This window comes from Balearica regulorum, chromosome 1 (assembly GCF_011004875.1).
Source record: "Balearica regulorum gibbericeps isolate bBalReg1 chromosome 1, bBalReg1.pri, whole genome shotgun sequence".
Classification (NCBI taxonomy): domain Eukaryota; kingdom Metazoa; phylum Chordata; class Aves; order Gruiformes; family Gruidae; genus Balearica; species Balearica regulorum.
Genome location: NC_046184.1, coordinates 125,891,696 through 125,963,784, shown reverse-complemented (window position 1 = coordinate 125,963,784; position 72,089 = coordinate 125,891,696). Strand labels below are relative to the sequence as shown.

At 41.4% G+C, this 72,089-nt stretch overlaps 1 protein-coding gene across 1 annotated transcript; it reads right to left on the bottom strand.

Annotated features, from left to right (window-relative positions):
* Positions 1 to 37,363: 37,363 nt before the first annotated feature.
* TMEM47 (transmembrane protein 47) lies at positions 37,364 to 63,320 on the bottom strand. The gene is made up of 3 exons (XM_075774483.1): positions 62,609 to 63,320; positions 48,847 to 48,987; positions 37,364 to 41,144 (listed from the first exon to the last, which is right to left on the bottom strand). The coding sequence occupies exons 1-3, from the start codon at positions 62,832 to 62,834 to the stop codon at positions 40,966 to 40,968; spliced, it is 546 nt and encodes a 181-aa protein (XP_075630598.1). The 5' UTR covers positions 62,835 to 63,320; the 3' UTR covers positions 37,364 to 40,965.
* Positions 63,321 to 72,089: the final 8,769 nt, after the last annotated feature.

Sequence of the window (72,089 nt, the reverse complement as noted above, 5' to 3'; positions counted from 1 at the left end):
CTCTCCCCTCCCTCAGGCGTGGGGGTTATGTGCCACCACACCTCACGTCCCCGCACGGTTTCCAGCCCCGCTCAGCTGGGAGGTGCAGGAATGGGCCGCAACGGCTGGTTTCACACCCCACCGCCTGTCCCCGCTGCATGCCCACCCTGGCTACCACCGTGTCCCCTGGCCTCTCCTGTGACCGTGGCTGCGGCCACGTCCCATCGGCACTGCCCTCCTTCCCGCTGCCCGCCCATGAGCAACCGGCGTCAGGCCCATTGCCAGTACCGCGACCTCCAGCAGCCCTGAGCCAGCCTGCAGCAGCATTACTGAACGCGTGAACACAGCCCAGCGCTGCGGTGCAGGCACGCAGGCCCCTGACAAAAGAGAAATACTGGGGCTAACTGTGGGTGCAAGGCACTGTGGGCATGATGCAGGCACTGTTGCCCACAGCTGCTCTTTCTCCAGCACTGAAGGGGTTTCCTTACCAAGCCACCTCGGGTGCCACCCAGAGCTCCCTCGTGCCTGCCAGCCCGCTTTAAGCCACAAGTGACACCACGTGCACACCGCTTTCACAGGTAATTTACAAATTCACAAAAAGGGTGAGTTCTACTACACTATATAAAAATAGGAAGGATATAGGACCTGGACCTCATGGTCCACATGTGTCTTTAAGTTGTTGCTTAGCTCGATTTTGGACGCTTCCTTTAGCTTCCTCAAATCTCAAGTTTAGCTTAGTTCAGTTTATTTCTTACCCCATTGATTCTTTAGTCAACATAACTCCACTTTGCACATATTTCCTAGCACACTGAGGCATAAGAAGTGGTTCACTGCAATCAAATATGATTACCTACAGCAGTCAGGACAGTAGGTCCTGAAAATATATATTTGCTTGTTTTTAAGGGATTGAATTAAAGACTCGTAGAATAGCCCAGATTAGAAGTGACCTCAAAAGATATCTGGTCCAATTTTTTTGTGGAAAAGGGAGCCTAGATGAGATTATCTAGCACCCTGTCCAGTCACATCTTGACAACCTCCAGTGATGGGGACTCCACCACATCCCTTGGGGAGGTTGTCCCAGTGAATGATTGCTCCTACTGTAAAAAAAAGTTTTATACCAAGATGAAACCTCTTCTAGTGTGACTTGTACCCATTGCCCCTTTTCTTCTCCATGTGGCTCCTTGTGAAGAGAGAGCCTCCATTCCCTTTGAAGATGCCCTTTAAGTACTGGAAAACTGTGATAAGATCCCCCCTGAGCCTTCTCTTCTCCAAGGCAGAAAGATCTAACTCCTTCAGTCTTTCCTCATAGGGCAGGTTCTCCAGCACTCTGATCACCATTGTGGCTCTCCTTTGGACCCTCTCCAGTCCACCTGCATCTTTCCTGAATTGTGGGAACCAGAACTGGACACAGTACTCCAGGTGTGACTTGATAAATGCTGAGAAGAGCAGGATGATCACATCTGTGTCTCTGCTTGTAGTGCCCCTGTAGATGCAGCCCAGGGTCTGATTTGCCTCTGTTGGTGCAGCAGTGACCCATGTTCAGCTTGCTGTCCACCAGGACCCCGAGGTCCCTTTCAGCTGGGCTGCTCCCCAGACACATCAGATCCTAGCTTGTACTGGGCTCTGTTGTTATGTCATCCCACGTGCAGGACCTTGCACTTGTCTTTGCTGAACATCATGCAGCTCTTGCTGGCCTGCTTTTCCAGCCTGTTCAGATCTTTTAGTAACAGGAGGCTCATCACAGAGAAAAGGTAGGCTGCTCCAGATTCCAGTACTAAAAGCAGGGAGTTGAGCTGGGATCCAACCAGTAGGGTGGTAGGGCTTTTTGGGGTAGCTCTATTTACGTTGTGGTTAAGTAGCAAGATGAACTGTTTGTGCCCTCCCTCGATGAAACCTGCTGGTATGTGGTATGTTTGCAGCCTCAGTCCACATACTGGAAAAGAGATTAATTTATCAAGCAAATGGCCACAGTGTAAATCAATACTTGTATTACTTCAATCCCTTTCACGGTCTGGGAGCTAAAAAGAGGGGGTCTTAAGCTACTGCACTTCATGGATCGCACTCTGGCAGTAGATGTTTTGCAGGGGAGTTAAGGGTTAAGCCACCTTGCCTCTGCATTATCTGAAGCATAAACAATATCATCTAAAAGAATGGAGATCTGACATACCTACTGCAAATAAAATAATTCAGTCACAACATTGCCCATCTTAAAACTTCTCTTCCCCTTCCAAATCATAGCAGGATCCAAACAGAAACAGGTTTCAGACTCTGTAAAATGAAATTCATGGCCTGTTTAATGGCATATAAAACTTATCAGATTTATGCTTTAAGTCAGAGTGTAGAAGAAATAAGGAACCTACGGTGAGACACACTATCCTCAGAAATAGTAAGATTCTCACTTGTCCTAAAAACTGGCAGGGTGTTATGTCCTTTTTCCATTCTGGTAGAAGAAGACAGGGGATTAAAACAAGGAGAAAACCAATTTTAAGCAAAACAGGTATGACTCAGGGCTCAAACCAGAGACAGATCAGTTATCTTGTGACACCATGCTGGAAAGGCTGGTAAATAGAAGCATGTTAAACCACTGTTCAGTGCATGAACCTTGGGCTTGCAAAAACTGTCAGTCTCCAAAAATATCTATCTCAGCCTAGTATCTTCCTCAGAATATCATTTATGCCATGCTTATCTTTATTAGGCTTATGAAACGCAATAAATAGCTTAAAAGAAAATTTATAGGGCATCAAGGTAATCAGTATCCTTCATCACCAGTTTATGTACATGTACCCCTTTCATCCCAGCTGGGAAGGCTAAACTCTTCTCAGTTAGTCAAATGGTTTGCAAGCACTGACATCCTGTTTACTGTTCAAGTCAGTTCAGATGCAATGCTGAATTTTAGGATTAAATGTGTCCATTACAGAGGTTGCTGTGGCAACAGCTATGCTTTAAAACTGAAATGTTAGTTTCATTATAGCCTCCCTTTTCGTTTTCTGGTTGTAGCCAGTAACCGTTTCATCAGGCTGACTGGAATATGCCCAGAAGACTGATTTAATTTTGGTAGTTTACATAGCATCCATCCAAGCATCCCTGAATTCTGTGCTTTGTTTTGAATACAAAGCAATATACCCCTGGCCTGTGCACACCAATCTCATTTGTACTATATATTTTGATACAATGTTTCATGTAGAGTCCAAAATTTAAGCTCAGCTTGTTTTATAGATCTCTGTTCAAGCAGAAAGCTTGAAACACTTTGAAAAAGAAACAAAACCACACAGTTCTGAACAAATTTTTCTTCTGACTGTAATGTCGTTGCTGTTCCAGAGGTCTCTGAGAAAATCAGATAGGAAGCTACTGCTTGCATTTCAAACCTTGCTGATTACCTCTGCATCCCATTTCAGCACTTTTACTGCTTGAAAATCTCTTTGTATTGTTGGCACTCATACCATTAATGGTTCTCCTTTCCCTCCCAAATCAGTTAAGTGCAAACAACTTTCTTTGGTTTCCAGCTGCTAAGTCAAGCAGTTTGTCTAGGGTGGCTAACCAGAAAATGAGACATTTAGTAGAGCTTAGTGGCATTTAAAACTAGTGAAATCTTGATGAGGAAAATTGCAGCAGCTCCCCCAGACCTTCCAAGTCAAGGCTGGCACAGGCAATCCCTGGTACGCCAGTGGGATTTGGTTATAGCTAGTCCTGCGTACATTTAGCTGTTTCCATTCTCTCTTTCCTCTCCCCTTCTTCTTCCCTCCCGCTCCTACAGAGATCTGCCAAACACCGCAGCTCGCTGGCTGCCAGGCAGGCACGGTGTGTCCAGCCCGGTAAGCCCTGGCAATCCTGGCCGGTCCTGCCACAGACTGCTGCAGCTACCGGCAGCGTTCGCAGGGCCGACAAGCTGGTGCAAAGATTTGTCACCTAACAGCAAAAAGGCAGTGCCTCTGAGATCCCAGGAGCCGAGCCAGTGCCACATGGGAGCTCCCCAGACCTCTCTGCCGGTACGTCAGCTTAGCATCAGTACTTGGGGTGTTCATACCTGGGGAGAAGGAGTGCCAATGACGTTCCTTACCGTGTCCCCCTGAGCAACGTTAATGTCATTAATTCTTTGTCAATGACAGGAACATTAAGAAAACTAATCCCACCCAGCCTAATTAATTTGCCAATCTCGGTATTAAATTATTAATCATACACATTCCAAGTGCCTTTTAGTTCAGATTGAATGTTATTTTTAAAATGCTCACATTCTGCTGGTAAAAATATTACATTGTGTTTCTTCAAGATGATTGGTTACAGCAAATCTATTAATAACTTCTTAATGAAGTGAGAGTTTTTCAATACGTCTTAATCTAAGCCGTGCTAATGTTTCAGTGTGAGAGGAATTAATTCAGGAACTTCAGATACGGTTTTCGTTTAAACAAGATTAAGTGAGTGATCCAAGATTCATGCATCAACACAGTTTTCTACCTAAAAAGGAATTTTACAATATGAGATTTCATAACAGTAGGTTTCTATTTTATTTTTTATTTACCTTGAAGAAACAGAAGCTATCCATTAAAAGGATATATTCACATTTTTTATCAGGAGCTTGTTCACAATGTTCTCACTCTTCCGTTTCCTTCCCCTGAACAATGCTTTAGACATTGCTGATACACAGCTATGGCATTCACAGGCATATTAAAGTTATTTACAAAATTGTTGGAGGCAGAGAAAGTCTGGAGTATATGTCCTAGAATATATTGCCTTTAGAAACTCCAGTTATAAAGTCATTTCCTCTAGCTTAATCAGAGCCCCGAAATGTTTTGAATGGCATTGTATAAACAAAGCAAAATATTAAACAACATCCTCCCTGTTTCCCTCAGCAAGTGAATAACTCTGTATTTCCCAAGGGAGAGAAGCTCTGTAAGACCTGAAAGAAAATGAAGTTAAAGGATTACAGTATGACCTTGAAAGAATAACTACAATCAGGGTATTGCCACATTTCATTTCAGCTTCAATTAAAAACACCTTGAAAACTGAAAAAATAAGCTTTGTGGCTCACAGCTGAATGCTTGCAACTTAAAAATACTGCTGCATCCCATTTTGACCTGTTCAATGGAAATATTATCACCACAGTCTATTAATTCAGATATCTGATCTGTATTGTGAGAGGAGAAAGAGTTTCCTTTTTCCTTGTAACATGGTTTCATCAGATGATAGAGAAATGTCAAGGGAAGCAAGAAAACTCTACAGATAAATAGAAAGAGCCTTCCAAGAAAGCTCATGTGTAAAAATAGTTTCGGGAAACAGCAAACCCCACATGTTTCAGCTCTGTTCAATGGATCCAGCCTGGCACACACTCTCACATCAATGCAAATGAAAGAAAAAAAGCGGCAGCAAAACTCTTTAGCTCAGGTGTGATCCATCAGTTCAATTTTTATGCAACCAGTATGGTTCCAAAGCCATTTTTCTCATTAAGGAAATCCTGAGTATGTTGCTTTCGTATTCTTGAGCATAATTCTCCTGTGTCTCAAAAACAGAAAGGAAGTGGCCACATGGTGCAGCATAGCTGATGTTAATGCAGCCTCTTAATGTTTACTTTTTTTTTTTAAGGGAAAATCTGCCAAAAGATTACAAGGAAAATTTTAAAGGAAAATTATCCTGTGCCAAAATGTATCTCTTCTTGTAGTGTCTGTGAATAAATTTACAATGGTAAAGTGGGAAAATAAAGGAGAAATATAAAAATATGATTGCTTGCTATTGTTGGGATTCCCTGCATTTCTTGTGCATAGCAGAGGTAACCTAATTTTTGTGTATTAAAAGAAGATTAAGTATACTGTTAAAGAAGGGTAAATAAATCAGTGTCAATAAAGAAAGCCCCAGCTTCAAGACACTGATCTCAGTCAGTAAGCTTGATCTCAGTCAGTAGGCTTTTGTTCTCACCAAAAGTCGATCAGGAACTTGCAGTACACATAAAAGATAAACAGGCTAGGATGCAAGACCAGAGCTTTCTGATGACACACAATTTTCACCCACAATTACTACTGCAATTGCTGACAACTATTATTATTATTGCTGATGTCCTCAAAGGGGAGCTGTATATTTACTCCCACCTAAGGATGTATATATACATCCCACCTAAGGATGTGTAAACACAATGCAAGAATGCATACACTACCTTATTAAATTGTGTTTTCTGTTTGGGGGAATAGCAAGCAGTTGCCTTTTACAGTTCTTATTAAAAAAAAAACATTTAAAATAGGACAATTATGCTTTTTCCTTTAAGAAAAACTGCCAAGTCCCTAATCCTAGATGATCTGGATATGAAGAAATACAGTAGTTTGTACCATTTCATATACAGGCCTCAACAGTATGAACCTACTTTCTGCCTTCCTTACAGTCAGCTGAAAGGACTCCATGGTAAGGATGTCCTGTAATGCTTCTTGTGTGGTTTTATGACTGCCTTAAAGAGAAAGAGCAGGCATGCAAACTAAATACAGGTGCTTTTTCAAAGGGAACAGCTCTGAATGGCTTCTTCTGAACATGAGTGGGCACTCAAGAAACAGAAAGAGTAATCTGTGTTGCAGACTCCTGACTCAGACAGCCCTGGAGAGTTAAGTAAATGTTCAGTCATTTATATGATTTAAAGAAAAATTATCTGGGATTCTACAAAGAAAAGCTCACCTCCCCCACTCCATCTATCCACTCACATCTGTAGAGGCACCAGTGAGTCACATAGCAATTCCCTACATCATGCAGAGCACCTCACAAAACTGTTTAGCCCAGTTACAGGCGAAATATTTTCTTCCTGCTGTCTAGAGAGAGGATAACTTATTCCAACATATTTGCACACATACAAGGCCTTTTCTGTGCTGTCATCTTCCCAAAAGCTTCTGCCCAGTGACAGCTACATGCTAAGCCTTGTAGAGTGACTGCATGCACATTCACAACCAGGTAACAGAAAGCATCACTAAGCAGTATTTACCAAGATAAACCTTTGTTCATGAGTTTCAAGGAAACTTATTTTGTGCGCGTGGAAGTTGTCTACATCCTCACAGCTGTTTACTGGGCTTGGAGCAGCAACATGTTGGACAGATGTGAGGAGGGGTAGCCCTCTTCTTAGTTTTAATGAGCTGCCTCAGAAGTTATGCAGTGATGGGTGACTCACTCAGCACTTAGGTGTCACAGGTGGGATGCATCAGATTAAATGTAGAGCTTTACAGCTGAGCTTTTAGGGCATGGGTCCTCAAGCAAATGCCTAAAGTAAGCGACAGCAGTTGTCCTCCCACAGTGTCACTTCTAGAAAGAGAATCTAAATTATAAACCTCTAAAATAAGTAAGACAAAATCAGACCAATTGCAGCAAGGATGTTTCTTTTTAGAAGTTCCTATCTTTTTATCATCTCACGCTTGTCTTTACATTTGCAGATGACCCGAGTGTAATGCTTAGCTGCCTTTGGATGCCTTTGAGTACAGGAGACAGAGTATCTTCATTAGCCTTGTACACTACCAGAAGCAGTTAGCCCAGGTGTTTCAAAAACACAAACTACAAATATAGCCTTTGTAATGCTAAGAATTTCATAAATGTGGTCTTGAAGCCATTTTAAATCCTTCTAGTTGCTGCCAGAGTCAAATATTAACTTTTAATACAGTTACCTGAAAAGGGTGAGGGGAAGAAGTACCTGCTTTTAGTAAAATACTAAACAAGGAACCAATTTTTATTAATGTTTTGTGTGTGAAAATTATGATAGCGTTGAAATGATCTTCTGCCTGCCTTTGAAGATAATAAAAAGCACTACAGCAACTGCAGAGTACTTGAGGTATTATCTCTCTGCTCTGTGATTTTTCATTTCACAGATGCTTATGAATTACCACAGTTATTTCACAGCTTCAGTGCCTGTCCTCAACAACATTACGGAAGGAATATAATTTCTAACCCCTCTAGTATCATGGTGGGTGTGCACTTAGAGGGAAGGGGTTCTAGATAGTCCTTAATATAGTGGTATAGGGTTAACTTGAAGTACAAAAGAGTTTGAGAAACTATTGGTATACGATAATGCAGCACCCCAGTAGCGGCTGTCTTTCTCATCAGAAATGGGCAAGAGTCATACTCTAGCCCAGAAATCCCACAATGAAAAGATTTCTTCTCAAGTTAACCCAGACAACTAGGTCACTACAGCAGTCTTTTGATGAAATTCTAAGCTGGAATAAATGGACAGGATCTACCACAATCCACTTCCCCCGGTTTTTGCCCTCAGCAGTGGGTCTGGCCCTTGTTTCTAGATTAATGTTATGTTGTGTAATCAAATCTTTTGTATGAGGTAATCCTTTACCCAAAGGAAAAGTATAAATCTCATAGCATAGCAAAGCCACAAGGACAAAACAAATTTGTCCCATAACATCTCAAGCAGAACTAAGAGCAGGAGAGAGTTCACAGCAGGGTAAGATACATGAAAAGGAGGAGTATTGCTAGGATTAGATTTCTGCCCAGGATTCACTTCTGCTAAATGAATGTATTGTAGCAAAACAGAAAGAAAGACTCACTCATGTATTTGCAGGAATTTCTTTTTAATCTGTGGCCAGAAAGTCAATGGTCAAGTACCCTTCCACCAGCCTACATGAGGGTTTTTGGTAGCTCTGAATTTAGAGAATGTCTGAGGTGAGGGAGGGGAAAGAGATCTATTCACCACTGCTGGTTAAATGAAGACCCAAGAGCATGCTCTGGCTCACACGATGGATTTTTTTTGTGGAGCTGCTCTTTTATTAGCTTGGATATCAATAAAACAAAACACATTCTGACTCAGAGGCCTGCCTAATGCTTGGAAGCTGGTTTCTCAGATGAATCCAATATTCAAGAAAACATAACCAACACCATGGCATATGAAGTTTGTATTTTCAAAATGCTTAAATGTCTTTTCTTTCTTTCTTCCAGTGGACTGGATTTACAGACTTTTCCCTTTGGCTTCACTGCATTGTTCCTGTTATCAGTAATGGAACAGATCTCTAGTTACATCTTTTTAACAAGGTCTTTTCTTTGTCAGTCTTCTGTTAAATTTAGCATAGCTGCTTTAAGGTAGCCATTTCCTTTGAAGGTAAACAAAACTGTTCCTAAATATTTTCCACAGAGCTCACAGTAATTATATTGAAGTTCTTATTTGGTGAGAAATAGTTGTGGGAGTTTAATAGCTTAGGACATACTCTTAGGTCTTCATTTAATCAGCACTGGTTAATATACCTCCTGCTCCCACCACCTCAAACAACCTCTGATTTCAGAGCTGCAAAAGACCTTATGTAGGTTGGTGGAAATATACTTGATCATGATTCACTGGCCACAAAGATAAAAAGGAAATTTCTGCAGAAACTGTTTGTAGATGACTGGTATGGTGATACTTTTGTAACAGACACCTGGAACTTCACAGCTGTGAAAAAAGAAAAGAAGAAAAATATCCATAGAAGTCAGGGAAACTTTCAGCAATATACAGATGCACTAGATGAGCCTAGTTGTACAGAGCCAAAATAAGTATTTTCCAGCTGCATTGTTTTGAAAGAGATTTTACTTAAAAGTCATCAGGACAGAGATTCCTAAATCATTAAAAGAATGAGAAGTTAAAAAATTACAAAACCTAAGAGAAAGGAAAGAAATACCTAAAGCAAACAGTAAAATTGATGGAGCAATTAAAGCTTTTTGCCTATGCCAAATTATAGGCCAAGTTGGAGAATAAGATCTTGTTTGTAATATGGAAAAATGGGCACCCTGGAGCAAAGACGATGGATTTTAGTCAGTTAATTGCAGCAAATATTCCCGTATAGCATTTTTTGTTTCCTGAGATTTCTTTATGAAAATATTCTGGACCTAAAAATCTTCATGCGGCATATGAAATTCAACTTTAGTAGGTATTGCCTGAGAATGGACCACTTGAGAAACATTTGCCTCACATTTGAATGAATCTGGGGAGAACTTCTGTTCATTAAAAGCTCAATTAATTTAGTAAAATATGACTTTTGCTTCAAAAGCACAACTACTTGTACTGGAATGAACAAGTTGGCAATTAAGTCCTTACACCTTTGTCAATACAATGGTAGGTTATGTTTTAGTTTTCTAACAAAGGGATATTTTCAATAAACATGGAAAAAAATCATACTAAGTACTATGAGAACAAAATTCAGGAGAAAATTAGTTAGTTAGTAAGTAATTATCAAAGATATATTATTTTTTTCCTGAACATGAACTCCATATATATTTCTAGTTGCAAGAAGCCAGCTGATTTGTATCAAAGCCTGAAAATTTTGAAAGCAAGTGTCTTTTGATGATGCAACTTCCTTCCATGTCTAAGGTCTGATGATTTCCTACTGGAAAAGACTGGACCATGCTGATTCTCCAAAACACTTTTCTAGAAATGGAGGTATAGCAAATGAGAAAGAATTTTCATATTAAAACAAAGACCATGGAAAGGGGGTGGGGGAAGGGGCACTCATATCCCTCCACACCAACATCACTTTCTGAGCTTCTCAAAGAAAGAACAACACACAAAAAATATCATCAGGGAAGCCACCATAAAGAGCTGGCAAATTAAAGAGCAACCATCATATGAATTATGGACTCTGGCTAAATCTCTACCAGCAACCATTACTAGCCAAAGAACCAACCGAGTAACAGATACAGAGGGGAAAAATCAAAGTGCAGTCTGTTTTTCTGCTTGTTTTTCCTACCAATGAGCATATGGGGACTACCTTTTTAGCAGTCTCCTAAAAGAAAACACCAAACTGTGAGCGCTAAGATAGAATCCATGCCATATTTAGTGCATTTAAATTACAGAAGCAAAGACGTCTGGGTCGTCACTAGCTGATATTTTGTTCAACAGAAAGCTGAGCACAAGAACATCTGCTGTCTAGAAACTGGCATCAGTCAATGAACCTTGCAGTCATACAAGGACATCCAAATGACAGATAAGGCAAAGGGGGGAAAATTACAGTGGGAACTGACACCACTTCATGGCACTGGCATTGCACATTTTAGGGTAAGAAGCAGCAGTCTGCTGCAGCAGCCAAACAGATCCATTTTTCTCCATTTGGATGAAGTCACCCCAAAATGGCCACACTCCCATGGGAAGCAGGTGATGTGCCAGAACAGAGGGAGATAAAGGGCAACAAGTTCGATATTCTTGCCTGTAGATATCCTCAGGAAGGCAAGCAGCACAGCAAATTGGAGAGGGACATCCTGGGAGGCAGGAGCAGCAGGTCCCAGGTGGCAGCACTTCACAGTAATGGTTGTTGGTGTCCTGCAGAAGTTGGCAGTCTCAGGCCAGTCGCATGGTGTCACCTACTGTTTCTTTCATTTTTCTTCACAATATCTGGTCATACCAGCTCCAGCCAACATTACCACTACTGTAACATAGGCATGGCTGGAAAAAGGAGGTGTGCTTAGCAGGTGAGAACAATTCTTGTGCTGAGTTCAAGTCAGATACCAAACTCACAAAACAGACTCCTTGCTTCGGAATAATTTCTGTGCAATGTGTGGCTCACTTCAAGTCCAGGTCAACATCTAAATCATGATAGCCCAACTTCCAAAATTAACTAGGGTTTTTTCAAGTTTTATAATATTCCCATGCTATTTACCAACAACAGCCAGCAGCAATTGTTTGAAAAAAGAGATGCAGTGGTTTGGGGAGAGTAAAACTGAAATGTCTCTTGATACTAGGTAATGTAATTTGACATGCTATAATTTGAACAATTCAGTGCTATGACAGAAATCTCATGCAAAGAGGGGAAATGTTTTCTCTTTTCCTCCACCCCCACTAGACTGGATTGCCAATCTTGCTTTTGTTTTGCGCCCCTAATGACCTAAGCAGGGCAGGTGAACAACAGTGAAGTATCTACAGCAGATAAAGGTTGGCTTGTAGGATGCTTTCAGTCATAAGTGAATTATTTATCAGTGACTCAGCACATCTTTTCTATGAGAAGGAATAGTGAAGCAATTACAACGGGTATTGGCTTATTTTTGCATCCAGGAAAAAAATATGATTAAGATAAACAAGTAAGAAACAAAGTTACTGCTTACCTCCAAAGCTATAAATAATGTCTGCAATTTAACATCTACTGGCAAGGTTACTTGAAGATATTTTTAGATGCCTTATACTATCCAATTTAATCTGAAACGTGTTATACTGCAGCCAAGAATACAAAAGGGTTAATAGCATTAGTTTCCCTTAAGTTTCCTGGTGTCCTATTTGTATTTCTGGGTAAGGGTATGACAGGGTAGGAATATCCCATATAATGTTTAGTATGTTGTAGAAATAGCATGGATAATCCCAAAATAAAAGTTACTTTGAATTTTGCTTTACTTTGCCCTGCAATACCAAGGCTGTTTGAACACAGAGCAGCATAGAAGGATACAGATACTCCAACACAAGTCATTCCTGTCATTCCTTTTCTATGTTAAACTGGAAAGGCTTACTGTTAAGAATTATGGAGGCTTTTAACCATAGATCATACATGCTGTTATCTTCTATGACCAAATAAAATTATTCCCTAGGTATTCAGATACAGTACTTGGCCTTCCAGACATGGAATTTGTATAAGGTTTCCTTTAAAACGGGCAAAGCTTATTCTGCTATATCATTTGCTTCAGGAACAAAGCAAAACATCTCAAGGCATTGGCTTTGCATTTTTCAGTCATATGACACAGGTAGAGGACAGTTAAATGAGAGCTCCAAGAGCCTTTCATGCCACAGAATGGCAGGTAAGGAAGCTGCCTACACTCAGACCACTTTGCACTATGGTAGTCTTTTTCCATGGGTCAGGTAGTCAAGCAGTAATTAGGTGTGGCTAAGTGTGTGAGCCTGTTTCTGCTGTCTTACCCTAGAAGTTGTTCAGATGAATTCACAGGGTGGTACTAAAAGAACTGGGCCATATTTAGGAATGTTTGCTGAAGGGATCCCAAAGTTGTTTGAAATACCGATTATCAAATAGGCTACTCTGTGCTTAAAGGCTGAAGGGCCAACTTCACTCGATGTACCTGGTACTGCCATCACAGCCATGCTGTAGCTAACACGCAGTGCTGCTGGTCTTCCATGAGCCCCAGTAATGTGGAGCTCAGCACTGGCTGCTAACTCTGCTTGGAAAAAAGTGTTAAATCAGGCAGCAATAAACCTCATGTTTTCAGGGCCAGGACTATTACTATATCCAGCCAATTAATTTAAATTTAACTTGGGCATATCTTTTGTTGTGATTGTAATATACGCATGCTTTTGTTTTTTCACCATGCTCAGCAATCCAAGATCGGAAATAATGCAGTCAGGAGCAAGAAACTTCCAGCAGTGCTTCTGAACACACACCATGATCCCGAACTGACCATTTGACCAGCACAGACAGATGAAAAATTCACCTGAAAGAGCCAGATGATGGTTGATGCTCTGAGCAAGCCTCAGATATTTCCACCTAGCCTCTGACACCAGCTGCAGACATGCAAAACGTGCTCCTGTTCATAGGGAACAAAATGACAATGTAGCATAGGGAGGTGCCCACATCCTCCGTTAACATTCAAGAACAGCACTTCCTTGAGACAGGTTATACAAACACATAGGAAAAGAACACATCTTTTTTCCTGAAAAGATCATGACCGAAAAAACCAAGACAAAGACAAGCAGAATAAAAAGATGCAGGGAGAAGTGAAGTGATTTACACAAGGAAGTACTAACAGTATTATTCCCAACATTTTTTAAGCTTGCTGGTTTTGGTTTAGACCTGAGGATACACTTGTATGTCCATAGTTTGACCCTTTTCTTGTCTAATAAAATCTATTTGTGTACATATATGCAGATTTTTATGTATAAACCTTGCCCTAACCAATTAGCTAAAACAATCCAGTAAGGTCTGTCAGGGATCAAAAACTTTTTTGACTTACACTCTAACCCCGTATCCATAGCTTCCCACATTAATCATGTGTCTTTTAAGACCCTGGACAAATACTACCTGGGGATGAATTTATACTGGGACTTGGACCTCTTTGTCCAACAAAATTAACTGTTCAGGGAAATCTGGGTGTAGAGGCGAGGGCTGTTTAGAAGCATTAGTATCTGAATTGTAGTGAATTCTATGCCTAAAGTTACCCAAAATAGAATGATTCAACCATGGGCATAAGAGAAAGCAGAGCTAAGCTCTCACGTGAGAAACAAATACGTTAGTACGACACGCTCAAAGCGGCCCGCGATTACATCTGTTCTCAGCCCGGGCTTTCTCGCCCTGCTGTAGCGCGTGGTGGCCCCGCAGCTACTGTAGTGACAGGGGTTGTGTAGGCACACTTTAAACTCCGGTTGGCGTTGTAACCACAGCAGTACAGAGCTCAGCATGAGCTAATCTCCTTCGCATTTACCCGGCTTCTCAGGTGGGTTTTACAGCTAACTGTGCTCCTTGATCTAGCAGCACAGAGCTAGCAGTGGCAGGGAAACCAGTTTAAAGCTAGCTTAGCTAGATCTCCGTGTACGGTCGTCGTTGCTTCAGAGAGGTAACTTGAGACAAGATTGACTGCAAAAGGCGTTCAGCAAAGCACCATGAAAATCGGAGACTTTTCAGGAGCTCCAAATCACCTCTCAAAAACCTGGAGTGTTGCAAAACAACAAGTTAGAACCCCAGTAAACAAGAGAAGCATACAGGGAAATTGCTAGTGGGACTTTGTGGAATTTGTTTAAAGCCCAACAGTACCAAACCCCAAAATTGTCATGTGTGACAACAATAAACTAACGGCAACAGAAGAGTTGAACCATCTAGACAGAAACTATTATATGCTACAGTAAATGCAAGGATTAAACCAATGAATCAATAACTTTGTGGCTTACTTTGCACAGCCTAAAGAAAAATGAGAACAAGAGGGAGAAATCACTACTTTTACTTTTAAGCAATACTTGGGCATAGAGCTGGTGAGACAGGTATCCATAATTAAGCCAGCTCTCTAAAAGCCCATTAAACCTTGCTAGCAGAAATACAAGCCTGATAATCTAATACAGTGAATTTTGCAAGAATTCCCGGATAAAAATCAAATTAAGGCGATCAATGGTGAAAAGGGGATTCCTAGGAAAAATAGGTTTTTGGGGTGTTTTTTTCATTGTTGCCTAGCTAGTGGTAGTTGTCATGATCACTTAATAGACAACGATGAAAAAAATAGTGTTGATATGCTGTATATTACCTTTTGTTTTATGAGCCTGTATATTACCTTTTGTTTTATGAGCAAAGAGAAGCTTTGCACAAAATGTTTTAGGATCTACACTGAATTAGGATTGATTTGTTTAATGGCCACAGCAGAGGAGAAAAAAAGAATGAGTCTGACAAATGGAGAACCACACAACTAAAATTATATTCTACAATACTGTTTTGTACCTGTAGAGTACTCCAACTTACAGGCAATGCCAGTATTAGGTTTCAATTGATTTTTACATGCCGACATGCCACTTGGCTACTGAGGGAACCAGACTGCGCTGTACCAGACATATTCCCCTATGTGAGATTTGTAACACTACCAGTTAAGTGAACTGTACTGCATAGAAAACTTCTGAGAAGTCATCACAAATCACCTATAAGCCAGAAGAATTGAACAGTAAAGATGGTCTTTTAAAGATCATTCACTATGAGACAAATCATAATTCTAGCATCATTGAGGAACAAACATTCAGTATGGAAAAATAATTCACTTCATCTGACAAGCCGCAAAAAACCACCACCACAATTCTGGAATACATTTCCACATTCTTTTCTAAATCCCATTAAGTAGCTAGGTTTTACAGGATGACTGGAAGATCAAAATATTCAAAGACATGCAAGAAAATAATTATTTTTTTAAAAGAGAGAGGCAGAAGAGTGCTTCTCTTTTAAAAGAAGAATTAGACAAAAAGGAAGCTGGACAAAGCTGAGTTTACTTTGTTGCCTTTCACAGCCACTGGCTGCAGTCCTTCAACATTATGTCCTCTCTTTTGGGATTAAAAAGAAAAAAAGTAAGCAAGTGCATTTCTTTCAGGCAAGTGATGTTTGTTCAGCATTTAGAAAGACTGCATCAGATAGGATCTGGCTTCTATAGATTCAAAAAAAAGTCTTAAGAACGAAATTTTATCCCTGCAACCTCACAGCAAAAGCAAAAAAGCTGGCAAAAGGAAATTGCGCCCTTAAAAAAAAAAAAAAAAGCTCTGCCTGGGGATCTTCTTTGAGACAAGGAAAGCTTTATCACTGTCTTTAGGGAAAGAGGAGCAAGTCTGTCCTGTGGCATGCAAGCAGGACTCCCTGCTGCTCTGAGAACACACTGGAAGACCACTGTCAACACATGTCCTCTGACTGAGATGGCACAGAGTATGCTGGAGGGATTGTAAGGACTACAGTGGAGGAAGGCACAGGGAAGATATGTGATAGGGTATAAGTAAAAGCATGTGTTGGTTTGGCCCTGGCTGGAGGCCAGGTGCCCACCAAAGCTGCTCTACCACTCCCCTCCTCAGCTGGACAGCAGAGAGAAAATATGACGAAAGCCTCCTGGGTTGAGATAAGGACAGGGAGAGATCACTCACCAATTACTGTCATGGGCAAAACAGACTCAACTTGGGAAAATTAATTAAATTTATTACAAATCAAATCAGAGTATGATAATGAGAAATAAACCCAAATCTTAAAAAATACCTTCCCCTACCCCTCCCTTCTTCCCGGGCTCAACTCCACTCCCGATTTCTCTCCCTCCTCCCTTCAACAGCACAGGGGGATGGGGAATGGGGGTTGTGGTCAGTTCATCACACGTTGTCTCTGCCGCTCCTTCCTCCTCAGGGGGAGGACTCCTCATACTCTTCCCCTGCTCCAGGGTGAGGTCTCTCCCATTGGAGACAGTCCTCCGTGAATTTCTCCAACGTGACTCCTTCCCACGGGCTACAGTTCATGAACTGCTCCAGCGTCGGTCGTTTCCATGGGGTGCAGACCTTCAGGAGCAGACTGCTCCAGCGTGGGTCCCCCATGGGGTCACAAGTCCTGCCAGCAAACCTGCTCGGGCCTGGGCTTCCCCTGGGGTCAGAGCCTCCTTTGGGTGCCTCCATCTGCTCCAGTGTGGGGTCCTCCATGGGCTGCAGGTGGAATCTCTGTTCCACCATCATCCTCCATGGGCTGCAGGGGGACAGCCTGCTTCACCATGGTCTTCTCCACTGGCTGCAGGGGGATCTCTGCTCTGGTGCCTGGAGCACCTCCTGCCCCTCCTTCTGCACTGACTTGGGTGTCCGCAGAGTTGTTCCTCTCACATATTCTCACTCCTCTCTCTGGCTGCAAATGCCCTTGGGGTTTTTTGGTTTGGGTTTTTTTTTCTTCTTCTTAACTGTGTTAGCCCAGAGATGTTACCACCATGGCTGATGGGCTCGGCCTTGGCCAGCAGCAAGTCCATTTTGGAGCTGGCTCTGTCAGACCTAGGGGAAGCTTCTAGCAGCTGCTCACAGAAGCCACCCCTGTAGCCTCCCTGCTACAAAAACGCTGCCACAAAAACCCAATACAAGGTGACATATAAAGATGTTCACAATGGAAATTTATACTAGCTAGCCAATGTGCCTTTACATCTATCTACTACACTCCTCTTAAAACAAAAAAAGAGCTGGAGACTACACATTTAAATAAATTTACATAGAGTACTTCATCAATTTGTCTCATAAGCAGCTACCCAGTTTTGTTTGTGGTTTTAATCTGATTGTCCACACAACTCACATCCTTGTAGCAATACATATGCTTTACATAGTTCTGATCTTTCAAAATATCCCAGAATTCACAGAGTTAAAACACTGCAGAATGACCAGAAGACCTCTGCCAGCAGTCATAAATATAAGAAGGAAACCTTGTAGTTACTGAGGCAGCTGTGTAAAACTTGACCTGATGCATAAAGAAGCTCTTAATGAATAATAGCCAGGTGGTTTCATTTTCAGCTCATTAGAGGAACTTTCTCTTTCCAGACTAGAGCTTTGCTAATGGTTTGTCAAGCTGGAGTGTTATTCTTGGATATTACATCAACAGTAGCCCTTCTATATATCACTGTTTCTATAAAATACTTTACATCAAAACAAAAAGTTTTCACAATGACTAGTCCTAATACGCCTATGCTATTTTTGATACTTGGCTTGAGATCAGCCGGCGAGTTTCAGAGAAAACCATCTATCGCTTTCTAAAGAATGGGTTTTCTTCAGATCTCTTCAGTTGGGCTTCTAAGCTTTTGTACCTGGAGCCACTTAGGAAAAATTGTCATCCCAGATTTTCAAGAATGGGTACCTACAGAAAGGATCTACCCATATTAACAGACCTAGATGAGCAAATCTAGGAACTTTGTTGTTAATTCCTTAGACACAAAGAAAATTCGCTCTCCTCCAGGAGCAGACCATCACACCAGCCAACGTCGCTTAACAGTGACCAAGAAACACCAGCTGCACTTCTGAGAGGAGGGTGCACTGTCCTGGATTACTCTCTTTGCTGAAATGTCTCTCATTGCAGCTAAAGAAGGGGAGGGGAAAACAAGGAGACAGGATTTGCAGTTGTGGCAATGATTTAATAATTTAACACCTGTTCACTAGAAACTAGACAGTAGATGCATTTTGCTGGGGCCCCTGCACAGCCTTCTAAATGTAAAGATTTTTTTACCACTTCTGACTTGGGTTTGTAATAAACAGGTGACCCAGAACTGAATGGCTCTGCTTTACATTAACAAACCTTTGAAACATACAGACGCCTCATGCCTGCATTTCCTTTCACTAAACAGTAAATCCTTACAGTAGGCATTTGCATTCACAGTGGCATTTATTTATGATAACAAAGGTGTCACAGAAGGTTAAAGATTTTCTACCTGAAGATGCTTAGAGAGATAGTAGCAGATTTATTTTTTTCCCTAAGAGAAATTCTAAAAATACATTCGGAAAAAAAAAGAAACAACAATCTAAAAAAAATCATTTTCCAATAATGAAAGGAAACAATTGCTCCCTAACTACACATGCCTTTCTTATGAAAGAGCAGTGAGACTGTTCACTGCTATTTCCTAGGCAACAATTGTATAAACAGAAATAAATCCTACTGGATACTTGTGAATTAACCTTAAAAATAGATTAAACATTAATATAATCCATAGCATAAGTCATGTAGGAGTAAAATGCAGTCTAAAATCTGAAGGAATTAATAAGGTGTTCTTAGTGCTTGATAAGGTGCAGCTGGCAGCAGCCTGTACCACCTCAGCAACTTAAAGGGAAAAGGAAGGGGTTTTCCTTCCACTCAGTCTCCTTCAAATATACTTGCTGCAGAAAGTGGGACCTGTTAACCTTATAACACTGACATTTAAAAAGTAGAGATAATTATAAACAAGGTGAACAAACCCTACCAAGCAAATGGGTTTAAGTGGAACACTTATAAGATCTTTTTCTTTTCTTTTCTTTTCTTTAAAAAGAACTAAATACGTGCTAGACAACTTTAATGAGGCAGTGCAAACATGAATTATCTCAAAAGACATTCACCCAGAGATAACACTATCCAATTTCTGTTTGGTTCAGAATTTCACTCACAGTAGCAAACACTTATCCTGTTTAATTAAAAGAAACATTCATATAAGGAACATGAGGTTCTTGAATATGAATTTAAATATAACAGCCTAAGAATGTAGTTAAGATTAAGAATGGATTGTAATTCTAAATGAAATTATCTGCAATCCCTGCACTTCAGAAAGTTCAATAGCTGTGAAGACATAATAAGCTTTGAATTCAAGGGATCAGATCTTCAGCTAATGTAATCTGTTCAGATCAATTGATAGGATGGCATTAACTGTGTGTGTAAGGAGCCTAAACCTATTCATACTGGAGTTGTTGCCAAAGCCTTCAGCTACATCTGTGGTTGTATGACTCCTTCCATCACAAGACAGCATGCAGTGTTGTTTTGGGTTTTCTTTTCCACTAGCTGGATAAGCCTCAGAAATGCTAAAAGCAAAATATGGGTTCTCTGAAATAGCTTAGTAGATTTGCTCTGTCAATATTCAGCCAGATTTTGTCACTTTGATACCGGTTTCTCATATTTCACTAAAATTAAGTGAATTAATTTCTTGTTTTCTTCCAAGCACATCGAGATCAAGAAGGTGGCTGGGAACAGCCAGATGGAGTTATCAAGAACAAATTGTGCTTGACCAACCTGATTGCCTTCTACCAGTCATCTACCAGTTGTGGTGACTCGTAGCATGGATAATGGGATAGTTGTGGGTGTTGTTTATCTTGGCTTTAGTAAGGTCTTTGATGTGTTTTCCTACGGTAGCTTTATAGCCAAATTAGGGAAATATAGACTAGAAAAACAGACAGAAAATAGGGTTGAAAATTGGCTGGACAGCCTGGCTCAAAAGTTCAACACTAGGGTCAGTAGTATAAAGTCCATTTGGTGACCAGTGACTAGTGGCATCCCTCAGGGAGCAGCACTGGAAACAATAATGTCTAGTGTTTTTATTAATTACTTTGATAGAAAGCACTCTTGGCAAGTTTGAAAATAACACCGAACTGGGAAGAGCAGTAAAATACACTGGAGGTCAGGGCTTCAATTCAGAAGGACCACAATAGGCTAGAGGATCTCACCAATTTAAAAAAAAAACAAACAACAAAAGCAAAGCCCTGCACCTGGGATATGATAGCCTGCTGCGCAGGCTTACCAGTTGGGGAATGACTGGTTGGGCAGTAGCTTTGCTGAAAAAGACCTTTGGGTCCTGGTGCATAAATTCAACATGAGCCAGTGATGGGCCCTTGAAGGCCAACAGCATCCTGGGCTAGTGGAAGTGCAACCAGCAGGTCCAGGAGGGTAATTCTTCACCTCTGCTTGGCACTTGTGAGACCACATCTGGAGCACTGTGCTCCAGTATAAGAAAGACATTTTTGGCTCCCGAGCACAAGAAAGACATTGACACACTAGAGCAAGACCAGCACAGGACAACCAAGGTGGTCCAGGAGCTGCAGCACTTAGCATATGGGGACAAGCTGAGAGATCTGGTTTTGTTAAGCCTAGAGAGAAGATTGGACAAGGAATATACTGCAGTCTACAGCTATTTAATGGCAGGATGTTGAGAACACAGACTCTTCTCAAAGATGCACAGTGGAAAGACGAGAGGCACCAGGGACAAGTTGTAACACAGGAAATTAGACACAAGGAAAATGGGTGGCGAGACACAGAACAGAGGTCCAGAGAGGCTGTTGGAACTCCAGCTCTGGAGTTATTCAAATCTCAACTGGGCAACCTTGTCTAGCTGACCCTTTTTTGAGTAAGGACTGGACCAGCTGACCTCCAGAGGACCCTCCAAACTACATGATGATTATGATTATGTAATTCTAGCTCTGTTCAGCAAACATAAAAGAGGTAAATGAAGTACCTCTCTGCAATCTCCCATGTGCCTTCACATTTCCACCTAAATGATCTATAGAACTGTTTTCTAAAATTTTGGTTGGTTTTACCCTTAGAAATGGACTCCATCTACTGAAATGATCATTGGATCCCCTTTAGTATGCTTATCTGATCATGTGGTGGATATCTTCTTTCTGCTGGCTCCTAACCCTATTAAGTAGAAAGGTACCAAACCGTCACCCCATCATAAGAATGAGGAAGACTAATATGAAAAGATTCAGAGATGCTCCCAGAATCACACAAGAAGTTTTGGGGAGACCTAGGAATTCCATATATGCTCCCAGAATCTTAGGGTAACCCTAATCTTTAAGGTTTTCTTTCTTCTTTGTACTGAAGGAAGCAGACATAATTTTACAAACGTAAAGCAACTTCTGAAAAACCCACCACTCTCTCAAATTACCCAAGAAGAGGTAATTTGGTGCCAGATTATTGCAGATGGCAGCGTGTGACTGCCATGGCCAGGGTGCAGGGCTAGAAAATGGAAGGTAGGGATAAAAGTAATGCATAAGCAAAGTGAAAGAAATGCCATATGACACTGCATATGTGGAAAGTCCCCACACTATACTTCTATAGAATTTCCAGAGTCTAGCCTCATTTTAAGCATTATATGTTGAATTAGCCAACCAGTCAAGGGTGCCATGGACTGAATGTAACTGTTTTAAAACAGAAATCGTGGGGTTTGATTCTATTTTTCAAAGGGATGAGCCGGCCTAGCCAAATGCGCATATAGCCCCATGCACAAGGCCAAATCCCTTTCACTGCACAAGATAATGTGAAAAGCTCTTTAACATATAACACAATAAGCTTCTAGCTGTTAACTAGCAATGATAAATGTTTTGAGTGCATTACCTGGAATATATTATCCTCACCCTCTGATTCCCACAATAAATTAAAAACTGGATCTGTTTGAATTGTATGTGTGTGGGGAGAAAGCTCAAAATCAGTAAAGTGTGACTGTATTGTAAAGTTAAATGTGTAGGTAGTTCTCATCTTAAAGTTTTATGGGCTTGCAAAGATTAGATAATATGTCAGAACAGTTAGGAGGGGATTGGGAATCCTATTTGCAGTTCTTCTCCAGCAGGCTCACTTCTCAGGCTGACCTGCTAATAAAGGCAACCCCTGGACCATGGAGAGAGAGAACTACTGAAGCAGAGCAAGGTGTAATGGCCAGATGCGGTATTAATACCAATTGTGAATTACATATTATCTAGGCCAAGCAGTAATACAGAAAAGGATATTTCCAGTGCTGTCTAAATGAGGAGAGAGAGGAGGAAATTGCTGACTTTAATCATGACTTGGTATGTTGAAGGAATGTTTCTCTTCCTATGAACAACAGGAAAAAATACACATTTCTCACTTAAACTTATTGATATGAAAAAGACAGACCAAGATCGCAATAAATATCAGTGTCATACATCAAAGACTGGTGAATTATTTCAAGTAAGATGATGTTTTACTGGGAATTCAAATAAAGCAAGACAGAGACAAGGAATGGTGGGAAATGGAACCAGGACAATGAGGACAAAGCTTAGAGCTGTCCTTTAAATACCTGTAGCATCTGTAAACCATATGTACAAAGTATGTGTGATGTTAAGGTTAGTCATCAGTGTGGGGGCCTGTAATGAGTCCCTTGGCATTTATAGAGGGACATGGCCTGTCCAGCTCGTGGTTGGAGGCAAATGAAACATCATAAAACTAGGCAATTCACCTTAGTATGCTTTAGTGCTTCACTTCACCCAGGAAACATAAGGCTCCTCTGAAGAGTATGGTCTTTGTACTACGCAGTATTAGTAAACTTACAAGACTCTGCCCATGTACAAAAGGGAATTTGCACCAGACTTTTATGAAAAAATATTTTCAGCTCTAAGCAAGCAAGATAGCAGAAAAGCTATGGGATAAAGATTTGAAACAGTGCACAAAGCAGCAAAAGCTATAAAATCCTAGTTAATATACATGAGAAAATAATTAGTATGCATTGAAGCCTTGGGAAGAAAGCAGATGCACAAGCATTTTTACTGTAGATAAACGCAGTGTGGCTGCTGCTGAATGTAAAATACAGAACACAACTTTTTTTCTTCTTATTCTTCGTCATGCTTGATGATCTTGCAGCAGTTTGGGACGGTAATTAAGTAGCGAACTCATGGAAATTAATGTTTTACCTAGTCCATTTAATCTCATTTCCAGGATATGACTGTATGGGATGGAATCAAGTATCCCTGTGGTATGCCTGTTGTCTGTAAGATACTATTGCTGTATACTGAGAAAAGATGCAGACATAATGATTCTCCACATTTAGGATATGAGAAAATTGTGGAAGGATGTGGAGATGTTCTGTAGTAAAGACCAGTAACTAGTTCAGGCAGTCATTATCATCATCGTAAAAGGTAATAATAATAATTTCCTTTGCTTTCCCTGCTTTCCTCGCTTTTACTGCTCCATTGTACACATTGTTCATTAGCACTCTTTTCAGGGCGGTTCAAGATCTCACAGTCTTCTATCCTTTTGAAAGGAAAGTGGATAAATCACTCTAGCACCATAGAAACCTATGGAGAAGACGATTTCCTTTCCCATTCCCAGAAAATTAATGTGCAGACTACACCAGGAATAGATATTCTGAGCAGCTGCTGACATCTTGGTATTTGAGCTTACTATAGATATTCACAATATCTGGAGTCAAATATAATCTTTCCCACTTCTCTTGACTGTAACTCTTGGCTCTATAACTAAAAAGCAGTTAAGCTATAGTAGTTTTCTTGTGATCTGGCACTTATAGAACATGCTAGCAGAAGCAGGATTTGGCTTGTTTCGAGATTTGAAGTGCAAGAAATCCATTGTGTCCTGTAGTAGTGGAAAATTTTAAAAGTAGATACAGATCCAAAGATGCAGCCTATGACATGATGAAATACTCAAGAACTATTTAAGGCTGACTTTTCTGATACATAGCACAAAAGGGAATTAAAGGTTTGGTCTATTCTTTGTCATTGTTGAAGAGACACTAAAGAGAAAGCAAATTTAGGGCCAGACTGTAGCCTACACTGACAATTAAAGTGATTGATTTTATATCATTTGCAAGTGCTTATGTTTCAACCTCAAATTAAGTCTTGAGGTGAGGGGCTTTCATCGACTCACTTCTTGTCTGATGAGGCTGTCCAGCATCTAGCTCAGCTCTCCCACTGCATGACTGATGGCAGTGCACTGGAAGAAAGGTACAAGCCAGCAGAGACAAAGAGCTTCTGTGTGGAGGAGAGGAAGTGATAAAATGCAGTTCTGTGACAGGTTGTATAAATCTGACCATATTTCTAATTTCTTAGCAGCCCTGGCAAGGGGAGCAGCATCAGAATCTGAATAGAGGATATTGCCCACTCCTCCTGTGAAAAGCTTTGCCAGTGCCACCCACAGTCCCACTGAAAACCAGCTCTGAAACACAATCACTTGTCTTGCCAAAAGCATCCTTTTCTCCGCAGTAGTCCAAACCTTCCTTCTTCCTCTCCTTGTCATTAAGTGAACATTACAAGCCCATTCAGCACTTTCTATTGTTCCCAGAAGCACATTTCTACTACTGAGTTATACAGCAGAAGTACAAGTAGCCACATGTTCATCAACCATCTTAATTTACACTCCCTCCAAAAATAGCACGTACCTGAAACCTCATCGGTTTCTAAAACAAATTACACATCACTTCTGACTTATATCAAAATTGAAGCAAAGCTCAGCAGGACTCATCAATTCTCAGCAAAGACTAAATAACATAGTGAGAGAGTGCTAATGCCTGTTTAAAGGTGGTTTGTTTTTGTTTTTTTTAAATATGCATATGGACACCTTTAACTAGCATATTTCACCATGAGTAACTAAAGGCAAACTGCAGCTGTCAAAATCAGAGAACAAAGAACATCTCTGTGATATATTAATGTTTTGTGATAAATTTGTCACTAGCACAGAGCATACTTATCTTTCTGATATTTGAGGCCAAATTGTATCATATAGGAGCTGAACTCCACTGTCTTTCTTTGTGCCCCTTCGAGTATTAGGAGAAATCTGTCCTCCTGCTCTGGGGTACAAAAATTTTTCCAGTAGCTTGAAATACAAGTGAAAAAAAAGGGGAAAGAGGAAAAGAGCTATCTCACGGTCTTTGTGCACATATTGCAAAGAAGAATCTGCAATTTTCATTCAAGTTACTGCCTGTCAGAATCAGATGTAACTGGAAGTGAAATTCAGTACCTCTTCCTACCCTGCATTTGCTCTTTAAAAAAAAATCTACCTTGAAATATCAATGGAACAAAAAGATGTAGAGCACACATTTAAAATCAGTGCCTCCACAGAGCCAGCATCCATTCCCCATTGTCTATAGTTTGACATGGGAGGTATCTATTTTCCCTCGCTTTTAGAGTTACCTTTAGACTCTTCAAACACTGATGGAGGAGGCTGAGAAGAAGAAATTTTTGCCTGTTGGAGATGTTCCAACCAGACTCAGTCACAGAGACAAAGGATACCCCTTCTGATGTTCCTTGTCTCTTTCCCAGCATCTGGTACTTGATGTCCCAAAAATGATGTTTTTCTCTTCAGCTATACCCATGAGTGCTGCTACTCCAAGGCACAACCCATTGGGTACAATCTGAATTAGCATTTAAGGTTACAGTCGGTTTAGGTTTACACCTACATCTGTGAAGTGTCATTCTAAGATGATGGACAAAGTTCCCATCTGGCATCTAACCATTTCTGTCCAAAATTTAGTTTTTTAAGCCCATATTCTCTAGGCAGCCCTGAAAGTCAAGTTGGGAAGATACATGCATGCATATGATTCTAGGGGCACACACAGATTGGATGTAACCCCTTGTACTGGCTTTGCATGGCAAGGTTTTGGTAGCAGGGGGGGGGTCTACAGGGGTGGCTTCTGTGAGAAGCTGCTAGAAGCTTCCCCTGTGTCTGATAGAGCCAATGCCAGCCGGCTCCAAGATGCACCCGCCGCTGGCCAAGGCCAAGCCCATCAGCACCTCTGTGATAACATATTTAAGAAGGAAAAAAAACAGTCAGAGAGAGCTTTTGCAGCGAGAGAGAGGAGTGAGAAGATGTAAGAACATCTGCAGACACCAAGGTCAGTGCAGAAGGAGGGGCAGGAGGTGCTCCAGGCGCTGGAGCAGAGATCCCCCTGCAGCCCGTGGTGAAAACCATGGTGAAGCAGGCTGTCCCCCTGCAGCCCATGGAGGAAGGATGAGGGGGTGTAGAGATTCCACCTGCAGCCCGTGGAGGACCCCACGCCGGAGCAGGTGGAGACACCCGAAGGAGGCTGTGACCCCATGGGAAGCCCACGCTGGAGCAAGCTCCTGGCAGGACCTGTGGATCCGTGGAGAGAGGAGCCCATGCCAGAGCAGGTTTGCTGGCAGGACTTGTGACCCCGTGGGGGACCCCACGCTGGAGCAGTCTGTTCCTGAAGGCCTGCACCCCGTGGAGAGGTCCACGTTGGAGAAGTTCGTGAAGGACTGTCTCCCGTGAGAGGGACCCCACGCTGGAGCAGGGGAACGATGAGAGGAGTCCTCCCCCTGAGGATGAAGAAGCGGCAGAAACACCGTGTGATGAACTGACCGTAACCCCCACTCCCCGTCCCCCTGTGCCGCTGAGGGGGCGGAGGTTGAAGCCGGGAGTGAAGTTGAGCCCGGGAAGATGGGAGGGGTGGGGGGAGGTGTTTTAAGATTTGGTTTTATTTCTCATTCCTCTACTCTGTTTTGCTTAGTAATAAATAAGATGAATTCCCTCTCTAAGTTCAGTCTGTTTTGCTCGTGACGACAATTAGTGAGTGATCTCTCCCTGTCCTTATCTCTACCCATAAGCTTTTCGTTATTTCTCCCCTGTCTAGAGAAGGAGGGGAGTGATAGAGGGGCTTTGGTGGGCACCTGGCCCCCAGCCAGGGTCAACCCACCACATCCCTCCTATCTGAGATGATCTGTAATTTCATTCTGTGTGATTAGGTTCATAGAAGAAAAGGCTAGGAAGTAGCTACAGCTCATTTGGGCCAGAGAGAGAATATTCTTCACTTTGGTCCAGGATTGTGTAACAAATTTACATTGATTGTGCAACTTACACTTCACAGATGTAAGCTGCTCTAAAACCCCTGAAGTCAAAACAAATCTTTCCATCGACTTTAATGGCTTTGAATCCAGTTCATATTCTACAGTACAACCTGTATTTCCCCCTCAGATCAATAAAACACGAAACAAAATATTCACTATGTAGTGTAATCCATCCTGCTCCAGCTCTGGAGCAGATAAATGAGATGCCCTTTATTGAAGCTCACAATGAATAAATGAGACTTTCTTCAAGTTTTATATGTTCATCAATGTTCATTACTTCTCGATTGATTTTCTAAGGTCTGAAATATTCTTCTACATGCATTTAATGTATGGCCTTACTTTAGTTTCTTTGACTGCAATATAAAGTCTCCCAGCTCTGATTCCAGGCTGAAAGTTCCCTATTTTTTTATGCCTGTAAGATGAAATAGTGCTAATTGCATCCTTCACTAAAGAAGGGTGGACACCTTATAACTCCTCAAGAATTTATAGGCCAACAAATGAATTTACTGAATTGAACATCTCTAGCAATGAAAAAATTCAAATTAATATTATAGAATATTCACAGAAAACAAAACTCGAATAATCCAGCCTTAGGGCTGCATATTAGAAATCTTTTTCTGTGAATTATGTGCATTGAATCACGGAATGAAAATGGCAGCACTTTGAGTCACACAGAAAATTTAAATTCTCTTGAAATTTCAAAGCCAGACATGCAGGATGGCTATCATCTGACTTGCACTTTTCAGACCAACATTTAGTCAGAGGATTAATTAATTATTTTGAAAGATAAGCTAGTTTCCACATTTTCATTCACTGTACAGTTTGTGGAGGCCACTGATGCAATAGGATACCAGTAAGGAAAATGACAGGCTTCCATATGAAGTATGTGAACCTTTCAGGAGAGTATGTAGTGACCTGCAGACAGTTAAGACAGTCACGACAGGTCTCCAAACACGTGGCTCACACAGCCATTCCTGCCACAAGTTGAAATATTTGCAGGCATCTTACAAACTCCCAATGCTGCTGCTTGCCGAGGACTGTGTTTCAGCCTGTCGCCCTCCCAGGGGTGCAGAGACTTGGCCAGAGGGAACTACCCGCAAAACACCGGGCTCCTCACCCAGCTCCCAGTCCTCCTTTCCTTTGGCTGTGACAAAGCTCAGATATTTAGGACACTAGGGATGTGTTTTCACACTGATTCCAGGCCTTGCCTCATCCTGAACAGGAGCCCTTCTGAAATCTAACGACTCCGGGTTTCATCCTCTCTGGGATTAGCTGCTACGACATCCCGAGTGCACAGCAGCACAGATGTGAAAATGTGGGCTCACAAGAAGGTGACTGAACATGTGGCCACTGCTTGATGGGAACTGGCTCTTTAGCAGCAAATGAAGATTTAAGCGGATCATGAGACTACAAGCACAAAAGATGTTACAAGGTTGAGCCAAAGCCACTGGGAGCAATGCCGAGGCAGAAGGTACTGCTCAAACAGAATTTAAGCAATTGCTGCAGAAATTATTGGGGGAGCCTCCTGGGCCTGTTAGGAGGTCAGACTATATCTGAATAGCTGATTTGTGCTTCAGACTCTGATTTTTGCTTTTTAACATTTTCCAGGGCTTCTTATTCACCTGGCCTGGAAAACATATATAAAAAATATTATTTGGGACTGAAAACAGCAGCAATTAAAAGAGTATTTGGACTTGTGCAAAGCATTTGACACTGTCCTGCACAACATCCTTATCTCTAAATTGGAAAGACATGGATTTGACAGATGGACCACTCAATGGATAAGGAATTGGCTGGATGGTCGCACTCAAACAGTTGTGGTCAACGGCTCAATGTCCAAGTGGAGAACAGTGACGAGTGGCGTTCCTGAAAGGTTGGTACTGGGACTGGCACTGTTTAACATCTTTGTCAGTGACATGGACAGTGGGATCGAGTGCACCCTCATCAAGTTTGCTGATGACACCAAGCTGTGTGGTGTGGTTGACACGCTGGAGGGAAGGGATGCCATCCAGAGGGACCTTGACAGGCTGGAGAGGTGGGCCTGTGCAAACCACATGAAGTTCAACAAGGCCAAGTGCAGGGTCCTGCACATGGGTCGGGGCAATCCTAAGAACGACTACAACCTGGGCAGAGAATGGATTGAGAGAATGGATCTGAGGAGAAGGACTTCGGGGTGTTGGTGGACGAGAAGCTCAGCGTGATCCAGCAATGTGCACCTGCAGCCCAGAAAGCCACATCAAAAGAAGCATGACCAGCAGGTTGAGGGAGGTGATTCTACCCCTCTACTCCGCTCTCGTGGGACCCCACCTGGAGTACTGTGTCCAGCTCTGGGGTCCCCAGTACAGGAGACACATGGAGCTGTTGGAGCGAGTCCAGAGGAGGGCCACAAAGAAGATGAGAGGGCTGGAGCACCTCTGCTATGAAGACAGGCTGAAAGAGTTGGGGTTGTTCAGCCTGGAGAAGAGAAGGCTTCGGGAGACCTTATAGCAGCCTTCCAGGACCTAAAGGGGGCCTAGAGGAAAGCTGGAGAGGGACTGTTTACAGGGGCATGTAGTGATAGGATGAGGGGTACTGGCTTTAAGCTGAAGGAGGGTCGATTTAGGTGAGATATTAGGAAGAAATTCTTCACTGTGAGGGTGGTGAGGCACTGGAACAGGTTGCCCAGAGAAGCTGTGGATGCCCCCTCCCTGGAAGTGTTCAAGGTCAGGTTGGATGGGGCTTTGGGCAACATGGTCTAGTGGAGGGTGTCCCTGCCCATGGCAGGGGGGTTGGAACTAGATGGGCTTTGAGGTCCCTTCCAACCCAAACCATTCTATGATTCTCTGATATCTGTTCTCTTAAGTAAGGGATTGCAATACAGAGAGACTGAGTGTGATAATGTGATGCATTGGCTGCAGCAATGCAGCTGGTGCCTGTTCTCCCCTGCCCGCTTGCTGGTGCTCACCCCTGCTGGTTGTTGCTGAAATGGTCTGGTATGGGAATATTTCCCAACCAACTACATTGTGTAGTGGATCACTTCAATGACTTAAATTTATCATGCAGTTCTGGAAAAATATTGTATTAGAACAACTGAGGCTGTGGACACAGATATGGTGAACAGGAATAAGAAGCCAAAACTAAAGGGACAACTATATGTCATTACACCCTTGGAAACAAAATCTGCTTCAAGAAATCAAAGACGACCAGAGACCCATTTTGTATATTTTCTCTTTTAACCTGAAAACAATTTTTCTCTCCAGACGGTAACTAATTAATACCAAGTAAATGTCAATAAAGGTAGCTAAAATGCTTTTTGAAGCAGCCAGTCACCCTTTTCTCTTCATCCAACACTGGTCAATTTAGCAAATCTCACTGCAATGAGGATTTATGAAGCTTTGACTGGAAACTCCACAGTATAGAGAGACTGGAAATTTTCAGGCGCTCATCTTTGGTGTTGGCTTAATGCTAGCATACTGGAGTCCTAGTCTCGGTTGGAATTCCTAGCTATGATGAATATACAAGTAACTATAAAAATATTAATTTCAGTAATAATAGTACCCTTATTCTGATTGACCTCAATCCAAGAATACAAGTCCCAAAGATACCAGAGGAAAATTTAAACACCCTTTTTTAAACAGTGCTGTATTGTCCTGAAAATACTCACACAGATACTAAAAATACATTCAGCATAAGGCTGTGGCGTAATGGTCAACAGTTTCTAGCATTGCTATATGAATCATTTTAGCTATGCTGCTGACTCCCAAAAGTGAAATGAAATTCATTTTAATTTTACTTCATTTTGCTTGGCATGATTTTTCAATGTAAGGCTTGGAGTTTTACTTTTTTTTTCACTTTTTTTTTTTAAAGCACTGCTGTTTCAGGTTTTGCTGGCAAATAGTGCTGAACTCATTCAGTCTGTTTGTCAGAGTTAAGGTCACTGCAGCTTTAGTTTTACAAAGAACACCATTTTTCTGTTTCTCTGTTAATCTTGGCCTGAAAAGACCACACATTACCCTTCCCAATTGAACAGTTTAGCCTTTGTTCCTTTGTTTGGGTTATACTATTAATCTGCTAGGTCGATAGCAAAAATGTGTGAACTGCTAGTGTGCCAGATGATTGACAGGCAATTAGCAGCTTCTAGAGAACTGTGCTTTGAATTCTGCAGATATGTGACTGCATTGGGAGGCAGAGGCTGCTGATCTGACTTTTTTGTAAACTTTTGCTCTAAAGTTTTGCTGCTGGAGATCTACAAAATTGAATCAGAGGTGTGATGAGCTTTACTGTAAGCAAATAATTAACCTGTATCTATGCAGATCTCTCAGAAAATAAGATTTGCAAAGCAGCGTTAGCTTTAAACCTTACCTGGTGAGCTAGAAAACTTCCTATTTAAAATACAAATTTGAGAAAACATTCTTCTCCAATTGCCAGGTTTTGTGGGAAAGATGTGTAGCCCATGAGTAATGAAACTTTCACACTAGTTTTTTGTGACATTCTCATTTTTTTCTCCTCATTCTTAATTTCTTACTAAGATGGCCACCTACTTTGTCTCCTATTAATCTCTGCTAAAAAGTAATAGTGTGAACAGCATCCTAGAATGTGTCCCTGTACTGTCCATTGATATATATTCTAATTTTTTTTAAGTTTATACACTGAAAGCATGTATATGTGTTTGACAATATTCTATTTCTCTGTATACAGAATAAGTCTAAGATATGAGAGTTACATCTGCTTCTCTGACAAAATTATATTTTATTTCCTGAAAAGATTTTGCCTGTGCAGAAAGTTTCATCATCTCCAGCATGTGACTGTCGGTCACTTATTACAGACGTACATGCACCAGAGCACTGTCCACTTAGTAAAAATTTCAATGTTTTTTAAAGAGGTTGGAACTTGGTCAGCCACCACCAGGATAGCTGGTTACACCTTGCGTTTTTCACATTTGATGCACACAAATCTCGATTGACTCAAGCAAGGAAAAATCAGATACTCCTTAGTTCACAGTTGCTTTGGCAGTGTGAGAGGAGCTGGCCAAAGCCCTTCAGTAGCAGTGGTGCTGGACCGCACACCCCTCTGATGTGGAGAGTCGCTGCCCACAGACACGCACGGGTCTGAGTATAGCTGCAGGGAGAGAGGGAGAATTTGTAAGAAAATTGAAATCGTTCCCTCCCTGCCCCATCCCCCCCTTCTCACATCTGCTGCAAACACTTCTTTTGTGTAGACACAGAACAGTCAAAGTCTTGGGGGTTTAGCTTTCGTCCAAGAGACTCAAGAATCCCAAGCTACGAATAGCAGCAAATGCACTTTGCCGGGACGAAGGCATGAGCCGAGTGTGGTTTGGATTTGCACCTTTGGCTCCCAAGGGAACTGGCATTTTAAAACCCGAGGCCTAAACCACCATGTTGTCACACTGCTACAGCTTTAAAAACAGCCATAAAAATAAGCGTGTTTGTTAGAATTACAAGATGTTAGGTAGGGAGTGTAATGGCATCGCACTTTGGTCAGGTAAGTGTTCTTTTTAAACAAATGGAGCGCAATCTGTTCACACTTACGCTTCTCAGCTTCTCTTCGCCTGTTCCTTTTGCAAGTTGCATGATCTTTTATGTGAAAATGTCCTGTGTTAAAAAATTCAGAATAATTCAGTAGTTTTTCTTTTAATTCAACAGCTGCAAAGCTTTTCAGATGTTCTGCAATGAAAATAATTTTCTGCAGCTAGGGCTTCTTATTTCATTACATGAATCCCTTTTGGCTTCCCCTCAAGCAAATTTTATTGATGTAATAGTTTAAGTTGCTTCCAATTAGGCCTCAGAAATTAGGTATTCTAAACATTTCCATTAGAAATTCTTGATATTAGTTTAACGAGTACTTTGTTATACAGCTTTACAGCAGGCATACTTACTTCAAAAGATGATAACCAGGACAAATCCTGAAATAAATATTTCTTTTCTTGTAGCATCAAGGAAAGAAATGGGAACAGACAGAAACAAAGTTTGTGTGTGTAGGAAAGAGGGGCCATATTTCACAGGTGCTATTCATTTCACTCTTTCTCAGACATTTTTGTTACTAGCTATCAGCTGATAGAGCTGAAATTAGTCCCCTACAGTCCTGTTATTCCAAGATAAGTACAATGTTCAGCCTTGTTTTCCTATTCTCTTAACTTCCAAATGGCTTCAATGTTTTAGCTCCCTTTTTCCTGTTGATGAGAAAAATAGATAAGCAGTTGAAAATTTAAAAAAAAGCCCACAATACAAAACCTAAAACAGATGTAGCAGCTAAGAAATTATTTTAAAAGAGTTGAAGTTTCACAACCTGAATACATTTAAGTTTTCCAAATAATTCTAGTAGTATAAAATTCTCTGAGAAAAAACATGACTTGTTCTCAGTGAAAAGAATTTAAGATAATGGCTCTGATTCTGCCTCCTGCGATAGCTCTTAGAACAGAAACCTGGAGACAAAGGTAAGAATTTAGGCCCACAGCAGCTCTGAGTCACTCAGAAAATACTCTTCTTATTTAGGAAGGCATTTATGAATCCATTCATCATTGTTATATACCAAGGCTTGTCTGCTACTGCAGAAATTCTTTTGTACCCTGCTGTACCTTTACGATTTATCTCAGTTACAGCTAGTTTCATATTCACCAAGAGACACAACTGTCTTTGCATCTAATCTTGAACTACGGCAGGACTGAGGACCACCCGAAATCCCACCGTGTCCTGCCCAGCGTAAGCTTCATTGCACAGTGGGCCACATCTCCCTTCAGGACAGGGTTTTAGTTATGGTGCACAGTACCATACACAGAAATGCTCAGAAGGTACATAGCAACCAAAGGCACCTACAGGGGCAAAAGCATGGCAGGAAGCTTCCATTCGGTGGGAATGTGTCCAGGGCTGGAGATGACAAAAGCCTCCAAACCTGCTTTGCAAGTCCAGCACCGCTCAGGGAGTTGAAACTAACTTTACAGATCTTTTGGGAGTCTTACAGTATTTGTCGCTCTTGAAGCTTGGCTCTGGGTCTGTTTCTTCAGCAGGCAGGAAGGTCACTTACTTACTTACTTCTCGCAGGTGTTTCCCACCTTGACATGGGACAACAGGCTCCCTATTTACTGCTCACTCATGCTCTCTCAGTCTCTCTTTGTTCATTTTACCCTGAACACTAAAATGTTATACATGTCAAACATGCCTGGTCGACCCAGGGGAAGGGCAGTCTCCTTTCACAACAGGATTAGAGCCCATCCAGAGCGCAAAAGGTAAAGAGACAACTCCTTGCCCTGCTGCCCTGCTGCCCAGCCTCTTCAGCGCGACATAACACATGTTGGTACCATTACAGTAACCACGATCAGATGATTGATACACAAAACAGTTCTGCTGCCTGTCCCTGTAGTCACACTTCAGGTGTTTCAGCCATGTTGCTCTTCAGCATCTGTGACAGAAAGGTGCCGAATCATTACCTGCCCTCTCATAGGTGAGGAGGAGGAGGCTGCAAGGCAGAGGATCTGCAATGCAGTCAGGAACCAAACTCAACTCAGATACCATTCCTGAAACACAGAAGTCGCTATTCTTCTGTCCTAGAATATGCTGCTTCCGCTAAGATGAACCCATCATCAGCGATAACATGCCCCTGGCTCCTGTCCCCCATGAACACCTGCTGTCTAGCTGCATGCATGGAGATACTCTCGTGAAATGGCAGGCCTAACATATTTGTTCGTGTACGTATCAGATCTTATAGTTCAATAGGATAATAGGATTATTTCATGGCTCAGAAAGAGCAAATGAAAATGGACTGAGAAAGGAAGTAAGGAGAAATAAAATAAGCAATAGCAGACAGCAGATACTGTTGAATATACCTTTTGTGATTTTGCTATTACAACTCAAAACTTAGTCGAATACCTGTATTTCACTAACAATTCATACATTCCTCACAGAAATTTCTATATACTGATCAAACTACTCCCTCTAAGAGTAGGCAATGGCCTACTGGAATGCAGACCCATTTGTTTTATTGTGGGGGAACTACGTACAAATCATGCTCTTAATGAGATACGGAAATACTGTTTTCTACCTGGCTGTCTGCATCCAGTGTTTCTCCCCTCAAATCAAAAAAACACTTGGTGGAAGTATTAACTGAACAGAAGAAAAATCACAAAACTCAAGCCTTCCTGGAGGTTGCAATGCTTGTCACATCAAATTCCAGACAGACATTTGGCTTTTTTTGGATACCTGGAAGATTTAAAGTCCTTTTTGAAGCTACTGCTTGTTTGAAAAGCCCAAGAGTATACTGCTTTCCATCAAGAGAGTGCCAGGAAGTCACTAACACAGCAAGAAAATCTTCTGTATCTGCAAAATCCCACCGTACCTATATATTTAACACTAAAACGTTGACTTGGGAAGTACTCCTTCAAGGTACAGAAATAAGCAAGCATTACAACTCCCTGCCCACAGACAAAACACCAAAATATCAACTCAAAAGAAAATTTTGTAAAGTCCCAAAGACTTTTGCTTTGGCTATGTTTGCCTGAGCTAGAACGCTGGAGTTTTCAGCGTCACTCACAGACCTCAAACCATTTGTTTCCACTACGTGCTCTGCGGCTTGCTCATCTTCAAACTGCATTTTGGTAGGAACAAACTTGGGCTCGTACACCATTTTCCATGCATTTTTCTCTTCTTTACAACATGCTGCACATCCAGCCACACTTCTGGTTCAGCAGCAGACTGCAGGCCTACTTTTACGGTGGATACCAAACACATTGTGAGATGCTGCTCGACTGTCAAATCTGCTGGGAGGTCTTTGGTACACCAAGGGTATGCTAGCTCCTGCCAGGCCAGCGCCCCTGCCATTCAGCATGTTTGGATAGACAAGGTTTGAATAAGGCACCCTCAACTCAATGCTTAATTTCTTCCCCTGGTAAGCCAGTGGGCCCCTCTGACCTTGTGCCAACATGTAGGCACCCAGATGACCTAAAATTTGGGCAGTAAGCCCAGGTCAAACCCTTGGGCAATATACCCCCTAATGCCACACTCACCACAACCAGAACTTTAATGCAGATTTCAAGAAACACGCCTTCCATCACCTCTGGCTTGCTCCCTCACTCCCCAGTGGCTGTGGGTTCATAGTTCCCTACGAACTTCTCCCTTCATTGTACTTGCAATTCAAAAGAAAACAAAGCTTCACACAACCTCCATCATACTTGCTCCCTGCTCCAAATTCCTTTTCCACTACTTGATTTCCACTCTGTGCATCCCAGCCCCCGTGCCTGTACTCATTCATTGCAATAGTCCATTGAAGCCAAGGCTTCTCCCCTCAATTCTCCTATCACTTTCTGCTAGCAGCCTCTGCTTCACACTGCTGCCTGCCTACGTGAGAGGCACCCAGCAATGCAGAGGATGACAGTACATTACCAAGCGGTAGAAACAACACAGTATCACGTTTTCAGTGTTTTCATCATGCTTTTCCATTTTTGCAACAGCACGTCTCAGGTTAAAAACAGTATCTGTGGGTTTTTTTCAGGGTCAAAAGTAGCACAGATTTTAGGATCAAAATAGAAAGAAGTCTTAGTTATTGGAAACATGAAAAAGAAATGCGTGTATAATGAATAAATTCCCCTACTGGAACAAGGTGCTCAGCATAGATTCTCATTTCAACACATGGCCTTGTTATTTACCACATAAAAAGCAATTTGATTTTCTGATGTTACAATAATTGCATTTTTATAAAGGTATTACGGGCTGTGTGACACCCAGACACCTACCCTGTGCTATTTATTCTATGGCCAGGTGAGATGGAGGGGTTACATCAGCAAGATCCTGCATCTCTTCCTCTCTTTCTTCCCCCCATATATTTTGGTAAGACTCCTCTAGTATGGTACCTGAATACCAGGCATATTCATTAGCCTAAGCAGACTGTTCCTTCTCAGCCTGCCCAACAGAAAACCAGGCCAGTTTCAGCTGCATACATATATATTTCACTCAGAGCAGAACAGGCACATTTGGTTAGTGTAACAATTTTTTTTTATTTCAGTTACTTTTTCACATATAACTTCATGTAAGCTACAAAAATCGTGAAATGCAGAAATGGTATTAAAACTGCAAACTTAAAAGTCTTGATAAAAAAACCGTGTCTTTCCCTGTTAACAATGACCATTTAAAATGAACCATATTTTGATGGATTCATTTAATAAACATACCATACACTTCTCAAAAATAAATAAAGAACAACATCAGAAAAACCATCAACAACATGAAGCATTTAGTTGTCTTCTTTTTCCTTTAAAGACAGAAATGAAATTTCTAGGCACAGTTTTAGGCATTATAGAGGACACAGAGGCAATAGGTTAGTGTGCACTGCTCTGTACAAAAATACAGTCTGAATAAATTACATTGCTAGCCATAAGATTAGACTTCACTTACCAGTCAGTTCATTGCATGTTTAATAATATACAGTTACATGCTAATTCATATATATCATTTATATTTCAAACACATAGGTGTCTCTATATTTGTTTTTAAAATTTACAAAAGCTAAACGAAGTTGTGCAAGAAATCCAAAGAGGTGCTAGGTACTTGTCAGCACCGGACGGTATACTTTAAGCTTAAAAAATACAAGTAACTAGCCCTGCTTGCAAGTTTGCTATATATATATTTATTCATATATATTTGGAAGAAAAGCAATGGATTTGTTGTGTGAGAAAATCATCCTGCCAGTGAGATGAAGCCAAAGAACTGAAATAATGGTGGTATGACACAAGCGCAACATACAAAACGATTAATTTGTCGTACGTACACTCAAGACACGTGTGTATCCTGTTTGGGGCTAGAAAAAAAAAAATCAGCAGAATGTTGCGTTTACTTCTAGTTCAGTGCTGAGAAACAGAATGGTTGCCAAAATTGGCAATGGTAAGGGGGCGGGGGGGGGGGGGGGGGGGGTTGGCCATAGCAACATAAGCTAAAGGTAGGTACCTAAACCCATATACCAGATGCCCAAACGCAAAGGACCTGAGGAGTTTGAGGGTTGTGTCCTAATAGATTGCATTATCTTCAAGAGGAAAAGCAGGTGTTCAGACTGAAAATCAGATCTCTGACTCAAATGTGAATGAAGAACCTTGTCTTCAGGCATTCACGTTTGTAGATTTGCCTGAACATCTTTCATATTAAGAGCCAGGTGACTTTCAGAGCGCATGCCTTAGGCCTGACATTTCTTTTTGCTCAAACTCTACATAAAGAAACATTACTTGATAAATCAGTAGATACGATATGGGTTGGGCACTGTACCTCCTTGTCAGCATAGGAGAAGTGACACGCAATGTCAGCACCAAAACACTGTTCTCCTAGAAGGTACGGAAATCTCACAGTGGGCTTCTCTACGTTAACCTAAGTCCCATGCCAAACTACAATGTTCTTCATGCTGCTAAATAAAAGCAGAACTACACAGCTGTTCAGAAAGATACAGAGTTAACGATATACTGAATATCCGCCTTAAGTCAGTCTCAGGAAAAAAACAGAGTTACAGACACCCTCTGGCGCCTGTGAAACAAGCGGACATAATTTTTCCTCCCATCCTTTTTGTTCTCCAGGCATTGCCATACAATCCCTTCCAAGTCAAACTATCATTTTACTCTGTCTAATCTAATTAATCACCACTGGTCCTGGAAAGACTGCTGATACGGAATATTCTGCCGTGATAGTAAAGATTTAATTCCAGAGCTCCAGAGTTTTATAAACCATCCCCGTATTTCAGCAATACTTTCACAACAACCTCCTAAAGGCAGCCCTGTAGTCCCGTGGCCAATGCAGAACCTCTGTGCCCTGCGAACGACGGCACAGGCATTAACACTGTAGATGCGGTCTTAACATCGAGTAATTCAGCAGTCTCTTCCGTGGCACCAGCAAAACCATTTGTATAGAGGTGGATGTGCAACCCTGGAAAAGCTGCTTTTGCAGAGGTCCACACAGAATATATTTTAAATTTCTCCATTAAAAAAAATAGTTCTTTCTAAAGATTAGAATTGTATAAAAATATGTTCATAATTAATTGAAAATATCCAAATAAGCAAATCGTAAACAAAAATTAAAGTGATGCGGATTAAATTCATGTAAAAGTTCTCCCTATTTTATCTTGGGTTTCATTTCATGTGTACAGTCTCTGAATGTTTTTAAGTGGGAAACATACTAAGCAAGGAGTAATTAGATGTACATAATCATCAGCCAGTCCATTATAAACTCAGCCTTTAAAAACAAGAGATTACCTCCTGCAGTGCTAATGTTTTAATATGGACATGATGGGGTCTCAGCTGTATTCCTGATGATCAGAGACACTCACAACCTAACTAGATTTTTAAAAAAAAAAAAAAAAAAAAAGGCATTTTTTCTTTGCAACAGCCTTAGAAAACATTTTTTAGTAAGTATTAGATTACACAGAGAATAGCAAGTAGTTATTTTGTCCAGTTCTATCTTAACTCGATGTGAACTTTTAAGCATTTCCCACAACACAGAGTCTGTACAAGGGCATATACAGAAGACAAACCATTTTATGTTTATTTTGTAACACCAACCAAAATTGGGGATATCAATCCAAAGCTATCAAAAATGTGTATAAAGTTAGTATTTTAACCACTGCATCACAGCTTATATTACAATTTTAAGATGAATCATTTCTCTCCCTCTGCATTTATAGTTGTACTATATAAATTCATTTATTCTAACAAATACCTTTCAAAAATATAACTGAACTTGTTCCATATCATTCTTTTCGTTACAACGTTCAGAAGCTAAACGGGTACTTAGGACAACTGCAATTCATTCATGCATTTTAGATGCCTCAGGGACAGATGAGGTCTTTTTCTACTCCCTTTTATCTCCACCCTCCAGCAAAACACTCAGAGCTGAGACAACTTCCAACTACACAGTCAGAAGCACATGTCCCCAGGTTTGGACCTCCTTCAACAATCTGCTACAGCTGGCATGGTGATGTCGATTACCAATTCATGAAATTCTGTGTGGTTGGTGGCTTGGTTTTTGGTTTTTTTAATTATTCTCCCAGAAGACTGTTGAATGCAGATATTAGGCAAGTCATTAACCAGTTACATTCACTGCCCTCAACACAGTCACTTGCAACTAATTCCTTAAGAGCTTTTTTGAGCAAGTAACAAGGGGCCAAGACAGCCTATTGTACAAGATGCCATTGCCTGCTTATCAGACATCTGAATCCTCTATGATACAGGGAAACTTCTAAATGGAGCCTATACCAGCTGCTCCCCTGAAGGCAATAGCAGATGCTGGCGTTGCATTCTCATTCCAACTAGTTTTCTCACAATGATCGCTGTCACGTAGATCCTTTTGCTTGTTGTCAGGAAAAATGAAGCTTATGTATCAGCAGCTTGCAGCATCTGCCTATGTAAGATCAGCAATCCTAGTGTTTGCAGTTCTTTTAAATGGTTGTAAAAGCTAGTTATAGTGTTCACACCCAAAAGGCAAAGGCTATTTTATCAACAGAGCAGACTGTTTGGTGCTCCACAAGTGTTCTAAAAAAACTGTGAGTTAGAAAAGATGGAGTAATCCTTTTGTTATTTTTCTTTTCATTAAACAATTCTAGTAATAGTCTTCATAGTTCTTAGGGTTCAGGCAATAAAGAATGGCACCCCCAAATGAAAATATAGTTGCACCCCAAGCCAGGCCATAGCCCCAGTTGAACTCATGGTATATTTTCAAGCTGACTGTTTCGATGAACTTGATTGGGTAAAGGACTAAGCTGCACACCTGAAGAACAACTGAAAGAGAAAAAAAACCAAATGTCAGAAGCGGCCTTAATTAATTTTTTCATAAAACAAGAAAAACATCATGTAACTGAAATTCACATTTAAAATGTTCTTGATGCATTTTTAGCTTACAAGTTCTGCTCTTTTTGAGAGAAAAAAAAAACACCAAAAACCTATCACATTCATTTCATCCACCGAGAACAGGGCAGTTCTTCCATATTCCCTCGTTGATGAATGTTATTGCTATGGTATAACGATGATCCTTCAGATGTCCATGAAATAAACAGTGAAAGCAATCTTTTCACAACTCGTTCCTGCCTCTCCTTTGTATTTTAGTTTGCAGTCATTATTCCTTCCATAATAACAAAACTAAGATCACTTGTTCTATAGCTATTATAAATAAGTCAAAACAAGGCACAAGAATAAACGAATATTAAGAAATATAGCTCAGAATCAAATCATTTACTTAGCCTAGAAATAATTCATTGTAGTAGGTGATACATATTTATGTTCAGCAGAGACTCACTGAATTACATATTTCATATGCATTGCTGTGTACTGTAATCAGAATTAATGATATTGTTAGGCAGAATACCAAGGAATCTATAAAGTTTGATCAGTCATTAAACTTCCAACTGGCAAAACACTGCCTTGTGTTATGAATTTAAGGGGTGGGTCAGAAATGCTTCATGATGAAAAAAAGCTAATAAAACTGATCAAATCCAAGGCAAGAAAAAACTTAAAAATCATTACTTTCTACAGCACTGTCTCTGAGAGCCAGATCTCCTGCAGCCTGATCCGCACGTCTACAGTGGAATTCAGCAAATGTGTTAATTACTGTGTTACATTAAAAAAAACACAAACCACATACAGTAACCTGAAAAGGAAAATACTCAGATGAAGAACATCAGTTTTCACAAGAATTTAGTTTCATCAGTGTCCATTCTCCTTTACATTCAGGCATATTGTTAACAGTATAATTGGGACAACCATTTCCAGGGGAAGTAGGTGAAAATTACACTTGGTGTGAAGACAAGAACAATCTGCATGATGTAGTAATTCTCCAGGCCTCCAGCTCTGCCACCCACAAAAGACTAAACATCGCTGGAACGTACAAAACATCCTTTTTTGCCCTTCAAATATATGATATGGCCTTATTGCAACACTCCCTTCCAGCATTTAACACTAGCAATTTTTAAAGGCTTCAGCAGTCGACCGCCTCTGCAAGCTGCCTCAGCGCCCGATGGCAGTCAGGGCGGGCACATCCACGCCGTTATGCACGTGCTTACGTATTTGCAGGCCTGAGACACATAGCGATGAAAGTTCAACAGTATGCAATGTAATGCCATAGTAACTACCTTCTTTAACATTGACTGGGTTGGTTTTTTACAGTTTATTAGGTATCATAAGAAGAGGGAACACTTTTTAGAGAATTGTTACAAAGTCAACGCCAATATATATTGGCAGTGGATAGCAGAAAACAAGACTACTTTGGACTACAGAAGTCCTTCTGAAATTACACTGAGAAATTACAGGAAAATAAAACAACATTAACTGCTTGAACACTTCACGCGTTCAAAATCTGTCATTTGCCTTTTCAGCCCCAAATGCTCTCTACAGTGTTGTCAAAGTGGCACCTTTTCTGGAGACTAACGCTCTCCTGTCCTCTGGATGGGGACCGGTATGGGGAGATGATTTCCAATGTTCCTTACACACCCTTTGTTGGTAACACTTTACAAAATGCTCATTGGAAACTTCTTCCCCTCCTCCCCGTCCACTTCGCCTACAGACTAGTCTTTGGACTCTTACTTGAGACTGACAATCTGAACAATGTTTGGATAGTGGATTTTCTGATGTGGATAGCGAAATCTACAGGATTTTTTTAATCCCGAAGTTATTGAAGTGTTACTTTGTGTTATTCCATTTTAATATATTTTTTGTCTGCCAGCTCACAAAATACTGCACAACACTGAAGAAATTTTGACAGGGTACACTAGGGGAAGCGCCTACACTTATGAAAAGATTATGCAGTCCAATTCTGTATAATGAGAGCATCATTACACCCAAAAATACCTGAACATATGCTCTGCTTTCAGACACATCTTTAAGACCATTCAAAGTCAAAAAGGATTTTCTGAGATGAACGGATGTAAGCAAGTTCTTCAGTGGCTTCCTGAACTGGGGCTGCAGCATCTCTGCTGAGTCAATACAGGAATTGCTTTGCTCTGTGTGCGCGTGTGAAGTTCCAACCAAGGAAGCTCTCCATCTTCCCTCAATCTGACATATCAAGTATGCTGAATTTTAATCTACAGACCGGACTTGTCAAAACAAAACCAAAAAGTGATTCTGTTGGAAGAGGAACATGCGGCTAAAGGAGCAATACCCGTAACAGGTATTTTAACATTTTTATAGTCCTGCTTTTGCTACTACTGGTCCAGCTACACTATTGAAAAATTGAAAGGAAGTGCTGGTAGCAACTGGCCAGTGGAAACACCCACACTTCACAACACTGACATCGCTTTGCACTTTTTTTTTTTTTGCCTTCCGTTATTGTTGCTCCCCATAAAGCGGCAAGGTTCCTGTGTAGGCTAGAAACAGCTAGTGAAGTTATGAAAAATGACGAGAACAACCCAAAAAGATGTTTTTGCATTGCAAGCATTGGGTTTCAATGCTTGCAACTACTGATCTGCTTCCAATGAATTTAAAGGAACTCCATGCTACGATGACCTGCTTACGGGAAGTGCGTGTATGTACTACCTTTCTTCAGAAGCGCTAGTCTTTTGCTGTAGAGAAAAAGGCTGCAAAAGAAATCTTAAAAAAAATAATTACACTTCAAAATGCTACTCAAAAAAGACGAGTCATCTCAAACTAGACTATATCTGCTTCAAGTTTAGACCCATTTTTATGACTAGCACTATGATGCTTGCAAGACAATTGCACAGGAACAGGAATACTAGTTTTGTTCCATTTACATGAAATATATGCAATTATATGTACTCACCATCTATGTTTAATACATATATTAAAAAAAATCACAACAAAAGCTTTAAAACTAGGAAAATACAATCTTTTGTTCCTTGTTCAAATGTTTGACAGTTTCGCTGTGCAAAAAAAACCTTATAATGTGGTTTTCTAATTGGTCTCCATTTATGAAAATGGTGACGCTGGCTAGTAAGTTCTGTATTTCTGTTCTCTACACCATACCTCCTGCTCATTCACATTGAGTAAAACACTTCATTAATAACCAACAGGTGTTAGAGTTTTAAAGATTAACACACATGCAACTGCTATCTAGGAAGTTGTTTGTACTTAATACAACTCATGCAATTAATTGGGAAGCAACATGAAGAGAAAGGGGGGTACATGCTGATTTTAAAAATATTGCTAGCTCAGGAACATACCATCCTGCTACACAGGCAGACCAGGAATTTCAGCAGGAAGCCCAGTTGGCCAAACAGGGAGTTTCTCAATGAATGTGCAAGAAAGGGGCACACAAGAGCAGGAAACAAGGACAGACAATGACAAGGGAGTACAAAAGCACTATTTTGATACTTAGACACAAAATCAGGAAGTTTGAAGCCCAGCTGGAGTCCCACATTAAACTAGGAAATGGCAAAAAGGGTAATAAAGAAGAATTCCCACAGGTGCGTTAGTTGCAAAATGAAGTTCGGAAAACATATTTATACGATGATGGACAGGAAAGCCAGTCTAATGACAGATGATGTACCATGACAGTTTCTCCAAAACCTTTTAGTGTCACGGTTTGGGAGGGCGTCAGCAGTGCAGGAACAAATTAGGGATGACTTAGACTTGCATCTGTATCTATGGTGACAGATGGAATTGACCCAAGGGTGATGAAAGAGTTGGTCGATGTGATCATGAGCCCTCTATCGTCTATGAAAAATCACAGTGATCAGAAGATATTCAGATGACTGGAAAAAGGCTAATGTTGTGTCCATTTTTAAAAAGGCTATAAGTTAAAAATGCACAGAATTATAGGCTGGTCAGCCTCAATTCAATCCCTGCAAACATTATGTACATCCTCTTGGAGTCCACCTCTAAGCACATGCAGAACAAAGTGGCAATCAGTAGTGAACGTGGATTCACCAATGAAGGACAAGGGTCCCCAGAGCTCCCAAGATAATCAGAACCCTGAAGCAAATTATCCTTAAGAGGAGGAGGAGGGAACTAGGTTTATTTAGACTCATGAAGAAGCAGTTAAGGAGCAATTTCGAACAGGCCTACAGTTACCTGAAAATGTAGCTGCAATGATGATAGAAAGAAAAAAAGAAAAAAAACCCCTCTTCTTTGTAGTGCCAGGCAACCTAAGATAATGGCAATAGGCACAAATCTCAGTTTAAGAGATTCAGAATGGACATCAGGAAAGAAAAAAATATAAGTAGTATAGCACCAGGACAACATGCTTGAAGAGCCTGTGGAATCTTCATCCTTGGAGTTCTTCAAGACTGGTCCAGACAAAGCTGCAGCTGGTTGACCTAGTGTTAGTGATTGTCCTGCCTCAACAAGAAAGTTGGACTACATGACCTACATAGTATCTTTGCTATCAATATTTATTTGATGCTGACTCTTTTCTACTGCCCTGTAGCAACTTGCACTAAATCCTACTGCAGTCAGTCCTACTTTTTCAGATCATTCCATCAAATTCTGAGCTCTAATATATCTGCAATTTTTTTCTAGCTTCACTGTAAAATTTGATGAGTACGCTTTTATTCTATCTTCCACACCATTATGAAAATAGGTAATAGCACAACACTTGGGACACAATCCAGCCAGACTGCGCTCTGACTCTCTGTCAGAACGGAAAGATACATCCTCTAAGTATTTTTCAAATATCATCTGCCATAATTTCTTTTACTCTCTCACCTATATTACTTTCACTGTTTCCCCACCTTACATGGAAGGGCATCCTGTGAAATGTGTTAAAAGCTTACTAATCTCAACAGGTTATTCTTCTAAACATTGTAAAAACATAGCCCTAGAAGGCAAACATCTTTTAAATTACCTTTTTTGTTTGCTTTTATGGACTTTCAACAACTACACTTTCTACCCCTAAATTAAGACTTGGTTAGCACTTAATTATCTGGCAACCATATCATGAGACTCCAACACTGTCAAGTTTGTGAGCTTGTACCTCGAGGATGCAGCTTTCAGGGCCCGTTTGGTTCATGAGCACTAAGACCCCCCCCAGCAACTAGATAAGCTAGTGAGCTCTACTAGACCAAAAACACTGGGGAAGAGCTGTATGAGCCAAAGTGGCTCCACACGAGAGTGTCCTGCAACTGCTTCTCTGTACACTCCACGTTTTTCCATTACCTGTTCCTCTCCCCATTACACAGAGTTGACAGTATGTATTTTAAACACATTCACATCTGTTGATCACTTGCTGCCTTATTCTCAGTATCTAGGTTGAATTATTTTTTTTGTCCTTTTGCTTTCTCATCTCTTCCAGTCCTAGTCAGTCAATCTTCTTCCTCACCTACAGAGTCACTAACTGAAACCTGAAGCTGAGAAAAGTGAAAAATAAAAATCAAAACTTGAAGAAAAAAAAAATGCCTGGAGCCAACTGTTTGGACTCTAAAGTGCCTGGAAACCACTTTTCCATTTTTTCCTTTCTCCCACACAGTGACGTTTTCTACCTGACACCCACACAGACCATTAAATGCCTCTGGGCAATTCATCCCATGTCCTTCTTCCAGAGGCAGCTGGTAGACTCCTAACCAGAGTCGTACAGAATATTTGGTCTTGTCAGCAGATTCACAGGTCAGGGCAGGGTTTATCCTCAAAGATCCTCTGTGAAATCCACAGGTGAAGGTTTGAATCCATAGACAGTTGCACAAGGCACAAACTCCACTGTGCTGCAATCTTAACTTTCCCCTCTTCAGTAGGGGACTCTTTCCATAATTCTTTCAAGATACGCCAGTCCATGTTCAACTCTAAAAATAGCTGACATTAAAGATAACATCTGTAGGAAATGACACTAACAATGTCAGCATCAAATCCCAAAAGGATTCTCTTCAGATTTGACAGATAATGAAGAAGAATGAGGCAGGCTGTCTCGGCCTCATCATCTCTCTTCCTTTTATATGTTTCAGATCATGGCTATTTAAAAACGTATGTGCATACACACACACAGAGGCAAAGGAAGGAGGTGAACATCAATCATGAGCTAAAGCATCATTACATTTTCCTTTTTGATGCAAGTAAGCATTAAACCCCTGTCCCCTCCAAATTTTGTAGTAAACACTAAAACTAATTTTATGCAGAAGAGACTAGAGTAAGCTTTAAGCCAAACAACAGGATTTGGGGAAATTTTTTTCTTTTTTTTAGTACAAAATTAACTATATAGTAAATGAGCAATATGGCAAGATAGGCAGTGTGTGGCTGAACAAATACTAAGTTAATTTTTCTTAACATCGTGTAGTAAGTCAAAAGCCAAACAAGAAAATTCAATAATCCTACTTCCTTCAAAGTTAACTGCCCAGCATGCTTTATAATCTCAGAATTAACACTAAATCTTAAAATAATGGCACCAGTGCCTTTATTCATTCAACGAAGCAAGCAACACAACACATAGAACAAAAAGATACGATTTCTGCTTAGGAAATCTGACCCTAGGTTGCATTCATTTCCTAAAAAACAAATGAAATATAACCTAACAACATCTCTTGAGCAGATAAAAGTGCACCTTAAAGCACGGCAGCTCAGTGAAGGTATGGTTAACAGCAGGGGGCAGCAGGACCCTTCCCCGGAGCTTTGCTGCACTCCTGAACACCCTGTACATTCCGTGCTCTTATCTTTTCATATCCTTGTACGCGGGTTTTTTTTTTTTTTTTTTTTTAATACATTCCGAAGACTGGGCGCTGTCATCCTCTTCATTATGGGCTATCAGAAGGGGCTTAAGCTGCTGGCTCCAATGCAGATACGAGCGACAGGATGAAGGCAAACCACGGTTGGTGAATCTCAGGAGAAACAGAAACATGCGTGCTGACTAAGCCCCAAAACATCAGAATGTACAACAGGAGATGATTTGATATTGTAATTATATCTCACTGGACCAGTTTTATGGACAATTCAGATTCACGAGTCTCCCTTAAGATTCTGTGATAGTCTATATAAACTGTTCCATTTTCATGTTTTTAAAACCAAACTGGGACTACACTGTGACAGCTTGTTAAATTAATAACTAAGTAAGCAAGCTGACACAATGAAATTAATTCCCCATGGCACAGGGGCATATATAAACACCTTGCAACATAATCCTATTTATTTTCACACCTAGGGCTTCAAGGGTTCACATTTGAGCACTAATTTTCTCCTGTTTTAAAATTGTAGAAAGAAGCACATTAACAGAAATGTCTTTGCATGAAGAATAAAAATGGGGACATCAAGCAGCACAAAGTCACAGACTAAAACTGGTGCTTTGAGATTTATCCTCTGTAGTTTCCCCTGCTGTGTGTAGTTCACAAAACAATACATACAATGCAAATAAATAATTGCTTATGAACCAATAATAGTGCAATTGCCAAAAACGATTAATGTCGTGCAGAACCGGTATCTTGAAAAACCTCACAGGAGTTAACGCTGAAGTAAACCAAATGCTTCTGAATTAGTATGCAGAACAAGGCACGTCTTCCTTCACAAACGTGAAGCTGCTCTCATGAAATTTTCATAATGGTGCCGGTAATCTGCTTACCTGCAGCAAAGAGCATGACTGCAACCGGTCTGTAGAACCGCCTCCGAGATCCCACGCAGATAGAGATCAGCCCAACCAGGAAAGCTATGAGAATGATGGCAGCACCACCCAACAGCAAAGCAAGAGTAGCTATCTGCCAGTCTGGGAGGGGTGGTGGGGGTGGGGGGGGGAAGAGAAGAGGGGGGGGAAAAAAAAATCAATTTCAGTAAAACAAGCCCATAGGCCTCACAGAAACAGCAGAAGATGAGGAGCACAGAGGCTGCATCAAGGCTCGGGTAAATAAACAACTGTGCTTTGGACTTCTTTTTTCCTAATTAGCAAAACACCTTCATACAACAGATGCAACTCAGCAGCAAAGTGCCACAACCTCCCACACTTTTTCAAGGCTTAGTTGGCCTCGTTGGGATTTTGGCTCAAGTAAGACTGAATAATTTGGTCCCCTGGTTATGTCCAATTTAGAATGAAAAATTGAGGCTGGGTCAGGATTAGCTAGTGTGTGTTAGCTGACCCCCAGTCTGTCATGACTTTCTCACATTAGAAAGTCAAACCTCTGCTTGAGCTGATGAGGGTGACATAGGAAGGGAAATGCATGGAGGCTTATCATATACACCTGTCACTTGGGATGGACCAAGGCCACATAATACGAATAACAAAACTTAAAGGAAGGAGATGCTCAAAGGAATAAAGAAAAAAAATCAACAAAAAAAAGGTGGAAGTTAAGCCCTTATAAATGCAGTAACGATCATCAGATGCAGACAGAGTCAAATCTGAAGTCCATTTTAAAACGTCAGTTATCCTAAAGTTTCAGTTTTTCTTTTCTTTCTCCAAAACCAACTTCTGCGTTCAGCCCAGTGTATTTTCTAGTTGTTTTCATACATAATGGATGCAGTTATAAACATCCTTGCAGTCTTAAATCACATAAAACAAAATCAATTTGCAAGCTGATGGCCATCACATGTCTACACAACATTCAAGATCTAACTTAAAAGCTTCTGTAGGATTTTAGAAAGGTACGGGCTTTGTGCTGTCTCTCTCTGCAAAAGAATATAAGACCTTGTCCCTCTTCAGGGCACCAGGAAAAACAATCGGATCACTATTTACTGTTTATCACTACCATTTTGTAGTTCAAGGAAGATGATCTAAAATCAGCTTGTGGGAAAAGGACCTATTGATCCAATGCATCTCTCATTACTTTGAAAATACTAGGACTCATACGATATCCAGAATAAAACGTCCAAATGCATTACACAGTTCAAAGAAAAGAAGATTAATTATTTCCAAAATAAATTTAGAGATCCTAAGGTTACTAAAATAAGAACAACCAAAATCCACATACTTTTTTTGAGAAGAGCAAAATTCAGTGTTTTAAAAAAACAGTACATCCAGTTTCAAGAAGGATCTAATCTCCTGAAGATACCGACAACGCAGCTGTGGGGTTTGGGAACGGAAGGCTGGCAGCCATTATCACCAAAAAGCTTTCATATATTAAATGAAAAAGGATGAAGGAGATTAAAAGAAGAAGAGAATAGAAGAGCTATAAAAGCATTGCTAAAAAAGAAAGTTATTTTAAAGGCATGTTTGTGCAAATATACACATTTATTTTCATTCTGTTTTGGAAATCCAGGCACACTGTTTACCAATACTTTAATTACTAAGTACTCAACCTTCCAAGCTCTTTTACTCCTTGTTTTCTTACTGGACCAAAACCCAAGGCTGGGAACAATCTCTCATTCTCCTGTCTTCAGCATGCAATCTCTAGCGTCAGTTTGCTGTGTGTCCCGCTGCTTTACCATTATTGAGATGGAAATACGATTTTAGTTATGGATGGGAATGTTATGAAGAGTGATTTTTAAGGTTGACATGATCCTTCAGAAACACCAAGTGTTAAGTGTACTGATGATTTAGAGAGTATTCTTCCAATATCAGAGCACATTACAGATATAAAATACAGAAATAAACAAACAGAATGGACCACTTTGGAACAACATGAAAGGAACCCTTGCACTAGAAAATTACACAGATACGAAGACTAGACACATAAATCCATATCACCCCAAAGTTAAAAGCCATACAAAATTGATGAAATAAATCAAAGTGCCAGATGGGAAAACTCAGAAACTAAGATTTTTTAAAGCCACTACAAATAATAAAATATTAAATGTTATCTTCACATTGATCAGATGCCAAAGTCTAATGCAAACAAAAGGTATGCAACATTGGAGTAGCAACTAAGTGGAAAAAAAGTTGAGTATCCTATTGCTTTCCAAAACACACTGGCAAGACTACCAAACAAGTGAAAATAACTAAGGCAAAGATGATACAAGCGTGGGGTTAGAATATAGTTTAGCTTTCAGGACAGATATATCTGGATTTTGGAAAGGTTAAAAAATAAACAAACTACCTTACTATAGTACTGACGTGGGAGGTAGAAGGACAAATCAGTGTTGGAAGACACCTACACTCCCAACTAAAAAAGAACTGACTTAGTAAAACAAAACTGATTTCTTGAGTAAGAGAACCTACTCAGTGATGTTGACAAGTAGGACAAAACTGAGGCTCTTAATGTTCCTCACTACTAGTTGAGGATCAGGTATTGAAGATTGTGCTCTGGGCTACAATGTTTGGAATTGTCTAGTTTAGCGCCAGCCTCCGTTTACAGAAGCATACAATGCCACCAACCTTTACCTTGAGCTGCAGCTGAAAGGGATTGTGGTTAAAGAACATCATGAAGGTCAGACATTAGTGCACAAAGAATACTGTACTGAATTTTCTTGTATTGCCTACCATGGAAACTGCATGTTTAAATCTCCTTGTCATCTTAGAAAAACCTTAACTTTCAAGTCTGAAAGCCATTTGACCTGGTGACAAAATAAAACTTATGTTGGATTAAGGCAGTAAAACCTTCCGCGTGGGCCTTCTACTTAATGGCAATTATTTTTTAAAAAAAAATCCAGGCCACTGGACTTCATACAAAAGAAAAGAAACATCCAAAGAAAACTGAATCACTACCTCTCAAAAAGAACATCCTGTAAGTTAGAAAGCTACAACAATATAACCACACACAGAAAACACAGTTTTCTACAACAAAAATCTGTAGTTTTCCTCGGACTACCCAGGAGTGATCAAAATGGGAACAGCAGATTGCTCTGTTACATAGTGTTACTGGTACACAGAACATAAACATCGTAAGTCTACTTTAGAGTATCCAAAATATGCTTGCACCATTTCTAGGCATGTACCAATCTTGCAAATAAGTGACTATACTCAGTTCAGGAGTCTCAGCAGTTCAGTGAGACTGCTGGTTCTCACAGAGATAGAAAAGTGCACAAACATGAGCAAAACGGGACCTTATAGACAATCATTATTAGTTTCCTGGATTCAAAACACAATTTGGTTACACTTGAAGAATGCACATCGGTATTTTTCACTGTACATCATTACAATTTACTTACACTACATATCTACTATCGAAGAAAAATGTTAGGAACTACTAAAATTGTGCTCTCACAAATCTTAATAAACTTGTAGATTTTAAAAAGCTCCATCACCTCACAGTCATGCCCAAATTAAGTTGCTTTGTTGGTTATAACTGTAGAGTCAACACAAAGCATAACTTCTGATTTTTTCAGTGTTCATGATCTTCGCAATATGTTAAAGAATTACACTGATAATGCCACCTATCCCATCTGAACAACTGGAATGAATACATTTTGACAATCGTTAAGTAACTCAGGACAGATTTCTTAAGAAAAGCCTCACTTAATGTATACTATTTTAGGTCTGAAAATCCAAACATGTTTTTGTACTGCACAAGCAGCATCACAATGTCTATAACCATGGGAAATACATTGTGCAGTTCTGATGGTGATGATAGTGTTTGCCTAATTTTTATTATAACAATCTGCGTATTAGTTTAGGGATGTGGATTTCAGTATTTGGAAATACCTATAAATATGAACCTAGGTACTTAACACATTTTCAAAATATATATGGTGTAAAATTTATTAAAATTACCATCTTCTGTAAAAAAAAAAAAATAAACAAACCCCCAAACCATGATGAGAATTCCTCATACATAAGTCAGTGCGTTTTTGTAAGGACAGCTTGGTTTCATTGCTCTTTGGAATTTTTGCCTGTTTCTTAATGATATGGAATCACAGTGTTAATTGCATATTGAAATGTGTGACTCTTCTCCCTTCTTCCCCCCAAATGAAATGACCTAAGGCTTTAAGCTTTTTATTCATTTTTAATTAAGAGCAGCTCTATCTGCTCTATTTTGGGGGAAAAATAATAATTCAGTACTAGGATGAAAATCAGAAAAAGCCATAAAAGAAGAAGGAAACATCTTAAAGTTCTGAAATGTTTCTTTTAATAAGTAGGTAATTTGTTAACACCAGAAAGAGAAATGCAAAAGGCATACATTTCATGTTTTCAGCAAGTTTCCCCAATTATAAATATTTTATTTATGTGGTATTCTACAGTAAGAGAAGTGGTGGACATAAAAACATACTGTGGAATATGTGAAATGTTTGTGTATATGGCTTTTCCAGATAATGCAAGTGAACAGAATTAATCTCTTAAGAAACAATCAAGTATTCCTTTTTTTCATATAATGGTTCTCTACTGAGAACCAGTAGAAGCTGAAGTAAGAAAATGCATTGCAGCTGTTCCATGATGAGAGTAATGACTGACCACCTTCTAGCATTAAAGAAAACCTTGGTAAGAAACAAAACAGAAAAATGCTCTTAGGTAAGTTTTTCTGATTCACTGCAGAGCTTCCACTTGTCAAGTACATGCCCTCTCTCAGCCAATAAATATTCTTAGAAATTTTAATATAACATTTAAAGTGAAGAATAATGAATTTGAAAGAGCGTGTCAAGTAAAGCACAGAAAGTTGAAGCACCCACGCATAGAAAATTAAATATAACCCACTGAATGTCATAACAATCAACTAAGATAAATAAGATAGCTAGAGATAATCCTAATTGCTTCATATTCAAAACTATTTCTAAGTTTATAAACATTCATCGACTAGGCCATCAAATAGCCAGCAAAAGTTTAAAAAGTGCAGTGATTATATAAAAACACAAAGGCAGAATGGTAAAGTCTAGTTTGTAAAAGGGCATTTGTTGCACGATTGCTAAGATTTCCTCTTTCTTCAGCACATCCAGACGCACAGATTGCGTAAGGCCAAGCTCCATTGAATTCAGTAGAAATAGCGAGGTAAAGCAAGCACTGCAGTCACCATTAAGTTCTCACATAAAATTATTCCACAGACAAGTCAGTCCTTTGGAACCTCACCTGAGCCAAAATGATGTTATTTTAAGGAGCTACTCGGATGACTTCTGCTCTGCACGAAGGGCAAATTAGCTAAAGCTGGGAAGCCCAGTGTCCATAAGTTACTTGGTCCATACTCTTCCACTCTTGTACAGCCAGCACCAGAAACAGAGTCTTTTGAGACTCCGCAGCATACACCTCTGCACACTGCAGAGAGAAGCGCTTTCCGGCAGGATCCATACCAAACCTCCATTAAGTTGCTCTAGCCACAACTTTCCGCAGCAGAGCCTTGCACAAAAATTGCAGTAAATACATATTTTCTGTTCATTGTCAGTTTGTCTGGTAGGCTTATCACTGCTAGTTGCTGCACAGACACACTCTGACTTTTACATTTTCATTTTATGGATTGAGAATAAGATTTTTCTAAAGTATGAAAATGACTTGTGTGTGTGAATCCTCAAGTCACTCAGACACTTAAAAAGTGTTACCAGAGCTGTGGGAACCAGCCAGCTGTGACTGAATGCATAATGTCCTTACGACAGAACTCAAACACTCTACACCAAGGCTTTCTTCTGACAGCCATGAATTTGAACACATGAAATAACTATGTGAGGTCACAGATATGTTAAAAGCTGTCTGTAGAAGACACAAAACAATTTTCTGCTTCTTCAACAGATTTATGTACTGAGCTATTCCCTAAGAAATCGGTCTTCATCCACACACTGCAGAACATGGGACAAAGCCCGCGATAACCCAAGTCTTGCACAACACAGGTGGGCTTAACAGTGAGGTTCTCTCATAGATTGAATTCACCAGGATTTTGACAACACCCAAACAGAAATTTGAGCAGTTTATGCTGGGTGCCAGAATCCGTAAGTGCCTCCTAAGTGTACTTCAAAGGCTCCACATAAGGCATCAGTCACTTTCCATTTACTGTTACAAGATGCTCATAGGATGATTCAGTGCTCCTGATGCTGAGCGGAGAGTCATTTACAGCCAGTCAAAGAAAAAGAGAACGAGCACAGAGACGCATCCAAAAAAACAGCTAACTGGGGCAAACCCTGGTACGCTTGTGTCTTGCTGAGGTTAATGGCTAACGATAGCAGCTGACTAAAAAAGGAAGAAAGGCAGGCACCTCCTTAGCTGCAATATACCAGGGGCTAGATGACTTCTCAGAAACTGCAAGGTCTTTGCTTCCCAGCTCTGGCTCCAGCCTTGAACCTCTGCTCCCATTTCCCAGAAGTTTCTTAACCAGTAGGGTAGACTGAAATCCCTCCCTTCCGTCTGCTAGACTCAAGCTAGAAAAAGATACACATGAGATCTACGTGGTCTGTGAACAAATAGGAGGGAATCCTAATCTGAGTCTTGCTTTGAAGTGCCTCTTACCTAACTGGTCCCTTCAAACTTTCTGGTGCCATTTACACACCTTTCCACTGACACACAAAAAATACCCAAACGTTACCGTAAGGCAGCCCAGACTCAAGGGTCACTCAGCTTTGGGGGGAAAAGTCCTCAGCAGTCACCTAGAGAGGTGTGTCCCTCTCGCCCAGGCCCCTCCTATGGCTTGCCTTTTCTCCACAGCAAGATAACCACGATCAGAGGGGAAGAGGCCGGCTCCGTTCCAGGCACGATAATGGCCCACTGGCAGGATGCTCCAGGTAGCAAGTGCTCTACCACCTACCCTCCTTGGCATGGGAAGGACACGCTAGCTAGGTCAGGGGACTCATTAGGCAGCCATGGCACAGACTCCGCTCCCCTTTCAATGGCAAGCAGAGCTCCCCACCTTCCACCCGAAGATGACAGTGAGCACGAGGGGGACAGATTGATTCCCAGAGGAGCGAGCAGCGCACAGAGAAGAAATAGCCTATAGCCTGCTATAGAAATGATCTCTATAGCAGTCTCACATAAGATATGGACTGCATTAATCTGCCCAATATCTCCATTTCAGCTGCCATGTTCATCAGACTACGTGTGACCCCGAGACTGGGGCTGGACTCAAACTTTCTGTGAGCTTCGACACCACCACAAGTTTTATCTGCCAACTCTACAGCAGACCACACTGAACAACAAAACCAATAAAAATATGGTAAGCAACTCTGCTGTTGTGCAAAGGAGACAGATTTTGCAAGACAACAAGACAGTCTAATGCCTAGGGGGGTTACAGAGGTATGAACAACTTGAAACATAGCAGGTGCTTGCTCATCTGCCCATGACACACATCTTTCCCGAAGATTAAAGCTTACATTCCTTATTTATAAAATATATACACACTTTGGGGTTTTTTTTGTACAGATGCTCTCTAAGCCATGACCTACTTGTATTTCTAAAATTACGGAGTAAAGTCCTTTAAATGAAGTGCATCTTCAATTAAAGAGTTAAGTGCTGCCATTATCTAGATCTTTATTTTATTATTTAAAGGCAACATGCATTGCACATCACTTTTGCCAACAGAGTACTTCAAGACAAGCACAGCATTACAGAAAGTCATGTAATCTATAATTCATTCACAGAATAGTACAGCATGTACTCAGGCATTTCTTCCATTGGATACATGGCATTCTTCTGAGATTAGCTCACTACTATGCCAATTTAATTATTGGATATCCGTTCATTCAAGGAAAAAAAACAAATGCGCACACCCACAACTCCAAGAACCTGACAAAAACCTGGAAATCTTAGAATTATGACATTAGGAGAGAAGTGTGGCAGATGTGTTATACAAGCTTTCCAAGAAAACCTCACCTTTTCTGACCTCTTCTATATATACTACTACATTTTAGCAATCTGAAGAAGGAAGAAGTATGCTTCGCCTTGGAATAGGAACATAATTATTTCCCACAGTTACTGATGTTCTTCAAGCAAACTGGCAATCTTTTGCCATTTTCAAAACTCATTCCATCGTTCCTTGAGAAAAACAATTAGCACTTTAAATAGTTCAAGGAGTACTTCCCATCAAAACGACGGCCTTTATATTACAGAAATGGAACAAGTGAAAACACATAAAGCACTATCGCTGGACAGACTTTACCCCGCCTCCCGCTTGTTACCTTGAATCTTATGTGGTCATCTGTGGCCACAAATCAGTAACAGAGGCAAGGTTACTCTCTACATGATTCTAAATATAAAATCTCATCAAATATTTAAACCACTTATATTATCCCTAACACAAGGAACATCTTTTAACTTACTGGTGCAAGACTTCTTTATTAAATGAACATGACAAAGCAACAGGATACATTACAGACTTTAAAACTGCAACGAACTGCAGCAGTAACAATAACCCACTAAGGCTGGAAGTCTTTATTTATTTGTTTTTTTAAAAAGAGTATTATCAATGACAAGGTGTATGGTGCTCTTGCTCTGATCAGATAAACTCACACAAACTTCACACATTACGCACAAATGTGCTGTAACCATGTCTCTTAGCTGGATGGAGAAGGGTGGCTGAGATGGTAGCCTCCATCATACTAAGAGGTCCAGACAGCAAAACAGGAGTCTTAGATCTGTTGCTGCCACAGAGCATGGTCTTGAGAAGTCTGAGGCAAAAATATCTGGTCCATTTGTAAAAGAGGGAGCATACCTTAAAATATTCTATCTGGGGCTACTATGAGGGGTAGTAAACAAATTCAAGGCACTGAAGGAGCCAGGTAGACATCAGGCATAAACAGAGTATCAGTCATCACAGAATCACAGAACAACTTAAGTTGGGAATGACCTCTGGAGGGTATCTAGTCCAGCTCCCCATGGGAAGCAGGGCCAATCTCCAAGTCAGACTCAACTTCAAAGTTAGATCAGCTTGCTCAGGGTCTTAGACAGTGAGTTTGAAGTAGCATGGCTTTTGATTCTATATCCACCTTCAGATAAAGTATTGGGGATGATTATTAAAGAGAGTAGTATGCAAAACAAAAAACTAGTTTTCAAAACCAGAAAGAATGTTTTATTAATTGCTCCTTACATTGTATGAGCCACTTGCTTCAGACTTCGTAAAATTAAATTTGTTCTTCCTATGTTATTTTATAGCAAACTATCAGCCTTGCTGAGCTTTTTACAAATATGTGTCAACATCAACTCTGAGCAATGATCTAGATCTTCTAATGAGGAAGCTGCTTTCGAGCTAGAAATTTCCCCTTGGAACAACCCCTTAGATTCAAAACAAGCAGATACCATCCAAGACTACTGAGCCATGTTAACTCAGATATCCGCATCTAATGTATAATTAAGGTTAAACTGCTTCAAGTGCTACCAAATGAGCAGCCCCTGATGCTTTTTTATTTTAAGAACAAATTAGAACAGAATTATAAGCACAAAACTAGACTCAAGTTGTCTTACTGCACTATGGTGTAAGTTGAGCTTACCTTTATGGTTTGTTCACCACTAAGTTTAAACATGTACAGAGACCCTGTTGCACTTATTTCCTTGACGTTGTCTTTCAAACATTTATGGACAGTTCTTAGAGTATAATGAACTTACAGAAAACTTAAAGTTAGTTGCATAAACAAATATACAGGTTGAGAAGTAACAAAGTCATATGCCCCCCATAAACCAGAATGAAAACAGTTAACTAGTATGAAACCATTCAAACATATTTTTATATGCGCTACTTTCACAATAAACTGAAATGCTGTGAAGGAGCTATTGTTTTCTATGAATAGCATATACATGTATTGAAGCCAAAATACACAATGTTTACCTGCAGCTCAGATTCTATGGAATCATTTATATCTTCCACATCATATTTGCATATCTTTGATTTAAAGAACTATAGTGGCTGCAGTTTATTGCATAAATTCAACCTTCTGTTATTAATTCTACAGGAAGAAGAAAACTGTACAGGTACAGACACGCCACACAGTTGTACATAAGATGCATTTAATTTTAGGCAGATGCTGCGATAGAAATAAATATTCATACATAACTCCTGATAAATTTGCAAATGAACCATCACAAATTAGACATAATCCAACTTCAAATGAGGTCTAAAAAAAAATTTGTTTAAAGACACCAAAGGAACACTCCAAACCCTGTAAGTTGGTGGGGTTTTTTTTTCCCTTTAGTTTAGCATATGAGTTTAAAATACAGCTGACTTAAAGACAACTTGTGCATTAGCCAAGTTAAGCTTTGATCGCAGAAAATAATTTTATGCCCAGACAGCTGGTGAAACTGTAAAGCAACGTTGCTGGATCTCAAGAGTTTATCACAGAGCTTTCCATACTGGCAAGTTTGTTAGTTTTTCAGCTCCTGAAGTTGTTCTTAGTGGGAATTTTAGAACTTCATCAAGGGAAGAGGGAGACAAGATATGAAAGAACACCTTTCTAGCTTCCGCAATTACAGGAAACAAATTGAACAGGTCATTGACATAGACCCTAAAGACTCAAAAAAAAAATTAAATTGAGATATCAGATTTCTAAAAACTAAAGCGACTCACTATTTTACATACTTGAACCAGTAACACTGCGTAGTACTTACACAACTTTAAAATCAGTACGAAAGCAAAGGACTGCTTGCAAGCTGTAAAAAAACCCCTCAAAACAGTGAATGAAGAAATGCAAGAACACACACTCAAAGCACGAGCAATGCTGAAGGAAAACCGAGAAGGATTATTTCCTGCTATAACAGCCAATGTAATCATGCTCTGTACATTTCCTTCTGCTCTCCAATACTAAGTTGCCTTTTTTGATAGCAGTCAGGGGTCCTACATCTAATTACACCAAAGGTTTTTAATTAAACCTCGAATATGCTTTAACAGCTTCTAGCATGAGCTTGCCCTTGATGGTGCCACTTGAGGTGCTCTCCTTCAAGGGATGATGAAGTAAATCTCTTAAAACCGTGGGTGAAGATGCCTTTTTCCTGTGTGTACTACTGCTTTTCACAGCTAGCCAGCTACAAAGCTGCTTGCACTGGTATCGAGCTAAAAGAGCTTTCCCTGTGGGAGCTTTCCGCTATCTCCGAAATATACCACTTGCTAGATCCTTGATGTAGGAGGAAAGTGCACTTAAAATATTAAGGCAAGCACACAAAATGGTCTCGAATATGAGCCCAATCCAACTTGGTGAACTTACTGGGAGCCTTCCCATTGACTTGAATGGGAATTTTAACACACTAGCAGAAGGCTAAGGAAGAACAGTACAGTTTCTCATATTTCAGGTCTCCTCAGAGTCCAGCACTGTGTGCCAAACATGAGGAAAATGAAGGGCTTATTCCAGTCACCTCAAACAAAACAATCATTCACTTCTTCCCCAGTAGCTTGTGAAACCTGGCTCCACCAGACTGGAAAGCATCTAAGAAAAATGAGTAAAGCTCATTCAGGAACTTGAATAAAACTGGACAGGCAGGAATTTTTGCACAAGGGAGAAGAAAGCACCAGGAGAGGGCAAATTTTCAACACACAGCATCCAACAAAACTACGTTTCATTCCTATCCATCCTCACCCATTCATCTTCCACCTTCCCATACACAGACAGGTGACTAATAAAGCAACGGGAGAGACTCATGTCCTTTTATGCCGTTCCATAAGCTGTCCTCCTTTTCTTAATGTCCCACTTCTATATGTGTGTGCGTGTGTGTACACACGCACGCATGCGTAGCGGGGAGATGAATTGAGGGGGGAGCCCAATACACTGTGTGCAGAGGTGGGGGGGGGGATTTGAAGCAGGTTCTCATTCAAGCCATCTGAAAAGTCTTTCTGCAATCAAGGGGATACTATTTCAGGAGACAGGGAGAAGGGGCAAAGGATTCACGTTGCTAAGGAGACACGTAGAAGCTGACATTCCTACATAAATTTCCATTTATACTGGGGAAGGAAAAGAAAGCTCTCCAAAGTTTGTGTAGATACCCTGGTAACTGATTGAAACCGACACTTCTTTACAATTCATTTTGGCATTACGTGATTTAAAACAAAATCCCAAATAACACTCAAGCCCTCAAATACTACTTCACACAATGACAGGAAGAAATAAGCACAGCAGCAAAGGAACCTGTGCAATTTCTACTCAACCAGAGATAGTTACTTTCTCGAATCTATACAAGGATTTCAGAGAAGCAAGGAAAAGAGGAAAGCATCTAGAATACACAGTCAGCCCCCTGCCTTCTTTCCCAAAACAAACATCTTGTCTCAGTATGATTTATCCAACCGAAGAACACAGCGATCCAAATGGATGATTTAGCAATGCAAGTGTGTGTGTGAGGAGGACAGGGATGGGGATGAAAACAGAGCAGGGGGGAAGAGGCTGGCTTCATTTGTCAATGTTTCTATTTGGACTCCAGAAGTTGCTATCAGGCATAAAGTAAATAAAACAACCCACAAAAACCTAAACAATTATGGTACTACCAAAGAAATTACTGAAAAACATTCAACAGGCAGCTTGTTTATGTCATTCACAATCCATTTTTTAAATACTCCAAGCAATAGCGAAATGACATTAAAAAAAAAATAAATGTATGACCAAAGACCTAGAAAGCTGAAGAATGAATGAGCATCAAGAAATCAAAACAGGGAGTGTGGCAAGCAGGCAAAGGAGTATGAAAGACGATGGGAAGATCAGTACTTGCTAGAGAAAGACACACACGAGCAGATGCGGGGGAACGGAGAGAGAGCCAGAGCCCAGGCGTTCTCACTCGGGACAAAAAACCCAATCGGGTTTGGTAACGAAGCCCCAACTTTCCAAGACTAGCGACTTCGGGGGATGGGGGCGGAGGGGGGGAAATTATAAGACACTTGGTCCCCAATAGCTTCTCACTATATGAGAACAACTGCCACACAAAAAAATTATCAAAACTAATCCAAACTCGGGATATTTTGTGAAAACACGGTCAAAGGCAGATACGAAATCAGTCCCCCCTTTCTCTGACAGAAGCCAACCTCACCCCTCTGCTGCACCCTAGACCGTCTCGCAGGCAGAGGGACGAGCCCAGAACGGACTCTCCGTGCTCCCCCCGCCAGCACACGCTATTTACAGAGACCGCCTTCGCCCCAACCCGCAAGCTAGGGGAGAAGCGGGGTCGGGGCCGCGCAGCCCGGGAAGGGCAAGCGCCGGGACCGGGGAGGAAGGGAGGATGAGGAGGATGGGGATGGACGAAGCGGCTCGGGAACAGGAGGGGTGCGGAGGGCGGGAGCACAGAGGTGCCGGGGACTTTTCCCGGTGGTGGCGGCCAGAGCGGGGAGCCGGGGCGGCAGCGGGCGAGGCGAGGAGCCCGGAGGGCGAGCAGGGGATGGCGGGGCAGGGCCCCGGGCACTGCTGCGGTCCGGGGGAGGGGTGGCTGGGATGCGATCCCGGAGGAGAAAAGGGTGCAGGAGAGGCGGCTCCGGGGATGGTGGCAGGGCAGCCAGGGCACGGGGTGCGGCCGAGGTGGAGGGAAGGCAGAAAGGGCCGAAGGAGGGACGGGGCAGGGGCCAGCCAGAGGGCGGCTGCGGGGTCGGGGTGCCGCCGAGGGGGGGCTGAAGGAGGGGAGCGGAGCCGGGGAGAGCCCCGGGGCAGCCGTATCTCACCGCTGTGCAGCGTCGACTCGCAGAGCCAGCTGTCCAAGTTGCCGGGCTTGCGGCAGGACTCCCAGAGGGACAGGTAGTACTGGTGGTCCGCCGTCACCCAGGCGGGGCTCAGCACGGCTCCCAGGTCCAGGCACAGCGCCAGGAAGATGCACACCAGCCCCACCAGCTTCAGCGGGGTCAGCACCGAGACGCGCACCTCCTCCATGCCGCTGCCGGCCGAAGCCATGGGGCCCGGGGGTGAGAAGGAGGAGGAAAAGGAGGACGCGCTGCCGCCGGCCCCGAGGGGAACAGGAGCGAGAGCCCAGCTCCGCGCAGAAGGGGCGGGAGGAGGGAGCAGCAGCGAGACCAGCGCTGACTAACGGCGGGGAGAAGCTTTCGCAGGCGGCGGGCAGCGCTGCTCCCTCCCTCGCCGCGCTCCCGCCCCGGTGTATCAGGTGCAGTAGCTCCCCCTAGTCCCCCCGGCGCCGCCCGGCCCGGCCCGGTCCGACGCGCTCCTCCCCCCTGCCCGCCCCTGCCGCGGGAGGCGGCGGCCGCGGCAGGGCCCGGCCCGGCCCGCGCTCCGCCGGGAAAGGGGCGGGAGCCGCCGCGCCGTGTGCGCGGGGGCCGGGAACGGGGCGGGGGCGCGGCCCTGGCCGGTTCCTCTCCGCTCCGCCCCGCCGGGGCGAAGTTTGGGGAACTTTCCCCCCGCCGCAGGCGATGCTGGGAGCCTCTCGCCCCGCTTCCCGGTCCGCCCCGCCGCCCCCGAGCGGCCTCCTCCGCTCCCGGCCCCGCTGCCGTTCTTGGCCGCGCCGGGGGGGTGTGTGTGGGAGGTTGTGCCCGGCGGACGCGTGATCGTGCGCGCCGTAACCCTGCGCGTGTGGCCAGGCGTCACGCGTGGAAGCGAAGGGTGTCCCGGCAGTGCCGTGCCGTGGAGAGCAGCGGGAGCTGAGCAGCCCCGGCCCCACCCGGCCCCGCTGCCAGCTCCGCGTTACCGCGCCGCTACGGCGAGGAACGGGGAGAAACGAAAGGGTGCCTCGGATTTCGGATTAGCGGTGTCTGACCTTGATTCCTTTTCTGAAGTGACCTTTAAATCACAAGTTATTAGTGGAAGGTTTAGAAAAATAATTCAGCGTTTCATTGTTTGTGTGCCGACGTAGTTGCAATTCCCGCTTCCCTCTCCCGTCAGCGGCGTTTCTGATCCCAAATTAAATCTTGAGGAAGGATGAATACTTTGCCCCGTTTTCATTTCATCTCTGTTTATTTTGCTTAATTAACATTACGGTGCTGAGAATGTCAAGGGCAAATGTTTTGGTTAGTTATTAAACATGGATACTTGTACCATTCACTGTCTAAAGCAGCTCTTCCTCATGAGATAGAAACACAGACAGGCACGAAGATAGAGTATAATGGCCATTAAGGATTATTAAAAAAGAAGAGGAGGAAGATTCAACCCGCAGATTTGAAAGTGAATGCTGCTCCTTACTCTTAAGGCATAATGATAAAATGGAAAGAGAGAAATCAAGCCCGCAAAGGCGTCATCTAGTGAAGAAACAGCAAAAATCTGGCCCATAAGTGCTGTTACATCCCTATTTATATTATTTAGCATTTAAAAAAAAAAAAAACAGCTTGCTTTTCTAAGATCTCCATCTTTCTTTCTTCTAACTATAGGAATGTTCTCATTAATTTCAAAAGGTGCAGGATTAAATCCTAATGGTTTACACAACTTTCTTCCAAGTTTCATTTCATTCTGTTCATAGTCCTTTAAGGCAGAAACAGAAAAAAAGAATATTATTTATGTTGCAAGCTCCTCGGAGCACAAACAGCTCTGCTCTTACAGCTGTTTATAGGAGTTAGCATATGAGGTCTACTCCTGGTTTCCCAGTGGCATTACCTTGGAGAACATTCCCATCTATTCCAACAGTTTCTCCTTAAGCATTTAGGTGCCTCCTCTGTTAAAAACAACCAGCAAAGCTCAGTGTCCTGATACCATAGTAGGTGAATCAGAGTGCATATACAAACTGTGCTGTGAGCAGAAGTGAAGTGTGTATCTATGGGCTCTAAGCCAGAGGTGTCTGTGCCTCCACTAACGCCAGTCTGACATTAATCCTGAAGAAGAAATGCATTTCCTTGACTTGCTACAGCTAGAACTTGGAAGGAAATTGGATGTTTGGGTTTGGGGGCTTGGGGGTTTTTTTTGTTTGGTTGGAGTTTTTTTAATGTCTGGTATAACTTCAGTTGGTATGTGCCAGACATTAATATGTTAGCCAATTAGTTTGAATCACATTTCTATTGCCTCACAATTGTAAAATGTTAATTATTGGGATAACATAGCAAATATAATTAAAACAATGAGAAAGGATTCAAAAACTAATAAAGAACACAGGTGTGCCAAGTTAAACATGCTATCTCAAAACTGTACAAAATGCAGAATCATTGTTCTGGTTTAGTATTTCATAAAAAGGAGGAGAAAACGTCAACAGTTTACTAGTATATGTGAAAACTTGAGATATTACATACAGAGATAGCACTGGTGCCTATAGTTAATGTTGCCAGCACTTTCTGTACAAGTCTCAATTTGTTTTGACTTTATCAGACCTTTGCTGTTTGGGCTGGAGTTGCTTCTGCAAGATATCTGCCTCAGGTTGATTTTTTTTCCCTAAAGTTCCAGCTAAAGTTCTGTCATATGTTGTCTGAAAAATACATATTTTCACTGTCTACAAAAAAAAAAAAAAAACCCCGACAGGTTTCTCACTGAAAAGCAGAAGGTTGACATACAGCCACCCCCAAAACACAAACCCAACCACAACCTGCATACCGCGCTCCAGTTTGCTATGCTCAAGAGAGGCGTGTTTGCATCTTAAATTCTCCAAGGACTTCAACTGTAGTGAGCGTGCTGCATCCATTTACAGCTTCTGTGTCTGAATGAACGGTGCATCAGCAAACGGATGCTTGGGCACGCTCCAGCCTCCGCCTCCTGGCCACCCACTGGTCCTGAAGTACCTGGGAGAGCCCGCTCTGGGTGTGAAAAGGAACAGGGACATGTACCCCCAGCTCAGAGACGTTCTGCTCGCGGAGCACAGGAGAAACAGCCCGTGTGGCGGGAGCGCTTGGTCCTAAGGCAGCGTCAGACATCAAGGGTTCAGGGGTTAGGAAGGCAGCCTGGGCCTCACAGAGGGCAAGGAGGGATGGAAAGCAGGCGGCAGAGACAGTGTAAGTGTACGTGCGAAGATAAGTGAATAGAGGCAAAATGGGAAAAGACAGCAAGGAAAAGCCGAAATAGCAGAGTTCATAACAAAGTAACAAGCACCATTGCCTCAGAAATTTGTCTTTGACTTAAGGAGTACTGTGACCATCTTTTTTCCTTTATTGAACGGATATGAAATCAATTGGAAAAGTCTCTGCCCTGCCTCCCTGGAGGAGTTAGTCCATGGAAGGAACAGCTACTGAAGCTATTAGTTCAAGTGATAAGGATCTCCCCTGTGTCATTATGAAGACCTGACCTTTGCTGATGACATAAGTGGCAGGTCAGTGTAATTTCACACAACGTGCACTTCCACTGTACGAATTACTCATTTTTGAAATGTCTGATTGACTTGCCTGGGTTCAGGTTTGGAGATCATGTTGACAAATGAAATCAAGTGCAAGGATATTTTAAACATGTAAGATACTACGAGCTTGTTAAATATTTGCAAATAATAGGTACAGAGCACAGAAATTTCTCTTACCATCAGTGTACAGTTTCAACGAATCTCGATCAGTCTGTACATGAAATCCCTCTTATGAAACAGAAAAAAATATACCTCCTCTAAATCTGACAGAAATGTTTGGTGCTGTTTATGAGAACCCATATGCTAAAGTCACAAAGACCATAGAAGTATCCCAACAGAATTAAGTCTGCTGTACTCAGTAAAAAGTTAGTATGGAGGTAAAATGCAATAAATAAATAGTAAAGCTTCTAAGAAGTACTGACTGCCTGCTTCATTTCCTTGGAGAGGCAGGTTTCCTCTGGAAACATAGCACACGCTCATGTATTAAGTTAGTATGCCACCATTAACATGATTCAGTACATATGTAGAAACAGCTGAATTAAATCCGTCTAAATCTTGCCATTTCCAGACTTCTAAGTGCTACACTTTAGAACAACAATATCTTTTAAAATACAGTAACTTATTCTACGTACAATTTAAAATAGAATAATTCTATTTTAAAGCATTTCTAATTAGTAGTGTTTTTCTACGGTACTTAAGGATGTTACAAAAGTAAACGTTATAGTAGCTCATTTCTAAAATGACACTATTTCTCAACAGAGGTATTTTTTTCTTAGCATATCACTACAAGATCTGCATTTACCCTTTCTCTGTTGTTTTTTTCTCCAGTTAGTGTTTTGACTATTTTAACTCCCCCCCCCCTTCTTTCTCTCTGACTTCTCTATTTTTCTTTTGGCACTTTCTCTTGTACATTATACCAGTACATGCATAGGCCATAGACTCAAGGAATAATTTAGTCTGCAAGGGGACCTTCAGAGGTCATCTAGCCCAACCTGCTAAAACCCAAAACCATGTCTAATCAGATCAGGTTGCTCAAGGCCATCTCCACTCAAGGCTTGGATATCTCCAATGATGGAGAGCCCACAGCCTCTCTGGTCCCTGGTGCCACAGTGTTTAAATGCCCTCCTGGTAAAAACATTTGCTAATATCTCGTCAGAATGTACCATGTTCCAACTTTTCCCTATTGCCTCGTGTCCCATCGCCACACACCTCTGCAAAGAGTCTGGCACCATCATTTTTGTGTCCTCTGGTCAGGAAGTAATAAAGTCTCCATGAGCCTTTACTTCTCTGGAGCGAACAAACCCATCTCTCTCAACATCTTCTCACACATCGGGTGCTCTGACTATCCTTATTGCCCCGTTCAGGACTCACTCCAGTATGTCAATATCTTTCCTGTACCAGGGACCCAAAATTCTGTACGCAGCACTCCAGGAATGGTCTTGCAAGTGCTGAATAGAGGTGGCAGATCACCCTCCTGGACCTTTGGCTACAGCCCAGGATGCTGTTGACCACCTTTGCTGCAAGGGCACGTTGCTGGCTCTTGTTCAGCTTGCTACCCACATTGATCACCAGGTCTTTTTGTGCTGAGCTGCTTCCTAACTGGTCACCTCCCAGCCTGTACTGGTGCATGGGAGAATTCCCTGCAAGGTGCAAGATTTGGATTTTTGAACTTAGTGAGGTTCCTGCCAGACGATTACTCCAGCCTGACGAGGTCCTTCGGAATCACAGTCCTGCCTTCAAGTGCATTGGCTGCTCCCCCTCCAGCTCAGTGTTGTCTGCAAATTTGCGGAGAGTACTCCTCACGCTGTCAGAAGCCACAGCTGCAACAGCTGTATACCTAGTCAAGGGTCCGTCCAAGTCAAAGAGCTGAAGAGATTGACCTGAACATGATAGACACTGCATAAGGAAAACCGAGGGAGACAAGGCTTTTCCCCCTGCAGTCACGAACAAGACTCTTAAATGAGAGCAGTAACAAGCAGTCAAACCCCAGTCCTATATGTACCAAGCTGCTTTCTACCTCTGTTGTCAATTCTTTGCAGAGTCAATAGGAAGAGCTGTGTGGCAGAGGTCCCCTGAGAAGTTTCCAGCCCTGCAACCTTTAAACAAGTATCCGTGGAAGCAGGATGTTGATTTCTGTGGGAGTTCTTCCATTATGCATAGTATCTTAGGACTAGACCCTGCGATAATAGCAGTAGAACTGAGGCAGCAGTTCAGTTATCTTTCCCTGAAGTGAGTTAGGGTCTGAATTATGCATGGGTTGAGGTCGCTGCTGCTGGCATGCTTGGTTTTAAATTAGATTCTAAAGCCAAATAGCACCCAAACTGGGAAGTACATCATCACCTGAGAGCTACTGCATTTTCCTTAACCACGGTGAACTTGTCACTATGCAGCAGAAGAAAACCTTTAGTTTCTCAGTAGTGGTTTAGTACTGGCTGTGCCACAAAGTGCACAGTCACTGAGAAAAAAACGAGACAGGTACTGAAAAAGCATGGGGAAAGTTTATCCTTAGTAAGAATAGAAAATAGTATTATTTCCATACAAGAAAACAAAATGCCATTTGAAGACTGTGATGAAGCTGAACATGTCATATTAAAGAAAATAAAAAAGGTAAGTAGAAACTGCTCTTTGCAACAGGTGGTAGATATACCAAGGGAAAATGTATGGTTAAGCTAGTGACACACAGAAAATTCAATGTGACTGATTTATCCAAAAGTAAAAAGATGAGCGTCATTACTGCAAATTTTAATATCCTTTTTTTCTACAGAGGCTGGGATTGTAAAAATGTTATCTCCTGATATATTGTCACCTCATATGGTCAAATGAGCTACTGTGAAACCTCCCAGACATCATATCTGAGAAAGTGTATTTGTTCTGCTTGTTGATGCCTGTTGGAATTTCTTTCACAATGTTTTGAATCTTTCCCCAAATCGTTGTCATTTGTACATCTGACTGAGTGCATTTCCTCACTCATATATTTTAACACTTCTCATATGCCCTCGAGCATCAACAGAAATGCATTTTTCATTGGCTGGATTGATGTTGCTGTTTTTTTCATTGCATTTGTAACGTGACATTCGTTTTTGTTTTGTTCTGTGTGGTTTTTTTTTCTCCTGGTACTCCACTTAAAATGGCAAAATATTTAGAGAGAGCAAGCTGGTTCATTTTATTCTGCTGTATTAAGAGAATGCCTCTAACTGCAATGTTAGAGCTAATCTAATTAAAATTAATGACAAAAATCAGCATTTGAAAAGAGGGATATTTAGGATTTTACAAAACACAGCGAGAAGTCAGGATTTGCGCTATATCTATGCACCTTGATTACTTAGGTTAACGTGAAGGTCACCTAGAAAGCCATTCCTATCCAGCATCCGTACTGTGGATCTAGCTCCCCTGCTAGTGGGAAGGACAGCCGAGGGTGGAAGTTTCCCTGCTATTCCAGGTGTGAGGCAGATCCCAGGGCTGTGCTCCCTCAGGCTTTTACTTTCCTGTGGCCCATTTGGCACGGCAAATAGCAGGCACAAGATGCACACACACACCCCCTCCCCGCCCCCGCAGCAGTCCTGCAGTTCCCTCTTCCTAAACTCCAGCCCTTTAGTCTCCTTACATTTCCTCTCTTTCTGTGTTGCCCTTAAGTAGAAATGCAGATGAGAAAGGGCAGCTAATGCTTGTTGAGGACAACCATGGAGGCGAATTCTAATTTTTTTTTTTTTTTTCCCCCTATCAATAGTCTAGGAAGGCTATTGTTTTATTTTTATATGGGAGAATTACATTCGTACTCTTTGCACTGCCTCCAAGCAAATTGCTCAGATCTTTCTCCTAAATGAGGGAAAGGACAGTCTCCTGGATGTTTTGGGGGTTTTTTGGATGCCCCGAGAATCTATAACGTGTTTTAGACTCATCCTGTTTCTTGTAATCTCCTCTTTCATCAGATTAACTTCATCCATGTTTAACATTTAAGAAAAAGAAAATTGAGACCCAGCAGTTCCCTTTCCTCCTGCTCCCTCCTCCACACTGTACACTCACCACTTGTTTTTTAGCCAAGAAGTGGTGCTCTATAGCTCCAGTTGCTATGTTGTTCATATTAAGACTGCCAGCAAAAGATTTTCATTTGGCTTCTCTCAGTCATATAAGAAGTAGTAAAAATAAAAGTAAAGGGAAGCTTGCAGTCAGAAATACGGCCAAGAAAGGCTTGCAGTGAGCAGTCTTAAGAACTTAAAATAAATTCTTAAGAGAACCGAATACAAAGCTTCAGCAAATAGGGCAAATTTTTAGAAGACTGAGAAAATAGTAGGTGTTATTAGGACATTTGACTAGATCTATTTTTAAGAGTTTTGTTCATCAAAATTCTTCATTTTCATAAGGAAACAATACACACAAAATCAAGTTTCAAAATTAAAACCAGAAAAAAATGAATTTAAGTTTCAGCCAAAAAAACAGTTTGAGCCAAAAAAACAATTTCATGGAAGATGACTGTTACACTGTCTTTTAAAGTGTGCATCTGTCCGCTAGCTCGTTAGGTAAATTGCTCAATCCCCTAGTCCACTTAATCTGGGCAATGAAAATCCATTGGTAACATCTCTGAAAAAAACAGTGAGTCACTTTTTCTAAGTCTGTTTACCACAGTCCTGTGTTTCTTCCTTCACTGGATGTCTCCACATTAAGAAATATGGAGAATGAAGGAGGCTGTCATGGTCTATTGAGAGATGTCAAGCCACCTTTGATGTCTTTGAGATCCTTGTTCACTTGAAGTAAAACATTAGTTATGAAACAAGGGGCCAAATTGCTGGCGAAGAATGTGAAATTAGTGGAAACAATAGTACAATACAATTTACAAAAAATAAATTTGTCATTCAAAAGCAAAAATAGCTCACACCAATGTCCAGTGTATTAAATCTACCTTCTCTGGAGCACAAAGCATGTACCAGTCAATTACTGACAGAGAGAAAAGCCATATGTCAAATACAGTATATGATAGATTGAAGAAAAATCACTTTGACTAGCATGAAAATTAATCCCAGTCCAAGATTCTTTGCATACCCCAAACTCTTATTGATTTGAGTAGATGAATACATTAGGAATGCAGACTAGGTGCAGAACAAGCACCAGTAATAAATATCCCATACCTTTTTGCAGTATCATTTCATTCCCCTTTCTCCCCTTCGCAGCCCCTTGAAACATTTGTGTTTTGGTATTGCTTTGTAAAAATCAATCAATAAAAAAAATAAATTCAAGTTCCTTTTCAATTTCAGGAGTTCAGGGGTGCACTGAGATTTTTCCCTTTTCTTTTATCACTTACAGAAACATTATATGACCCCGGCAGCTTTATGTCCTTCTGGGACCACAGTGGGATGACAGCCAACCGCTGGCACCAGTGCTGCTGGTTTTGCCCTGCTGCTGGAGTCTTGGCTGCAGGCAGCGTATGCAGAGGCGCGCTAAGAACAGATGTCTGTGGTACGCTGCTCATTTTGAGATGAACCGTTGTAGACTGCGCTGTGCATCCCTCCCGTCTCCAAAATGTGGGTTAGAAACTGCCTTTCTGTTTTGAGTAGGATTCAGCTGTTTGAAGAGCCCCATCTGTGTGAGGAATGAAAGCACGGATTCACAAATGGATGCAGCCTGAATGTTCAAGGAGCATTAGGAAGCAGGGGAGCCATGTGCTGGGTGCTTGCCTTTGCGTGAAGACATCTGCAGGTTGGCAGCGCAGGTCTGAGGTCTGAGAAGAACAGATTCCTTGGCCGTGTTGCATCTTATGTCTGGCGCTCTAAAAATGGCATTTGGGATCCGAAACCTGACTAGAAACAGTGGCACGATACCGAAAACAAATTAATTCCCAGCACCGTGAAAGAAGGGTGCGAGACAGGAGTTGATCGGAAGAGTTTGTTCTTTTTAGCTTACATCAACTCGCATCCCACTACCCTGCCTCCCCCCGACGCACTGTGCCTGACAGGGAAGGT

What these genes read in the sequence shown, in the direction of transcription:
- TMEM47 (XM_075774483.1), bottom strand. Translation starts at nt 62,834, where the DNA reads ATGGCTTCGGCCGGCAGCGGCATGGAGGAGGTGCGCGTCTCGGTGCTG. An exon ending in CGAGTCGACGCTGCACAGCG is followed by an intron (nt 48,988 to 62,608) that starts GTGAGATACGGC and finishes CACCCCTCCCAG; the next exon opens with ACTGGCAGATAGCTACTCTT. An exon ending in AGTCATGCTCTTTGCTGCAG is followed by an intron (nt 41,145 to 48,846) that starts GTAAGCAGATTA and finishes TTTCTCTTTCAG; the next exon opens with TTGTTCTTCAGGTGTGCAGC.